Here is a 72,089-nt window from a genome sequence, read left to right as displayed (position 1 = left end):
ACAATGTATCGGGTATCAGCCCAAAGTGCTTTGGTTGGTGTATTGAAGAGGGGCACGGTGTATTGTTCTGCTCTCTAAAATGATGCATTTTGGAAGTGAAGGGCGCTTGCTCGAATTGTGTAGCACAAGGCGAGGATTTCGAGTAAAAACACCTGTTAAGATGGCTTACATAGTTCCAGCTTGTATTTGGATTCCTTGTGGTATCCGCATGCAGACTGTTGCTTTTCTGCCAGTGAAATCGCCATTTTATCCTCATTCATTGCATGGTGAGTTCATTTTGGAAATTTTGAGACATTCAAAAGAAGTGCAAATTGTACTACCTGCTTCATTTTGAGCCCTAACATGTCTTTTGTAGAGTTGGTTTTCTGTCCAGCACATGTTTTAATCTCAACATGCCTGTCACTCGTTTTTTCATCTCACGTGTCTCCTTGCAGATGACTCTATCTTTGATGAATCGGAAGGAGCTACTGGCGGCTATTCCTCTTCAAGTTCAGAACAAGATGTCTTCAAGGGTGCTACTGGGGGATATGGTGTCTTGAGAGGTGAGCAGTGAGCAGTGACCCTTAGCGGGGGTCATATTACCCGGTCTATCTTTTTGTACCTAGAGGTGTAATCCACAATCCATTTAATCATCAAGTATCTGATGTTTCGTGCATTGTCCAACTGCACTCGCTGATGGACCCAGTAGATTTGATAAGTTATGACAAAGGTATTGCGTATTCACAGAGATTGAATTGCAGGGTAGGGTGAAATGAGATTGATGTAGCGTGGGCCAAAATACTCAAATAGTCCACTGCACAAACAAAATCACTCATAAAAACAGGTGGCTGTAGGAGCTTAAGGGATAGACATTGCCAATAAGTTAAAAGAAGTAGGTATAGCTCTTCTCAAAGCAGTTTATGGATCTTCAAATCTAACAGACAGATGTGTTGTAAAGAATTCAAGGTCATTTGCGTGAATTTGATAGAATAATACAGCTCTTTGACAATATTGTAAGTGACACTGATGTGTCAAGAATTTACCCCCTATGATGCATACAATTTATGCTTCCTCCAAAACGAAGTAAAGCTGTCTTTTCCCTATTTCGGTTTTAGCTTGGGGTTATGTGATCTTTGGGTCACATGTCTTGTCTTTGTGTCAGATGATAGCATTGCAAGCATGTGGCCAGTTTCCAAAGTTCGTACGAATACTTTCAGCCCATTATTTTATCTGCGTGACACAGCAAATATACTTCCTTTTAAGGAACGCAATTCTGCTTCCCTCGGTTGCAACTCGAGCATGTTGTCGCTAACCACCAAAGCTACACACTCACCACCATTATATCTGTAATCAAAAATAGGTGACTGAAGTGTGAGTGCTGAATAATGATGACTTAACGTAACGTTGGAAAGGACCTCTCAGCGACTGCTTTCCATTACAAACAAATGTTTTCCTGGCATCCTCCTAGTCATATGTATAAGGTTTGCGGGAAGTCCAGTCAGTTGAGGGCTTGAGAGTCGTCGTGCTACCCCTTTGCCAGTATTCATCTTGTCATTGTCCGTGTTGTTTGCATACAGGTCACGAGAGGCAGTTCGGCAGCGATTCCAGCAGTAACAGCTACAGCAGCCAGCCGCCCAAGATGGAAAACATCAAACACAACCATTCCTATGCTGCCCCCTCACAGTCACAGATGCAGAATGGGAACGGTGCGCAGAACAGCAGCTACAACGGCACCAACAACAACTCCTTCAAAAGCAGCCGTGACGAGAAGCGAGCAAAATCCCTAAAACTGCCCATGAGTGTCGACAAGATCATCAACATGCCGGTGGATGCTTTCAATGACGCCATCAAGAAGTACGAGCTCTCCGATGCCCAGATGCAGCTGATCAGGGACATCAGGAGGCGGGGCAAGAACAAGGTTGCAGCCCAGAACTGCCGCAAGCGCAAAATAGATGCCATCAACATGGTGGAGTCGACGGTCGGCGAGCTGCGAATGGAGCGTGACAAGCTGGTGAAGGAGCGGGACAACATTGACAAGGAAGTCAGCGAGATGCAGCAGAGGTACGCAGAGCTGTGCGAGGAGGTCTTCTCATCTATCCAGGATGAACATGGCGGCCCTGTGGACCCCAATGACTACACATTGCAACAGATGCCGGATGGCACGGTGTTCCTAGTCCCACGCAATGGCAAGTGGTCTTCACACAGAGACAGAGATGAGCAGTCTATGTAGGCCTGTGAAAACCTTACGACGAGCTCATTGCAGACTCTTTTCCTTCGCAATACAGACTTGATATATATAGACATTTATATATATGTATACTCTGCAAGTTCATCGAGTAGGATCCCAAGCATCACTGTTTGAAATTTGATTTCACGTTTGTCCATGTGCCATTTTTTTGTTTTTAGATGATTCGTGTGTACATTTCCTGTATAGCTCTCATTTCCAGAGTTGCAAACTCAGTGTGTTGAATGAAAAAGAGTGGTTGTGATGTAAATGCTGTATCTACCAGTTCATTCTTAGAGGTATATTAGCCTTGCCGCAGAAATTGATATACTAACACTCCCTGCTGTCTCCACAGGATATTTCTTTTTAGTCTTTATTTTTTTCTTTTTTATAGTTGGCAGGATAATTGTTTCATTGTGCAATGCCACACTAGGGATAGTATTTCTGACAAATGTTAGTACATTTACTTTGAGCTAAAGCTCTCTATTGAGGGTGTGAATTAAGTGTGAATTTTCATTGACTTCAAAAAGTTGTCTATCTGTAGCAGCCACTTTGCAAAGATCGATTTACTTGACATGAGGTTTGGTTTGATCGAGTAGACTTTGCGTTACAACATGCAGGTTCATTTTCTGATATTACAGTCAACCTCTTGTTAATAGGCAAACTGTGGCATTTATTATACAGAAACTTCATGATTTTCTCCATTTTTCTGAAGTCAAGAAAAACGTCTTACTTAGAAGTTGAATTCTGTTTAATACATTATGCTTTCTTTATGCAAATGTCACGTGACATTTGCTGGAGGGGCTGTAATCTTAGTACTGCTTCCATAGCATGAATGGCATTGTGCATCTATAGAGTACACACTTGTATTGTGTAGTGGAGTTGTATGTTGCTAGTCCTATGAGATCCTAGGGACAGGTCTAGCGTAGAGCAAAAAATATTGTCGGCCTGGGAGGTTGGGGACTTGGTAGTGGACTCTTGATACTTGATGTGCCTCTACAGACAAATACAAACCATCTGTCTATCCACAGCTTCCAAAAAGTTCAACAGTTTCTTCATGTAGACAAGACAATCTTAATTTGTTTGTTGGTTGGTTAGTCATTTGGTTTGTTTCTTTTCTTTTCAACCAGTGAAAGATGCCTTTTGGAAATTTACTAATGATTTGACATTGCTCTGTTTTGTATTTGCTTATGTGTTTTGGTTTTTTTTTACCTTGTGTGTAAAAATCATATCCATGTGAGGTGTCTACACAATACAACATATTTTCTAGAACTAAAGATAATCTGCTGTCAGTTTGTTGATGTTTTGCAAGTAGTTGCAGCCTAATGCCTTATGTACTGCCAATGAATTTTAGATTGTTTCACTTTATAGTTCAGTGTATGAAAAGTTATGTTGGTCATATGTTGATCATTGTCGGCAAGGCTGCCCAATAAAGTGTGGAAAACAGTGAACAAGCTTACTTTGGGTTCAATCATAACAGAACTGACAGTGGTTTTGTTTCACAATATGATACTTTTACTGAAAAGAGGGAATGCAGAAGAAATTTTAGTTTTGTTTAATTTTATGTTGTTTGCCTTCAATATGAATACAAGCATTTTTTTTTTTACTGTTTGTGAATGATGAGAACAGTCATGAGAATATAATATGAACATGCTAAGATTGTGATGCAACTAGATCATGATTTCTTGTAAAATAACCATTTGCTATCATATGGTCAGTCTTGTACATAGTGTATATAAGGATCGAAAGAGAAAACAGAATTATTATACCATGGATTTATCTAATGATAAACAGTGATACATGTATATGAAAAGGGCAAAGAGCGGATTATTTATAGATTGTTCATAGTGCAGTCAAAAAAGGTATAAATGACTCAGTTCTGCAGATTTACAGGTTCAAGTAGCGTGATTTATGTTTTGATGTTGAATTGCTTTCATGTTAACTATTTCTTGTGAAAAATCAAAAATGAAATTTTGATATCATTAGAAATATTCTAGCATTATTTTCCATATTTTGTGTAGCTGTTACAGACCAGTAGACACCTCCTATGTGTTTGACTTTTCTTCACTTGATATTCAGATGAGTTTTTGTATTTTCTTGAGATACTTTATTTCAAATTTCTTGTTGAAAGAGAACACTGCTTGAAAGCATCAACTACACATTTCAAACGATGTATATCATCTTGAACCGGTACGAGTGGAAACATGTGCGTACAAGGATTGTTGAAGTTCAGTCTTTTCCTTTTTCCTCCATCTGCCTTGCTACCAGATTTGACGGCTTTGGATGATGTTTATTTAATAGCTATGAATTGGCGTTTTGATTCATCATTTGATGCATGAATTCTACTCAGAAGAGATTGTGGAAAATATTGAGAGACATGAAGATCATATTGAAAAAGAAAAAAAAAAGAATCGCTCCTGTTCTTGTAAATATTGATTATCTGCAGGAAATAAAAAAAATGAAAAAGAAAGATTGTCAAAAATTACAAATACATGCCTGTCCTGTGTCTTTTTCGTATCTCTGTAAGTGTGTGGGTATCATGGTATTTTTTTTTTCTCCCACATATTTTAAAGTTTATATAAAACCTCACAGGGGTGTTCCTTAGGAAAAGGTTTATGCCAAAGATGTCGTGCAGATAAGTTACCATGGCAAAAATCTGATACTTATATTCAATCGGCTGTTGAGTAGCTGCTGCAAACATGGCTACAATTACTGCAAGTGTCTGTTGTTGGCCAATGCCACATGAAATGACTTGTGACTGCTTTTGCAGTAATTATAGTTCCCCTAGCAACAGCTCTCATACATGAAGCTGATTGGCTATTGTAAAGCTGTTGCTATTGTTTGCTGTTGGTAATTTTGAGTGGTGACTGTGCATGCAAGAAGTGTGAATGTTATGAAGTGCCATCATCTGCTTGTACATCAGGCTAATAACAGATGTGTGGGAATTTTGTTGTTGTGTAGAAGTCCTTGTGGATTGTGATGTGTGTGTGTGGGGGGGGGGGGTGGTGGGGAGATTCATGTACTGTATGTTTGCAAAGAACGAAGGACAAAGGATGTAGAAATGCAAAGTGTGGTTTGTTTGGGTTTTTTTTTTCTGAGTGGGTGTGCATCTGTCTGAATGCTGTGTGATTGTATTCATGTACAAGTGTGTGTGCGTGCGAATTTGTGCATGTCTGTTATGTATGGCTCTGCATGTGTGTGCATTTGTCTTTATGCATGTGTGTGTGCCTATCAAAGTGTCCACCATTACAATAACACTTTCATGTACATTGATACATTACATTGGCCACTGCAGTTTTCACACTTACAACACACACCAAAACTACACGGACATGTGTTATCACGATTGACTAAATGTGCTCATTATTAGACAAGTTCAAGGCATGTACCATATACATGTAGGCCTACATTGCTTTTGGAGTTGGTCTGCATGTCAAAGCATATAGGGCCTTCTGCTTATTAGCCAGAAATGTTTGTTTTGAAAGCAATTAACAACAACATGTAAAAGAGGAAACCAGTGAAGCAATGCAGACGTAAGGACTGAACACAAGTGCACAGAGTGATAATATTTGTGCCAGTTAATCTTTACAACATGGATGGCTTCCAGTGTTGAATTTCATACAGGATAGAGCAATGTTTAATGGGCGGGGGAGACTTACTGTGTACCAGCAAGTGCATGAGACACAAAGTCTATTACACGGTTTGCAATTAGCTATTTATAGGATTCATTGCAAGACGTGAAGCCAAAATAACAAACCAAGCCAACAAGAAATCAATCCAAACACAACCTTTGCCACGGACCATGTATAATGTTCTTGGGGGCCTTCAGAATTTGTTCGTATGTGTGTGGGGTGCATGGGTTCGGCCTGTGTGTGGGGTGCATGGGCCTGTGTGCTTGGTTTCGCTCACTTCTCTTTTCAAGGCTGTTCAAACAGGAAAGTGGGAGAGTCAGCAAACATCTGTGTGATAGCTTTACAGAGCATGACAATTGATATTGAAATGCTGGTCAGTTATGGTTGGTGGTTTGTTTGAAGTTATGGATGGCTGCTTACTGGACTTTTTAAAGGCACAACACTTTTTGGTTGGTAAACAGTCCTGATCATACTTAGGCAGCATACTTTTTTTTTTGTAGGTACACAGTAATGATCAATATTTAGCGGAATACTCAAGAGGGGACAATTCTCAATAACTTATATCAAACAAATGCAATGTAAAGATGCATATAAAACTGAAAACATTTTTTTTTTCTTTTTAAGTTGTAAAAAGGAACAAGTTGTTTTTGCATTCCTCGGTGACTCTTAAAAGTGCATAATGGCTATAATTCCTTTTTCTAAAGAAAAAGTGCCTTCTTTTCGTGACTGCTATGATATAATATGATATAATATAATATAATATAATATAATATAATATAATATAATATAATATAATATAATATAATATGACATGATATGATATTTTATATATAACTGTTTATGATACAGCCTCGTACTTCTCTCCTTTTCTTTCTAAGGGGAATATTATATCCATAACAGCCATGAAGACGTTTAAACATTTTGATTTTACTAGGCCTACTGTTTGAAGGCATGCAGCGGTCAATACCCTTGAGCAAAGCAGAAAGACAAAACCAAACCCTCTCCTGATTTTGCACCAAACAAGAGGTACGGAGGATCACAACCAAAAGATATCTATGCAACTATGATTTATTTGATGAAAAAATATTGGATATCACAATGAGAGTTTGATTAAATTTGTATTAAAATAAAGAAGTTTCGGTCATTTTCTTGCAACATCAATACGAATAATTATGCACATTAGTAATTTGACATGTCACTGCTTCACAATTTCCTTTATATCATGTACAAAATAATTTCAAACATTCCATCATGTTTGAAATGAATACCAACTCCCGGTTGGTATTCATTCAAACGTAAGCTTAGAAATAAACTTCTTTCGCAATACTCTGGTGATAATATGAATTAATATGATTTAGCAGATGATTTGAAATGACTGATACTGATGTCTGATATAGATTATTTGGCATGATTGTAGAACAGGTCTAAACATGGTTTCAATTTTAATTCTTTTCTTTCGTTATTCTTTCCTCTTGCAGCTGCAGGTACCATCATTTATACTGTCTCTATGACGATCTTGTTGGTGATTTCTCCTCTTCCTCTTTCTCATTCTCTTCTCCTTGTTCCGTGTGTGCGAGTGCACGCACGCTTATCCAGGTGCACTTGCGTGCATGCAGAGTGTGTGTGTCAGTGTAACAGCCTGTGTTGATTTTCTTTCAGGGAACCTACTCCTACAAGCATCTGCTTCTATGTAGGTTCCCTCCACACACAATTTTATTTATCCGTCATGAATTTACCCTTTAGAGTAATTTCAATTGATTTTGTGCTATGTAAATGCTTTTTGTATGTACTGAACTTATAACTTATAACATTTGTGTCACTTTACATTGTCATTGATGGATGTTGTAAACACAACACTGTATGATTTGTGTGGAAACCTAATAAATGAAATGAAATGAAAATGAAATGTTTACTCAAACATACATGTGCCATGCTCATATCACTGTAGGTATATATTTTATCAATTTAGGAAGGTACTAGATCGCGTTTTACATGCATATAGGTGTATTATAGGATATTTACCACTTAACATACACTGTACTGTACAATATACATCAAAACTTGGAAGGCAAATTGCACACTTAATCATCCATGTTTCCAGAAGAGTTTTGGTGAATATTTGCAAGACTTCTTGATTTAAAAGCTGTCTAGTTTTCCAACCAGTTTAAAGAAACTTTTACAAATGTGATGGCATTGTTTTTAATCCCTTTGATCAAAATCTGGTTTTACGAAACTGGTTTACAGCTGTAACATACACTTTTTTTTTCCTTTTTATTCAGCATCGTAAATTCACCTCCATGCAAGCCAAACCTTCTGTCACTCTTGGGGTTGCCAGCCCAAATAGTATGACTAATAAGACGTTTCCTTAAACAGAATGAAAGATTCTGGGCAAAATGTCATGTATCAGGAAAAAAAGAATTGCATTATGTCAAAAATATTTTTGGATACGAGGCAGAAATGATACACAGTACTTCACATCTAATGGAATGTCTTGGAAATCATCTTTAATAACAACTCATTTCATGTCATATTTCAGTAATCTTATCACATTTGCTACAGTTTATACTCTGCATAATGTTCGAGAATTTTCAGTGACATCAGTGCCCCAACATTAACACTACCAAATAAGTGAAAGAAATGTACAAAATACACATATATGCACGGATGTAATAAAGAACTCTTAAGGTTCATACCATCAATTTCTGCACTGCTGTGGTCACTGCTTCATTGGGAAAGGTCAGGGGACAAATTTTTCTCCCGTTTTAAAGTGGGGCCCCTCGCTTAAATGGTGTCATAGAAGACACCTTCAAATTCTTAAAACAAAACTAAAAACAAACTAGAAATGTCGCTATGGCGACTGGTATGCCTCCGCCATAATGCATGATTCTCCTAATAGGTCTATAGTACATGTGGACAATGTGTGATTACATTTTCACAAAATTGGCAAAATATTAAAATGACATGTTTGTCACAAATGTATTGAATGTTTACCTTCCTTGACCTATGTTTAATTGGATGAATAGGAGAGCATGTATTTGGGATTTAAGGACTTTAACTTGACATTGACCATTTCATAAGTTTATGCACTGAGTAATTTTCAAGGTATGGAGAAAAAGCGCAATTTCTGTATTGAACAGTAAATTGTTATCATTTTCATCTGGCCTTTGATTTATAAGAGAATCACTGTCAGGCAGAACAGCATGTACTAGGTTTCAAGATAACTTGAGCCACTTCCGAGATATGGAGAAAGAAGTAAGTTCAGCACTTTCACTTGATCTTTGACCTTTTGACCTTTGACGTTCTTGGCAAAAAAAAAAAAATCCCAGAGAATCTCTATTGGGTTATACATGCATACATCGAGTTAAAAAAAAATCCTGCTGGCATTGCATAAATATCAGGAAAATAGTAAAATTTTGAAGTATTGCCCTTGACCTTTGACCCCTGACCTTTGACCCCATGAACCCTAAATTCCCTAGATAACCACTGCCAGTCAGTAGATGCATATATACTATGTTCCATGAAGATACCTTGAACAATTTCCAAGATACAGAGAAAAAAGTGAAATTTTAACATTTTGCTTGACCTTTTGACCTTTGACCTTTTGACCTCATGACCCCAAACTTTCACCAGAGAATCTTAATTGAGTAGTACATGTATACACTAAGTTTCAAGAAAATATCTTTAGGCATTGCATAGATATGGGGGAAATAGTAAAATTTTAAGCATTTGACCTTGACCTTTTGACCTTTGACCTTGAGCATGTGCACCCAAAAGTTGATAGGCACAACTTCACCCCCTAATACACATACATGCCAAGTTTCATTAGGATACCTCAAAAGGTTTTGGTAGTTACCCTGTCCACAAAATTCATTACGGACGGACGGAAGGACGGACGGACGGACGGACGGAAGGACGGACGGACGGACGGAAAGACGGACGGACGGACGGACGGACGGACGGACGGACGGACGGACGGACAACCCGAAAACATAATGCCTCCGGCACCACTTCGTGGCGGAGGCATAAAAACAAAAAACAAACACACAAACAAAAAGGTCTGAAAGAAAATCTGGGGACACTTCCATTGTGGGAAGCAGACCTAGAATGACATTGCTCATTCCAAATATGCCTACTCTGATTCATTGTGATATTACCAGGGGAAGGAAAATAAAATTGGTAGAAAATGGTAATCATCCAAATTGCTCCGCTATCTGGAAACAGAAGGGATGGACATGCACAGCTGCAGTATGGTATCTGTTTCCATGGAAACTGTATCATCACACCAACACTATCAAGATAGCTGTTTGTATATAAGTGACTTGAAACTTTTTTTCATATGGACGAGAGGAATGATAAAATCCACGAAGGGGGAATTATACAATTTAACAAGGTTAACATTATCAGGGAAAAAAACAAAATAAAAGAATCTTCAAGCACTGAACATGCAGGACACTGACACTAAACAGAAAATATCCAGAAAATTCTGCATCAGAGACTCCAAATATTAAATGTCACATTCCCTCCAATACATTTAGACACTATCATAAGCTTCTTTTGGTCACAAAATCTTTGCTAAATTTGTTTGTATTCTGCCACTGCCATCATGTGTCTCTCAGGCTAAATAAAAGATATACATCATTTTGACAAGTTCACTTTAATATCAAAACTGAAAACCAGCTTCAATCTGATAGTTATACATATACCTATGAACATAGTTATACTAATTCAGAGGTATTAAATTGTTATCTTGAGGAAAATAATATAAATATGTTAATCAGGACAAAGTTATAGTTGCACTAATATTCAGATATATTCATTTTCTTTTAGGAAAATAATGTATGTAAATACTTAGGACATTATTGGCAAAGACAGAGAAGTTTGACAAAATGCCAAGTGTCCTTGTGTAAATCTCTGGACATCACACTATCTACAGATGTTATACTGTAAGTGTCGATGTGAAGGAAAGACATGATGATGAAGTAATTATGACTACTACACAAGACATGTGATATGTGTCAATAAGTTGTTTATATGTTTGAGTATACAAATAATTATATCAAGGACAAGGGGTAATTATAGAATACAAAGCAATTGAACCAAGAACAGAATGAATATGATTACTAATATCCTTATGTTCATTGCAAAAGACTGAGTCACTACGCCGCTGGTGGCCAAATAGAACACTCCAGGTCAATCTCTGCTTCATCAGCCTAAAAACAAAAACAACACACAAAAACAACAACAACAAACAAACAAACAAAACAACAGACACAACAAAAACAGAGAAAAGTATATAAAGAGAAAGAGAAAAACATAGCTTTCTTGGGGGACTTTTTGCCACTAAATATCCTAGTAGTGAGAAAAAGCCAGGACTAACAAAAGCAGAACTTGGGTGTTCATATGAATTTTACCTGGGACCCTGCTGGTCTAGAATATTGTCATCTGGTCCACTCTGTTTTGGTCTGTTTTACATCACAACTAGCCTGGAAGAGGCAGAGGATTTTGATCAAGGTTGGTGATTACAGATTACGGGGAGGATTTGATTTTGTGACAGATCAGGGCTCAGGGAAACAAGACGCTTCCAACATGGCATAGTTAGACAAAGATCAGCGAAAGACAAAGCAGCATTACATGAAATCACAGTAAACTACTTGTGCTGTTCTTGCAAGCAAATGGCAAAAGCTTAACCACAATTCCATCATGAATGACATTATATCATACACAAATCACTAGGTGTACACCATTCGATGCAATTTCATTTGGACAAATGTGGCTTGTTGTGACGATTATGTCTGTGGGCTTCCTGCTACAAACCTGGTGGCTGATTTATGACAGCTTTGCCAAGCCGAAATGGGGCAAGAGTGGTTTCGAAGGCAAGACCTACTCTAGCGGATCCGCTCTTTGGCACAATTAGGTCTTCCCGCCCTCACCGTGGGCAATCTTATCAGGGACAATCTGACAGAGATCGCTCTCTTAACAGGGTCACAGAGCCAACAAATCCTCAACAGATGCTGTAAATAACATCAGATTCCTTCAGGGGCCTCTACACCAATGAAAGAGAAAGGAAAATAGTGCTATCAATTTGGTGCACAAACCTGGCCCACAAATTTTTTCCCACTCCACTTCATTCATAATAGATGCAGAATTTTAACAAGGAAGCAATATACTCAGCACATTCGTTGTCTGCGAAGATGAATGAATTCAACATTTACCTTGATCTCATCTCGATAATAACACTTTCCATTTTTCCACAAAACTTTATTTACCAAATTGAACAGATGCAAAGAGTGCACACGTTTGTGTCTGGGAAGAACAAACAGAATCACAAATCTGAAAATATTAGAATCAATCAGCTCCCATCAAATGAAACAAGTTAAAAGCCTCAGACACAATATGGAACAAAAGTTTGCGGAAACACTCTTTCCATATCATTTACCTCACATTGCACCACCCTCATTAGCAGCCAAGGTCTAGGCACACTATACGAAATCAAAGTCAGAGGTACCTCCTAGTGTCATAAAAACTGGTATTGCGCAATACAACTCAGACTTTGCAGCCTTCCTTGTTGCGGAGGCTCGAGTGTTGATATCACATACAGGATTGCCAGATATCTAACACAGGTGTCTTTCCCCCCACATACTGGCATCAAAGACTAGGATGGAAAAGAAATGCAACATCAATAGTGTAGTGCCAAATGAATTCATCGCTGCAATCGATCTGTCGAGTTAAGAATGTATTCATTCAGCGCATGATGACCACTATGAAGCTTTGAATCAAGCGCAGAATCTACAAATTCCACCTACTTCAAACATTGATGATCATCACTAGCACGAAAAGCACTGAAAAAATAAAAACTACAGTTGTATGTACAAACAATCACATTTGCAAGCAAAATAACACATAAATGAACATTGTGACGATATTTTTAACCATTGATATTACAATAAAGATAAAGCATGCAATATATTTTCATTTCCACCCGAAAATGAAAGAAACAAACAAGAACAAAACATTCTGTAGATGCCACGTCCTCGCCGTAAAGGAGAGTTCCGGATCAGTTAAAAGTTAGTGTGAACAGGAAGGGTAACATTTTACAAGCCCAACAAAATCTGGATCAAAATCGGATTAAAAGTATTGAAAGGAAGTTAAGAAATATCAAAAATTAGCTGATTTTGGCAAAACAGTTCTTGAACAGTTGATAAAAATATGCAACAATGAGTGAGCTGATGATGTCATCACCTTAGATGTTTCCATTGATCATGTACCCAAAAAAAAAAAAAACTGAAAAAAAAAAGTTTTTTCTGCTATTTAAGTGTAAAACATATTATTCCTGGGTAAATATTTCAAAATCATGATCAGTCAGATAAATCAGGATGCAAGAATAAGAATAAGGACAAACTACATCTTAATAAAAAGCCTAAACAAAAAACAGGAAATTAAACTACATGGCAAGTTGTGAGACCATGACATCATCAACTTACTATTTGCATATTCATATTGACTGTTCAAAAACAATTTTGTGAAAATTAGTGTAAATTCACAATTTCATCAGTTCCTTAATTTTCATGTCATTCTGATCAAATTTTCGCTGTATGCTTATAAGACTTTACTGTTTCTTTTCAGACTATAAGTTTTAACTGGTCTGGAATTCCCCTTAGATATTCTCTCAGCTAATTGCAAATGAACAGAGACGAACAGAACTGGCTATCATAAATTTCATAGTCATATCAGTAATAATGCCAAACATAGGGAGCATATTGCGTAACATGCAATGATCTCAATACTGTTATACATTAAACACTCTTCATCATCAATGTTACATTAAGAAGCCCACAAGATGTGAAAATTGCACAAATGTCATAGAAACTTTCCAGCAGTATACATAGCTGAGAATCAAATCAACTGATTGCATGTAGGATATAACCTTTACAAGAAAAAAAAAAGGGGGGGGGGGGCAATCACTATACCATACTGGGTTAGCAAGACATGGCCTGGTTACAACTCCCCTGTAATAACAAGTTATGACAGATATGACGAATATAAAAATATAATTTGATAAACATTGAAATATAACTGTCAAATGTATAAGTGACAGGCATGTAAGAGGAATATTTTTCTTTTTTTCTGTACACAAGTCTACTGGTAATACTCTACATGAATCCTAATTCTGGACAGCTACATGAATTGAATAAAAAGAAGCAACATAGAAAATGAGAACTGTGAAATCATATAAACATGATTCATAACCTCATTGTTGCACATTTAGTTGTTTAGGTTCAGGGGGGCAGTTCATGAAGCGCTTTGGTTGGATATTTTTCTGATAAACTGTTACAAGCTACTGAATCCTAGCATCTGATTGGCTGAGAGTAAATTTGTCCGACAACTTTGTCAGACAAAATGCTTCGTGAAATGCCCCCCTGATGTGCCTAGCCTTGTAGCATCACCCATCACGCATCTGCCAATGGAGTCTGCGGTCAGTGGAGTCTACAGTTTCATCTCAGTGATGGAAATACAGCGATTCTCTCATCTCATTTTCAGTGGATACAAGTATTCACAACACTCACAGAAATTACAAAATGTATATCTTAGCATTTAACACTTTCTGTGCCATGGACTTTGGACAGTGTGTACAATTCTTTGTACAAGTTAGGCAGAGGGTTAATTATCCACTGTTTTTATGAAGTGCATAAGCTAAAGACACTTATTGTCACTCTAGGCGTGAAATGTTTGTGGAATGTAAGAAATATTCTATCATCCCTGCAACATAGTTCATTCATACCGACATTGTGCACAGGTTTTGAATCTTGTGCAAAACTGCAGGGCAGGTGTTAGAAGAGTTTGAATATTTTGCAGTGGATCAATCTTTTTCATAATCCTCCATCTAAAGTTCGTAATTAAGCATTTCATCTGATAGAGCGACCTCATATTCAGGCCAAGATATTCACACTGAACACACAGAAAATTCTTGTAATACTTCATTCTTCAATGCTACACAAATGGATATTGTGAGAGCAGACATTATCTGCAGGTTTGGTGTCCCCACTCAGTCCAGTAATATAATTTCACCCATTATGGTATTAAAAAACTGACAACATATCACCAGCAAGAGCTGAAGTGAAATTTGAGGATCGAAAACAAATTTTCTGCATGTTTAATCTTTTTACTTCCTATCTTCTTTTTTTTTTTTTGGACTGTTATTGGTATCACAGAAAGCAAATACCCTCCTCTCAAAAAAAAAAAAAAAAAAAAAAAACTACATTGCAAAACATTTCACTTTAAAGACAGAGGAAGTGTTCTGCCACAGTATTTTGACAGGAAATGCCTTCTCCACTACGGAAGTCAGGACTTGCAAGAGCAGGGCAGTTTGTTTGAAATGTTTTCTGAGTATCATTTGCTGCACATCAGAAAAAAAAAAAGCCTGTAATTCATATTCAGCTGACTGTTCAGTCTTGATTTGCCTCACAGTACAATTCACCCCAAGAGCTCAATTCTGAGGAGATACAGTAAACTCGAAATAAGTTGATCTTGACTGGACTGAGGAAAAATCATTGACTTATGCCATGTTCGTCTTATGTGTGTGTAGGTGAATAGTGCATGTGAGGCTATGAATGTAATTTGGGACTCATTTTCGCGAATTTCGCGAACGCCAAGATTCACGAAATTAAAATGCACGCGAAATTTCTTGTTTACACTAAATGCATTGAATGCCAGTGGTAATTTGCGAAAATTTCATGCCACGAAAAAGGCCGTCACTTCCAATTCATGAAAATTTCGTGCCGCGAATATATTATGTTTTACAGTAGTTGACATAGTGCTGTGGACTTATTTGGAGTTGACTGTATGTTGCTGGCCTATACCACTTTACGCCATAAGCTAACAAGGACTGCGAGAGATTGGAGCAAAGAGGATAGATGCCTGGAAAGGCGACTAGAAAGAGTTTTCAAAAGTCATTTAAATTCTTATGTATTTTATTGTTTTGGGAATTTCTTATGTATTTCTTTTTTTAATACTTTTTTCTTTTTTTTCCAAGGAAATTGTCATGGAACACTTATGTACCATAATTTGCATATAATCAATCAATCAACCAAAGTGATGAATAGTACAAATAGTTGGGTTTGTATTAGTTTCATGACAGAGCACTGTTTTCCATAGAAAGTGTACACAAAATCACAAAATTGTGCATGTTTTGGAGTGACATGCCGTTACAAAAGTGGGCGTGGCTTCATAACGGTATGTGCGGACGTTGCAGATTTGGTCTTAAAAGTTGCATGAGACATGAAAGAAAAAAGTAAAGAAGCATCATGATGATGTCTTCTCGCGTTGCAGAATCATTGTGAGAAACGTCGGGTGGGGGGGGGGGGGAGGAGGCGGAACCTCTCCCCCATCCCCCGGCCTAATTAGGATTAAAAAATACTCTATTTTGTCTTTCTTTATAACTGTCTGTTTATTTGGCTGGCTGGCTCTCCCTCTCTTTCTTTCTCCTTTCCCACTCCACATTAGTTCCACTTGGAACTCCCTTCACCATAGAATTTCCTTTTCCCTCACCTTTGCACCTTCAGTCTTTCCTCCTTTTCTCCCAATTTCCCCAACATTCCTTCAAAGTGCTCCAACCAGGAATATAATTAAAGGCCCATCAACATCTCGAGCACACCACAGAAAGCTTAAAAATCATCCTGATACCTTTATCCTCTTATTGAATACTGCAGCAGAAGTAAAGTTGAAATATGACTACAAGGTTCTATTTTTTTTTCTGCTGTAATTTCTCTTGTAAAAATAATAATGAACCATGTTTATGTAGTGCATGTCACATAAAGTAAATTGATATCTTTATGCTCATTGAAGGAGGGAAAATTAGCAATATAGAAAAGTATAGCAAAGGAACTGTAATACATCACTAAAATTAACACCCCCAAAATGATCTAACACTCGACCTTAGGTTTTATATAAGACATCAATACTAGCATATTCCAAAAACTTGTATCACAGCTGACCTTTACGCTCACATCTGCATTGATACTTAGTAGCATACATGACTATCTTGGTATATCTTGACATTCCAGATAAGATTGTTAGTCTACACTCATAACAGGGTATGGAATTGCAAACGTAAGTGATAAACTACTTATAAACAAAATTATACCACTTCCACCAATAAAGAAAAAAAAAACCCAGAGAGTATGAAATGGAGCATGAAGTAATTACCAGAGAATTTACGGAGCCCCATGTGTGAGTATGATAAGTCTCGCTCTTACAAACTGTACTACCCCATCAACAAAATTTATTTGACATAGTAGGCAATGCAGCATGGTTTCTTTAAATCACATGAATTTGTAGAAACACAATTCTACAATCTTTGTGGTAATCTTTTGCATGATCTTGAGGTACTTAGTATACCCGAGCCGTCCACGTCCATTGCATCTTGAAATTGAACTTGACGGCTTGACATTAAAGAAGACAAGCTGCCCGCAAACACCATAAAGGGTCTTCTGCATAGATAATTATCCTTGAACGTTGGAATCGAGATAAAGGAAGACCTCAAAGTATGTTTACTCAAGCTCACCCTTGACAAGGGGTATTGACGGTACACTGTAATAATAATAATAATAATACTAATGATATAGGATGACCACACAGCACTATCTCCACTTTGATCGCAGACTTTTATGAGTATTTGGGAGTGGAATTGAGATATCATAAGTGTAATCTAAAAACCTGAATAGAACTTGTTGCAGGAGACAGTAACAAGAAGGAAAATAGCAAAGGAAATAAAAATGTAATGAAAATTCTACCATACGCTGGTCTTTCTTAACAAAAAACAAAAAACAAAAACAAAAAAAAATAAAACAAAAACAAAAACAAACAGAGGGAATTGCGTTCTGGTAATACTTCAGTCATCTTATAAACATTTTCTTCAAACATTTCTAACAATTTGGCAGTAGTAGCTCCCAAATTATGGTAAAATATAATTCTAAGCGAGACATTTCACATTGGAATGGTACGTGTATATCCTTCACTGGAACTGTTCAGAGCAAAATAAAACTGCACTGCTTCTTGCAATTCTTTAATAATTTTCTTTAAAAGTGGAAAGTTTAGATGTGTGAGTTCACCACATAATCCAACAATAATACAGTGGAATGAAAGTTGTAAAAGGGATAAGCTGGAAGAGCCTCTATTACGGCAGCTATATGATCTCTCATCTATTCCTGAGCCTAAACTCTGGACCGATGACAGACAGCCTATAGATATAAAGTAAGAATCGTCAGGAATAACCATGGCACTCTCATCTCGATATTTGTACAGACATCTCCAATGCCAGATCACACCCACTATAACTAGCTTCTGCGGAGGCATCTCCCTCGTAAAATCCCCAAACCCTGCATCGAAGTGAGCAAGGTCCCGGAAGGAACTCCAGACGAGCGAATTCAGAGGTGTAAAATTGGGTTAGTACAAATACAGGCTCTGTGTGTGTGAGACAGTGGAATGATTATCACTGATACAAGTTTTCGCAAGTCTCCAGAGAACACGAAGACTTCATAACTGGCCATCTTCCTTCGGGGCAGATCTGTGCATCCATTTGGCACTTAGCGAACGTCTGACACAGCCTTGACCAATGGTGGTGAGGTATTCAATATGCAGCTTCTGGCCTCTTGATTTGAAGACTGTACTTGACCGTTTTACTGGTGAACCTGAGAGAGACAAAAACAGAGACAGACCAGGCCAATTGTGAATGTGATGATCCTGCCAGTTGCTCAATGCATTGAAAACAAACATTGCTGCTCCTTCATCAATACAAAATCAAACATTTTAGGCTGCATTCCATTGAAATCACATTCTCAGATCAATATTGAGGTGATTTTACATTCTGATGGTCATATGATTTGGATCCCTTTTTACAAGAAACTTTGGTTCTTGAAAAGCATTGCCTTTTTCTTAATATCAGGGAGTATGATTGCAAGTGTATGACTATTGGCGATTTCAACATGGTCAACTCTCTCAGAAAAAAACTGCTCCTCATAGAAAGAGTGATAAAATGATCACAATGGCTCATTTGAGCTTTTTGGCTCAGGTGAGCTAAAAATCAGACAAACTCGGTTTTTGAATGTCTCGTTCATCACTGTCCAGCTATAGGAACGGTAAAGGAAGGACATATTTCACATTCTCTCTCCTTTGTTGGGAACACCTGTTAACACAGGTCACCAGTACAATGAGAGGGTGCATAAAATGGTGTCCAATCAATGAAATCTTCCTTTGACAATAGCCCATCCCAGGGAGAGGCACTGTCAAGTCTCAAGAGACATTGATTAGTGCAACACTGAAAAGACAGTCAATATCCTTTTCTTTCTGTAGTCCACAGAGGATTGCGTAACACCTGAAGTAGATCAGCAACACCATGCTTGCACCACATGGGTCATGTGACAGGTCACATGATCACCTGTATGCTATGAACTTTTGAACTCTCCATGAAATCTGCTACCATGGCTGATTCCTTCATGGCAAAACATACTTCATCTTGCACAACAAGGGTGAGTGAAAAACAATGCATTAAAATTAGTAAGCATTGTCTTTCATGTATTTATTGTTTTTGTTGCTGTCACTGTTATCATGTTATTATTATTATTTCTTTTAATCATTATTATCATCATTATTATCACTATCACAAGTTTTATCATCCTCATCATTATCATCACTATTATCATCACTATTATCATCACTACTACTACTATTTTCATTGTAATCATCATCATTGTTACAATCATTATCAATGTAGAGTGACCAGCAGCTGTGCTATCGAAGGAGATATAGTTGTACAAAGTCATGATAGCATGTATACTGGTGCCAGGTTGGTACATGTACTCCTCCTTTTATAACTACTCATATGTCAGCTTGGATTGGAATAGCTTTGGCAACCCTGCACAGACTTTTGATAGGAAAGTTTTACTGTTCCCACAGGTCCATTTCCGTGTAGGGATCCCCGTCTCGAGTTTCTCGGTAGAGTGCGGAGAGGTTTACCGTCCATTGACCTTGCGAGGGCAGTATACAGTAGATCGTTGCACTCTCATCCATGCGTCAGGAGGACAGTCACTGTCAATGACCTCACGCTCTCCATGAAATATTGATTATTATCCTCTACTGCTGTAACATTGCCTTATACTGTCCTGTGGTCCGTCTTTCATGAAGACATCACATAAAGTCTTCACATAAATCTCAGAATGGCCAATGTCACTCATATGTAGCAATGAGAGACTTTGAAAGAGAAGTAAAATCCATTTCATGAAGTCTCTCATAAGTGTGTCTCATGACAGAGAAGTCTTAATTGCAAAGACTTTCATGAAACGGACACAAGGTTTCGGTTTCAGAGGAGCAAGTTCTCCCTTTGTATATCAGCTGGGATTCAGTTTTAAAACTTGTTGAAATGAGAGCACTGACTAGCTCCCTTGCTTGACAAATTATGTTGTATGTGGAGACATCAAAAAATTTATTTACATTAGAATATGATATTATTATGATATGATGATGTTTAAGTGCCACAAGCAATGGGTAATTATCTTTCCTAAATTTCAATTTCTGACCCATCACAATGTTACCCTGATAAAGTTAGATATATTTTACCAAGGAGAACTGCAAAGGGGATATGGCTGTAAAGTATGAATTGTGATACTTGTTCAAATATCAGAAGTTTGTTATCATAATACCTCTTGTCAGAATTTCAGAAATACAAAATGTTTTTAAATTACAGATGTAAATGTATCAAGGAGCAGATGAGTTTTGAAAGTTTAATATCATGATATCTCTTATCACTATTTCCAAAATGAAAAATATCTTGTGATATTTGACAGTTTGATATCCTGAGTCTCTTTTGACAGTTTCCAAAAATAAGAATGTTCTGAAATTGAATGTTTTGCAAGTTCTCATGAAGCATGTTACGTGGTGTTTTGAATTCCCTAACTCTTGTACTGCATCTGATTTTCAAGGGCAATTTCCTCAACACTGTGTTGATCTGCTTACCAGCTTTCATACTATGTGGTAGGTTATTTTTCAAAATAAAGTGGGATAAACTTGATATAATTGGATACACGTAGCTTAGAGTCCAGAAAATCTGCATATGCCAAAATGAGGCTAAAAATATTCGCAACTTTATCAGGGTTTCCTGGTGGAGAGTCACTTGACACTGCATGACCTAATTCTGCACAAAATAGTGCTGGCTTGGAGATCATTTGGGTTGATTTATCTCCATGGCAACCAAGCAGGGGACTCACCTGGAGAACTTGTTGTCAAAGATGAGGGTGTAGACACCAGGTCTCCTGGCCAGGAGTTCCCCCTGGATTGCCTGCTGGTGTGAGTTACACCGACAGAGAGGAATCAGCTCCTCCGGAGGCCCTGTGGAACTCAGCGACTCCTGGAATGTTGCAGAGAACCCGATGCTCTAATGGAGGAAATTGGAAAAGAGTAACATAAAAAGTTAGTATGAGTTCAAGACTCAACCCAGTACTCTCAGCGGACTGGGTGGAAAGAATAATACATGTTGGTAAAGAGATTGGGCTAAATGACTGGACAGATACAGGGTTGCCAACATTAACCCTTCAAAGTCTGATCTTTGAAGTGATTTTTAATAGAAATCTAATCCTCCAGTTAAGAAAATTTCACAATGGGACAACACAAGGAAAGTAAGCTACAGTTGAACCTCTATTATCCAGCCTCCCTTTATCCGGATCTCTCTATTATCCGGACGCAATCTCGCTGTGATTATTTTTAATAATTACGGGAAGAAAGGGGGATTCCCAACTCCTTGAGAACTCCTACCCAAACACACATGAATTACATATTACTTCCAATATGATTAACATACATTGCATCAAATTTCCTTCCAAATTGCTTACCTTCAGACATTTCAACATCCCGAAACATCCCCAAATGTAACAATGAAAAGGTTGCAGTATACACAGTACTACATGTGGTACTACAATGGGCGACATCAGTACATGTGTATGTATATGTACATGCATAAAGCATTGAGTCTCCCGTATCCGGCCAAATCCCTTATCTGGATGAGCCCTGGTCCCGACTTGTCCGGATACGAGAGGTTCAACTGTACTTGACAACTGTCAAGTATGACACCGTCTAAGGTTTTCATAAGTGAATTGATGCAGCATGGGGATGAGAACTTTCAGACATGAATGACAATCAGGAGACCCTTGTCACTGAGCGCTGATCATACAAAAGCTAGAAGAGGCTTTTCTCAATTAGAGACATTATATGGTTACTGTACATCAGACTTATGGGAGACCCTCTCTGTTCTATACTGGCACTTGTAAACTTGCAAAGCTTCTTCAAGAATTTAATTACTCCTAAATAACAAGCATTAATGAGAGCGTAAACAACCACAAAGGGTGTGACAACATGACAATCAATATCCCTGATTTAGAATGTTAGCATCAGAGTATGCTCACAATAATCACTCACAAACAACCCCCCCCCCCCCCCCCCCCGCACACATGCTATGCTATTACAGTGCTAAAAGTATCTCCAACCCCCTACTGACCAAACACACACACATAAACACATACAAAAAAGCAAAGGAAATGGGAAACCCCCCCAAAAAAACAAACAAACAAACAAACCCCAAAATGATGAACGTATAAAACATATAGCATAAAATATACAAAAATAGAATTTGCAAGCTGGCAATAGTTGATGTGAGAGACGTGAATACTGTAACACCAGAAACATTCATGGCATGACACTTTCTCGAATTGGAAAACATGAAAACATTAAGGGCATACTACATGTACTGGATGGTGTAGAGAAAAGCCTTCATGTGCAATTTACTTTCACAAATCATGGCTCCTTGCAAAATTCACGAGTTTCATGCGCGTGAAGATTTCTGGTTCTACAGTAACCAGTCACATGACACAAGATGCAATGAAATCTCACCTTGGGAGATGAGACAAATTCCCAACAGAGCATGAGTCCCACTTCATTGATGGCCACTGTGAGGGCGTGCTTCATGTAGGCCGCCACGACCACCTCCGCCCCCGACACGCCTTCCCCTTCCAACTCCTCTGTGGTTAATAGGTGGCTGTCTCCATTCATTCTGGTAGGCAAGGACAGGATATTGCATTGGAAAGTTCCTACTAGCGTAATATCTTTACAAACACACTAGTATGTACTATAAATGGGGAAATATTCAGGTGATTAATTTGTCACTGGGTGGCTGGTTTGATGAAATTTGCCCCTTATGAATTCTGCAGAATCAAAATGTAAAAAGAGTATTAAAATAGCAAGCAAACAAATTTCTGTGCTTTCCTTTTCATGAAGCCATCTTGTCTGATGGAAAATGAAAACAAACAGCACTGTGATAAAGAATGAAACTGCACTATCTTTAGCATTCTATTCACGCACTGTGCAGAAATACCACTATGGGTACAGAATGGGTCCACACCACTTCATAATACCCATGGTGCATATTAGTATTACAATAAAATTAGGAGGGGGGGGGGGGGGAGGTTGCCTTGATGCAAGCCACGCAGTCTGATGATAATGACCATCTAACACCCTGCTGCCCTGTTAAACTTCCTGTCCATCATTGCTGTCACTCACCGGCTCTCTTCTTCAGTATTCCCAGCATCTTGCCTGGCCTGCGTCACCTCGTCCTCACTGATGATGTCGAAGTCGGGCTCAGAGGCCGTGTTCTCTGACGTCGGAACGGGCGATGGCGTGTGCAGCTTCCTCGAGGTGCCTTCACTGTGGAAAGGATTCATTCTGAGAATAGTCAAAACAGTGCTGACAACAATGATGATAATGACAAAATTTGGCCCATTTTGCAACACCACTGCAAGAACACTACCATTGGACATGCATCAGTTCATCAATTGCTTGAAACATACAAGAAAATAAGCCACTGAATGTGCAATCAATTTTGCAAATATTTTTTTTTTTCACCAATTTGGAATTTCACGAAAATTTGCAAGTGGTTAAATCAGCAATGAAGAACCTTAGTGATGCGATAAGACTAACTAACAGCCTTAAAGTTTTCTTAGGGTAAGTTTGCAGTTTCTATCTTGGAGATGATACATACAGCAGTTACACGTATGTGATGAGATGCAATATTTAGAGAGTGTCATTATTCTTTTTTTTTTTGCTAGTTGTGACACTGTATACCCTGTGCCAGTATTTCAATCTGTAGTCCCAACTGACCTTTGGCCTTTGGAAGCATCGGTCTCCTGAGTTGTTTGAGAAGCATGGTAGTCCAGCTCCTCCACTCCGACGGGCTCGCTGCACACACTGTCCGTCATGATGTCCGAGGTGGCCTCGTCGCTGACCATCCCGCTGGACCCCAAGGCCCCGTTGCCCTCTTCGCCTGGCAACGGGTTCCTGCCTTCCAGGTCGTCTCCACTGGAGTTGTGGGATACCACGGAGGTGTTGACGCTGGGCGCCTCCAAGGAATGCTGGTGGACCACGTAACACTTCTCGCACACTCGACTCTTCTTTCTGCAAGAGAGGCGACACGGCAGTTCCATTTCCATGAGTATTAATTATGCCTAGTGTGGCACATAAAATGTATTCTCTGTAAAAAACAGTATGAAATATATATGGACTACAAAAAGCATACAATATTTTTTCTCTAGGAGGAATCAGAAACCATCTGATTAACAGCAGATAGATGGCTCTAATCTTTTAAATGCTAATTTTAGCAATCACTGATTTGTGTGAACTACATGATCCACATCAGCATACTGATTATGATTAAATAATCACTAGTGCATTATGGTAATAATCTGCATTTTCATTTCCAAAATTACTATGTTATAACAATCCTTATTGTTATTGTTTTAGTTCTTTTTGCTATAAACATTGAAATTGCTGTTATTACTGACCTTATTTTAATTATATTTGTCATCATCGTCACATAACTGATAGTAGCAATTCTACTTCTTCTACTACTTCCACAATAACTTTATTATTATACTACCATGATCATTTGTATTCAAGTAGTCAGTAGTGGTGGCACGACTAGTGTATGTATTGCGGTAGTGACATTGAAAGTAGTAGCAGTAGCAGGGTTAGCACCCTCCTCTTTGCAAGGAGGTGGAGTGGGATCTTTAATGTGCATGAGTCATGATTCACGCACACATGGGTCCTCTATTTTATGTCCTATCTGAGGGACAGAGTGTTTTTGCCTCTTACTTGGTGGGGACAGCATAGTTACACACAACATTGCTCAGCTATTCTAAATGGGAATCGAACCCCAGCCATATGATTACGAGGAAGACATGCGAGCTACGGACCCAGCCACATCAGCGCCCTACTTACTTGCTGTGTGAGGTGAGGACGAAGAAGTTGGTGCACTTGGAGCAGAAGATCTTCCCACACAGTCGGCAGTGGTGCTTCCTGACAGTCAGACTGAACTCGCATTCACACAGCATGCAGAGGGTCACCTTCAGAGGGAAAGACAACCAATAGCAACTTCTTTGATACAAAATATGCATTAAAGGTAAAACATGACTGTAGAGACTGTCAATTTTTGCTCTGAAATGGAGACATGTACATATGAAATGTGTGAAATCGCATATTGATAACACAATTCTAGTTGGTAATGAAAATGTGAAATATTACTCAAAAATGTATGCCCAAAGAATTGCAATCTTAAATCATTCCCAATCATGGTAGCTATGTGATGCTTTATAATCGATAACATCAATTACAATATATCAGGCCATAGCAGAATCCATCGAGCGAGAATGAATCATATTCGAAACTAGTTACCTGCATTCAATACTGCGATTCAATACTGCGGCAAGGGCCAGTTTTGATCATCACATACTAGTAGCATTCTACCTACTGGCTACTGGATGGAGAGGTTGCTTCAGGAAAAAAAGTCGGGTACACTTTTATAATTTTACACTTTTGACCTCAAAATGCTCCAGAACAACTCTATTTCAGTGGCAGGATTATCAACAGCTTCGAAACTGCTAAATTTGTATCTGATCCTTAAATTGGTCACACATTCAAGAAGACTAAGTCAATTTGCCTGATTGGATGATTTTTTTTTTTTTCTGATTTCCTGCAAATTTAAAACATTCAACCGAATCAATCAAATCTTTCTTCATTAAAGGAAATTTAGTCAAACACAAGGTTGCCAATCTCATGAAGATAAGAATTTAATATCTGCAGCATAATTAACCCAAGGATGTGATTGGTTGCCGAAGACTAAATGTCACCAGTCAGAAAGTGCCCAATCTCTGTGGACCAAAATTTTGAACTCACAAACAAAATTAATACTGGTACTCTGCAACCTGCTTCGTGGCCACTGGAGTTTTCTTACCTGTTTGTCATCCATCCAGCGCTCGGATGCCTTCATCTTGCGATGGTACTCCAACTTCTCCGTCCTCTGCCAGTAAGTGTCTTTCTCTCTAGTAGAAGTAAACATCCAAAATGACAACGTGCTTTTACATATTAAGCATATTACACTCCCATATCTGCACAGTGTTAATGCTCATTCATATCAAGGTTTATTGCAACTATTGAAAACTTGCCCTTCATTGACATTATGTTAATACTGTAAAACGAGGAATGTTCGCATGCATTTTTATTTCGCGAATTTCGCGAGCGCCAAGATTCGCAAAATTAAAATGCACGCGAAATTTCTTGTCTACACTATATGCATTGAACGCCAGTGGCAATACGCGAAAATTTCATGCCACCAAAAAGGCCATCGTCTCCAATTCGCGAAAATTTCATGTCGCGAATATATCATGTTTTACAGTAAGCACCAATTACCGGTGTTCAATATTTCAAAGAAACGGCTGTGATAAAAATCATGCTCATAATTTCTACCATGGCTATTACTTCACAACACAGGATAATTGGTGTTCACTTACATAGATGAAGGGCATTTGTCGATCAGTTGCAATAAAAACAATTTGATGCAAGAATGGCTAACTGGGTCAAGGTTTGTTGTGGAGCATGAGCAAGCTCATCAATTATTCAATAGGGCACACATCGCCACTCTTCACAGTACAAAGATGTTGACATGAGACAGACAGAATCAGCACTGTCCAAAATGTGATCGAAAGAGAAGAGTTAGGGCGCGTTTACACCGAGAATGGTAACGACAATGGTCTGGGGTTTTTTTAGCTATGGTGCGCCAAAAGGAAGTATGTCTGGTTCTGTTAAAAAAAAAAAAAATAGTAATTTGGCACAAAATCACCCAAAATGTTATTCTTATGTCAAAATCAAGGGCAAGAAAATCACCAGTTGAAGATTAATTTTGCAACAAAATTATTAGCGGGGAAGTGATATTGTAACAGAACCAGACATGGTTCCTTTTGGCACACCATAGCAAAAAACCAGACCATTGCCATTACTGTGTTTGGTGTAAATGGGCCTTTAGGCTTTAATATTATCAAAACTGTGATCATTATATAAACATGACACTGTGACACACACAAATACTGACAGCACATCTTAACTTGGCATGGCACTACAATCATGCACCTATGGACATGGCACATTATGTGCAAGACTGATTGTGTTGTTATTACTCACTGTGTGCATCAATGTAAACAGGATATGCATGGAAACCAAAACTATTTGCCAATTAATGCCTCGAACAAGGAGGTCAACATTTATGAGAGTTCATTTGTGTGATGGTACAGACAGAACTCTTTCCTCATTTCAATGCAAAAGCTACCTAATTAACCCTGAAGTCACGTAGATTTGAATGTCTTTGGTTAAGTGTATATTCTACATTGGTCTACATCTCTTATTCTACACAGGTCAACATCTCTTATTTTACACTGGTGTACATCCATTATATTACACTGGTCTAAATCCTTTATATATAACGCCTAAATAGATCCTTGTCATTTGATTGGTTGTTTGACATTGATCATTTAGCCCATTTCACTATGACATCATCATCCATGCAATTGTGGCTCCATTTACCACGCAATCTTGGATCCATGCGATTTGCTCTATTGCACACACACCAAGAGCCCGGCACACTACGCATGTAAAATGCTTGCGTTTGCAGTGTGTAAGGTTATTACGCATTATAAAATGGGTTCAAGAATGTAGCCAATTGGAAGCGCTGAAATGAGTCATGTGTGCTTGTATTAATTTCTCACTAACATGACGGCCTGACGTCACAATGTTTACACTAGCAGTGCGCACTCAATCAGTTGTTACAAGTGCGTCGCGCGCTACTATACGCGCTGTCAATCCTGTAAACAACTTCTAGTTCGGGCTGCCGGCCGGCCTTTCTTGTGTGCATAACATGTGTGGCGTACGTATACATATGTGCGGGATTTCCAAGTGCGACGTGCGTAAATGTTTGGGACAAACATCTTCGGACATCTTGTCTCTTTGACTGGTATTGACCCACAAAGCTACGTGAAAAATGTTGTTAGTTTTCGACCCATTTTATAAAACAAATGATGCACAGGATTATTTCGTGGCGTTAGTGGAGATGCAGCTCACTCTCGGGTATTTACAATGTAGTGCAACATGCACTCGGCTTCGCCTCGTGCATGTTTCACAATTGTAAATACCCTCGAGTGCGCTACGTCTCCACTAACGCACTCTATCCTGTGCATCATTTGTATAACAGCACGCTTGTGTAAAGTGCTTAATTAGTGAGCACTCTCTTGATCTCAGATTCTCTCTTGTTTCTAAATCAATAAAACATGAAATGACAACGATCTATTTTAGGTGTTATGAAAACAAATAATAATATGTTTTTCATTCGCACAATGGACAGAATATTTCATTCAGTGAAAAATGAAATTTTTATCCATTCAACGAGACGCAGCCGAGTTGTATGGATCATTTTCATCTTTCACCTCATGAAATATTCTGTCCATTGCACTCATTAACATTCATTATTATATTTTATATAATGCCTAAAGAGATCCTTGTCATTTGATTGGCTGTTTGTCATTGATCATTTAGCCCATTTCACTATGACGTCATCGTCTGCGCAATTGTGGCTACATTTACCGTGCAATTTTGGATCCACACGATTTGCTCCATTGCACGCTCGCTGAGAGCCCCGCACACTACGCGTGTAAAACGCTTGCATTTGCAATATGTGTATGCGACAGTACGCTTGCGTAAAGCGTTTAGTGAGCACTCTCGCGATCTCAGATTCTCTCTTGTTTCTAAATTGATAAAACATCAAATGACAAGGATCTATTTTAGGCGTTATATAGAGCAAATAATAAATGTTTTTCATTCGTGCGATAGACAGAATATTTCAATCGGTGAAAGATAAAATGTTTGATCCATTCAACGAGGCTGCGCCTCGTTGAATGGATCTTTTCATCTTTCATCTCATGAAATATTCTGTCCATTGCGCTCATAAACATTCATTATTTGTATAATATTGGACTGGTTTACGTCTCTTATTTTACACTGGTCTAAATCCTTTATATTACACTGGTCTACATCTATCACTGTAAAAGTGGATATTTTCACTCGAGTAATCTTTTGCGCTCGGCCGGGTAAGATGGATTTTGCTTGTTTTTAATTACGCGGAATCAGGACATTAACTACTCGAATATATGGCATGCAAAAATATTTGTGTGCTTTTATTTTCGTGCTAGCTTCTGGTTGGGCGAAATGCGTGAAAATTTCCACTTTTACAGTATTCTACACTCTTCTACCAGGGAGGCGACACCTCCCTGCTTCTACATATCCTGTTCTACACTAGCCTATATCTCTTATTCTACACTGGTCTACTTTGTACATCTCTTATTTTAAACTGATCTACATCTCTTTAATTTACACTGGGCTATATCTCTTATTTTACACTGGGTTAACCTCATATCTTACACTGGTCTACGTCTCTTATTCTACACAGGGCTCTATCTCTTATTCTACACTGGGCTACATCTCTTAATTTACACTGGCCAGCATCATTTATTCCACACTGGGCTAAATTTCTTTTCTTACACTAATCTTACATCTCTTTGAATATCAAACACTGGTCTATAGCTTTTGTTTTTACACTGATCTAAAGCTCTTACTTTATACCTTTGGGGAAACGAGTGGCAAGTGTTTCTATAGTGAAAATGAATCAGACCTATCCAACAACACCATACACCATAGACACCATACACAGACACCATACGACCAAGAAGAGTGATGCAGTGTCACATGACAGGCCTTCAGTTCAAGTTTAGTCTTGCCAAGGCATGCCATCGAGGCAATCTGAAACTTTCCCTTTCAATTCACCACAACTGAATGAAGTGAAAGTGTGCATGCGAAACTTTGAAATTCAATATCTGTCTTATTTGGGCCCGACTTCAGCGAAAACCTCACCCATTCTATTTGTTTCATTCTATTCTGTTCATTACAGCCAATTTAGAGGGGAATTATACTTGAAGCTTTGTCTGCTTCTATAAAGCCTATGATATGTGATGCCATGATCTTATGTACACCCACTTAAGTCAGCTCATCACTTCATGGAAACCACATTTCACTTGTTTGTTACTGCGTCTGAATGTTACACATTATACAAGTAGTGAATGGTCACGAGTGCGATGGTACAAAAATTTCACCGAATGCAAAATCTCATCCACAACCACAACCTATTTCTTTTACAAAACACCTCAGACATCAAAGGATGTGGTCTACACCGATTCTTGCATACCAGCATAGTACAGAAATGGCAACCATTTTCCTTGAAAGGCAAATGGTTGTACATTGTATTGATAGCCGCAAACGAAAGTGATTGGTTGAAGTTGATGACAGTACAGTGAGTGAGTGAGTGTGCGGGCAAAAATATGTTTATTATGATATCAGAGGCGTGCAATGGTGCAAAAAACTACAAGTTGATTATGAGCCTAACACTGGAGTAAAGGTAAATGGGTGAAATCAGTGTATAATATTCAAAATTGCTAGACAAAATCGGCACGCTCAACAACAACAGTGAGCAATGGCCTTTCTTCTTGCATGTCACGTGAATGAGCAATCGACCAATCAGTGAACTAGAATCTTTCTCGCATCTTTTAATGCATAATACATAATATTCTTAGGGCTCCATAGCGTACAGTAAGAAATCCTCCTTCATTTGATCCCTTTGTCATTCATATATGATAGTTTGTTCTGGTTGCAGAGTTTTAATTAGCATCTCCATCGTTAGATCTGTACTGGGTCTTAAAATGGCAACACATCTCTGTAATGCTATGTTCCTGTTTGTCTCTGAAATTTTGGCACCTTTTTTTTGCACTCCTTTTTGATTTTGTGCTAACTGAATCTAAATGAACTTAAAATAATGAATGAATGACCAGTTCAATCTCACCTTTCTTCAATATAAGATACGTGATGATATTCAAAAGAACCAGTTCAATAATGGCATGATGATAATTTCTGCTGCAAAGTTTTCTCCAGGCCTATACAGGTTAACCCTTTGCTTGCCCACACACAACAGACAGAAATAGCTAGTTTTGTGTGGGTGTGTGTGTATTCTTTATTGGCACTGGTCAAGTCCTCTGGTCATGGCCATAATGTAAAAAACGAAGCCACTCACGTGTAACCATTGGACGGCCACACTAGACCGATATGAGTCAAAACGGATCAGAGGAATTAACATAGTGCCTATTCATCGTAGGGTTAGTCTCTATGTCGCCCTCTAGCTGTGCCATGAGCACAATCCAACCAACAAGGTGTCAGTTACTTTAAAAGCTGTTATTTTCGTGAGGGTTTAGTTTTTGCAAATTTCATGAATAACTGTCGGGCCATTAATTCTAAAACATGTTAAAATATCGCCACCTGATCTTGAACGCATTAAATCTGCAGAATGAAAGGACAGGCATTGATGCACTTATGATAGCCTTGATGTCAAATCAGGAAAATAACATCTCGCGAAAATGTCTGTGACCCCCTCATTCGCAAAAATGATTGTACGCAAAGATAACAGCTTTTACAGTTGCCACACAATATTCAATCCTCTGAGCACTTCAAAGCTGTCATTTTGTCACACTCGAACGGGACATTGCTGCCTTCACAGAAATTTTGTTTGCTCTGGCTAACAACGAAAAGTAAGAATTTCCACTGTATCCTTTGATAAAAACATTCTGCCTTTATGACTTTTGTGAGAGATGTACAAGCTGTTATGCTTCCATGCGTCTTCCATATTAAGAAATTTCTTTGTACATCTCCACAGGAATGTTAGCACTATGTTATATGAAATGCTGTATGTAACACTATTTAATAGTTTGCTTCCGCGGAATTAAAAACATGTGAAATTCATCTTCTTCAGCTGAGCATGAAAAATTAACAGCACTCCTGAAAAATTTCCATTGCCACAGTTCCCCTAGCAACCTCGTTTTAATGGGATTTTGCTGTACTATGGTAACAGTATTTGATGTAACTGACTATGATTTAAAATCTCTAAATGAAATGGGCACCCAGGACAGAACCACACTCACTTGATGACCTTGATGAGTTGTTTCTTCAGCTGCTCGTTGTCGTCTAGTGCTTGGGCCAGTTCTTCCTCCAGTGACGCCATCTTGCTACCATTCTCGGTACGCAGGACCGTCACCTCCGCCTGAGTGACATGATGGGGACAGGAAAAGACAGTGTGAATGAGTAAGGGCAGCTGAGAAACACGCATCACTTGATCCTCTGGAATATGACTCTCCAGAGGGCATCAGAGACTTAGTCCTAATTCACAAATGTAGCCTTTTGCCAGTTTAAATTTAGTGCATGGATTATGCAAATTTCGTCTGCATAAATGTGCGAGACAGAAACACACATCAAATCAATAAGGGCACAATGGCATGTGCATGTGAAAAGTATGCCCATTTTGCACTTGTCTAAGCTGATGTATTAAATCCAAACAATAGAATTGATAGTATAAACTACCTTTCTGAATCCTATCTGGGCTACAGAGTCATAACTGCCAATGAGAAATTCCAAATGGATGCTGTGTTAGATGATTTTCACTATTACGGTAGGTAAGTAAAATTTTATCTTAACATTTGTTTGGTTTTGCTGTAATCAAATGTGCATGTATCTTATCCCCCATTACATGTTCAAACAGTTAAAGTAATTGCAGTGCACCATTATTGCAATCAGAATACTCAGAAACCAGGCCAAAATATATCAACAGTGGGCATTAAATTATTGCTATGGTAACTGCAATTCATTGGTTGAGAAAGATGAGGGCTTTGAGGTGCCACTAATGCAATAGGGTTAGCTGCACATTTCATTTCATTTCATTTATTTCCACAGGGTAGATAAAAAGACATACAAACATTACGTGAGCGCAACTTACATCATGCAAGATGCAATGCAATAAATATATAACACGTGGAGGAATCAAACAATAGGCCATAAAGGCCTTTCAAAGGCTGATCCCTGACAATTGAAAATGGTACAATTATTAATTACTATCACAGAACAAAACATTACAGAATACATGGGACTATACAGATGACAAAACATTACAATAAACAAGTGATTAGGCAAGCAATATATTATCTAAGTCATATTCACACGTGTGTCAAACGTAATGCCCTTTTCTTTCTCAACCAACAAATTGTTGTGGAAGCAATGTTAAAAAGTGTTTTTGATGAATGGGCTCTTCATATGCCACTCTATGTTTCTCCAAGGAAATTCTTATTAGGATTTTGTCACCTGTATGAGTTGGATGGATCAGAAACTCACCTGCAAGTCTGTCCTCGCTCTTTTCTCATCCTCAAGGCATCTCGACAACTTCAGAAATAAAAGATAAGTAATAGAAACACCCATAAAATTGATACATTAGAGAATATCACTTATTTTTGATAATAACATTAACCACATTAGAAAATAGCACCAGCCAAACCAAAAAATTAAACAAAACAAATGAAAATAAACAAAAGGTAAAAAGGGAACAAACTGAAAATAAACAACTTGAAAATATGCTTGCAGTGCTTCAATTTTTGTTTTTGTTTTTTGTACTCCTTTTTGGGGAGTTCTTCTTTGCTTGCATTTTTTGTTTCATTGGGCTCTTTTTTGTGGGGGGGGGGGGGGGTGGAGGAAGGGATGTCTACACACTGTCTGTGTGTATTTAAAGTAATACACACAGAGTGGCCAACATACATTGTATGGACCGAACAATCACGAAGATTGCTATGGGAACCACAGCATACTGTGGGTCTACCTTTAGAATAGGCTATTTACAGGGGTCAAAGGGCATAACACTTCAGATGCTGCACGTCCAATAACTCAACCTCTGATTTCAAGTTTCTGATTTCAAACTTGAGTAATATATTTTGAACTGATAAATGTGCAACAACTGGAGTTAAAACCAAAACATCCAACATTCATGATCATGGGTGCACCAATATGCAATAAGGACAAGTATCTCCATCATCTGACTTTATCAAAATAATCAGGGAAAGTGTCAGGTTAGGTTAGGAAGATTGGGACATGTACGCATTTTGGGGGAGTTTCTTGGCTAATATGCCATAGTTGGTATGCACATTATTATAACCAGCATGGAGTCGGTGTTGACATGTATAATATGCTAATAAACAATGCATAATCCGTACCTGGTATATACACCATATCACAGACCCTCACTATCAATGTTTGCTGAAAAATCAGTGCGAGTTCACTTTCGGGTCATCACAGCCTTAAGTGCGACTATATGGAATCTACTGATGAAACTAGGCATCTCAAAGTCCACCCACAGAGTATTAATATACACTCCACTATGCATTACGTTGAAACTGTCAATAATGCAATGACAGTGTTTTCATATTAGTAGCCATTTCCACATAAATTTTGAATGTGTGAAAAAGCCTTTATCTCCCTTTCCCACCACCACTGCCACACACACACACACACACACACAAATACACACAAAAACTATTACATAGAAGAGTAAACTACTTGAACTGGGAGGCTACTGTCCCAAAGAATATGCATTTTCATTGTCCAGTGGTAGAGTCAAGTTGTACAATTATATAACTGGCTGTCAGATTTAATGTGAATAGAGTATAGGGTAAATACTGCAGAAAATGATAGTTACGGTACTAGTATGCTGTGTTTTTGTTTATTTCTTTGAATTTAGTGTCCTGGGGAAAAGGAGGAATAATTCTATTAGGATCTATTGTCATAGGGGGCCTGTGTGTTCAATGCGAGAATTTGTCCCCCTATAAAAGAGAAAACTGTCCATGGTATAATCATGTTAAATGAACGGAGGTCAAGATCATCCCGTCACATTAAATGTAGTAGTTGAGTGTGACACACTAAAAAACAAACAAACAAACAAACAAGATCACCTGCCAGTCATCTAGTCAGAATAGAGCAAAAACAGATAGCCTTGTACTGTATAAGCTTTTATTTTCGCATACAGATATTTGCGTGAATTAGGAGGTCACAGACTTTTTCGCGAGATGCTATTTTCGCAACTTGACACCAATGCTATCTTACATGCATTGTTACCCTAATGCATGGCAAAATTTTCGCTTGTTGTTAAATTCACAATCCAATTCATGAAATTCACAAAAATTAAACCCTTGTGAAAATAACCGCTTATACAGTATTTGATACAGCTGCATACTGCTGACTGCCAATTTATCAGAATTAGTGGTGTGGACCAATGGTCAACGACAATAGTATTTTCATGCCCAGGAGGGAGGAAGTCAAGAACCCAGGAAACTAATACCAATGTTACAGCCAACACTAAACATGAACAGCTCAATTAATGCAACCAAAGACTACCTGAAGATGGCTATTAACATTTGAGAGTCATTCATCGGCCTGGCATGGCATTATAAGCGTGCTTTTAATGGATGCACTTGAAATCTGTGTGCATGTTTGTAGCAGTGCGTGTGATGGTGTGCTTCAGCAAGGGAGTGATGCTCTCAAACATACATTGCTATTTTATAATTTTGCCAAAGAGAATGGGAGATGTTACCCGGAGGTATTCATAAAATAAAAAAAAAAGAATTGTGCATGTCTGTATGGCTATTATATACGGATGCTTCAAAACGTTCTCATATTTTTGCAGTTGTTACATTTCTTCATATTCTACAAATTTGTATTTTTTTTTTTTTTTTGGTAGCATCACTCTCATTACACCTCCTTCCCTATTTTAAATGGAATTAGGACAAATATCCTGCTCAGTATAAATTCTCAAAGTTTGGGGAGGAATTATGCTTTAGGCATTAATATCACAAATGTTTGCTTGCAATCAAAGAGAACACAGCAAGTCATGTGTACAAAGGCATTACTTAGTCGAAAAAAAAAAAATCACGATCACAAAACGAAAATGACAATCTCATTCTGACATGAACATTTTTCATGGCCATATCATAATAGGGTTGCAATTTATGTGTTTGACTACCAACAAACCATGGTGGTATATAATTCTAACATTTTGTTTTCCCATCATGCACATAAACTCCATTTTAATTTTTTTTTTTTTTTTTTGATGCCATATCCTTTTATCACACCATACCTTATTCATTGCTAGCATTTCATTCAAAAAAGGTAGAATGCAAAACCTTCTCTTTCATTGAGCCCTATTTAGGCAACATACCATTATTCATCTCAGTTACAAAATTATCAAGACCCTCCAAATTGCTATTAAAGTTTATAGTACATCCTTTTTAGTCGCTGAATTTAAAGGACAAGTTCACCTTCATATACATGTGGATTGAGTGAAGGCAACAATGTTAGTAGAACACATCAGTGAAAGTTTGGGGGAAATCCAACAATCCGTTAAAATGTTATGAATTTTTAAAATATCTGTGCAATCACTGCTGGAGGAGAAGACTACTACAGTGTATGATGTCACATGCGTACAACGATATAAGGAAAATAAAAAGAGAATTTCACAAAACTTGACTTTTTGAATAAAGTGCACATTTCCTCAACTTGTTACTGACTTATGTTAGGGGTAATATTATTCCCCCTGACTTCTGAAGTCGAGTGTTCTTTTATTATGTGAGAAAAGGGAGAATATCTTGAATTTTCTTTATACTTTCTTTACATAGTTGTACTCATATGACATCACAAGCTATAGTAGTCTTCTTATCCAGCCGTGACTGAGCAGAAACTTAAACAAGAGACCCGCGGGTCTAGCGCTCACCTGAGTATCACAAGTTCACCTTTCACGCAGTCACTAATCTAAATTAAAATTTGACCAGGCATTCTCAAGTACAAGATGAAAATGTACAATAAGGGCCCAATTTTTTTAAGATTCCTTAATTTGGGGGGATTGGGGCCCCCTGGGGCCCTCTGGGTGGGGCATGGTGCCCATTTTGATAAATTGAGATCCTGACCCCCTAGGGATGCTACCTGCCAAGTTTGACAAAAATCCATCATGAGGTTTTCAGGAAGAAGATGAAAATGTACAATTCAGGCCCCCATTTGGACCCTTCCAACCACCCCCCCCCCCCCCCCCCACCCAAGAGGGGCACCCCTGGATCTCCTATGAACAAACTTGAAACTACAGTCATTAATGTACTCACTCATGATATTATCTCAGCTCTATAACTTCTGATTCTAGAGATTTATAAAGATTCCTTCATTTGGGGGGTTTGGGACCCCTGGGGGCCCCCTGGGTTGGGCATGGTGCCCATTTTAACAAATTGAGATCCTAACCCCCTAGGGATGCTACCTGCCAAGTTTGGTGAAAATGGGTCATGGGGTTTTCAAGAAGAAGATAAAAATGTACAATTTAGGCCCCATTAGGACCCCTCCTCACCCCCTCCCCTGGGTCCCAAGGGGGGCACCCCTGATTCTGCCATGAACAAACTTGAAACTACAGTCATCAATGTACTAACTCATAGTATTAACTTAGCTCTATCACTTCTGGTTCTAGAGAAGAAGATTTTTGCGGATTCCTTAATTTTGGGGGGTTTGGGCCCCCTGGGGGCCCCCTAGGAGGGGCATGGTGCCCATTTTAACAAATTGAGTTCCTAACCCCCTAGGGATGCTACCTGCCAAGTTTGGTGAAAATGGGTCATGGGGTTCTCAAGAAGAAGATGAAAATGTACAATTTAGGCCCCATTAGAACCCTTCCCCACCCCCCTCCCCTGGGTCCCAAGGGGGGAACCCCTGATTCTGCCATGAACAAACTTGAAACTACAGTCATCAATGTACTAACTCATAGTATTAACTTAGCTCTATCACTTCTGGTTCTAGAGAAGAAGATTTTTACAGATTCCTTAATTTTGGGGGGTTTGGGCCCCCCTGGGGGCCCCCTGGGTGGGGCATAGTGCCCATTTTAACAAATTGAGTTCCTAACCCCCTAGGGATGCTACCTGCCAAGTTTGATGAAAATCGGTCTTGGGGTTTTCAAGAAGAAGATGAAAATGTAAAAAGTTTACGCACGACGCACGACGCACGACGGACGACGGACGACGGACGACGGACGACGGACGACGGACGACGGACGACGCACGACGCACGACGGACGCCGGACGAAGGGCGATCGCAATAGCTCACTTGAGCCTTTGGCTCAGGTGAGCTAAAAATTCATAACTTTTGAACGGATTGTCCGATTTTCCTCAAACTCTCATTGATGTGTTCTACTAATATTGCTGCATTCACTCAACCCTCATGTCTATGAAGGTGAACTTGTCCTTTAATGCTCTGTTGCAAATTTGGCAACATTTGAATATTTCTTTTGCTGATTTGTGCAAATTTGATGAATATTACTAGTTCCATAACTTCTGTTGCAATACAGGATATGCAGTAAAATTATGAGTTGCCAATTTGCAATAAAATTATGAGTTGCCCATTTGCAGTAAAATTGTGAGTTGCCAATTTGATGATAATAAGAGGGTAATTTCTGCAGCAAAATGACTCCTGGACTCAATATACAGTGTAGGTTAATAGCAACTGACTGATAGATTGCCCTTCATCTACATAAATAAGCACCAATCATATCGTGTTTAGAGCAAAAGCCATGATAAAAAGCTGGTGTTGGACTCGAATCAGTTGTCTCCTGACTGTGAGACAGGAAACAACTTGGCACAAGAATCTTTCATTTGAATTTATAGTTAAATTTTCCAGACATCAATCTATTTGTGAGATATGCAGGCATGAAATACATGATTTATACGACAGTACAGCTGTCCGGTTCAATTTACATGAAAACACAATTTGCTTGTGTGCCCTTGAAGTCAGGGTGTATGAGGTCATAAACTATACCACATTGTGACTGATATAACAAAAATGCTGTTTGGTATAAATATATACATTTGGCTATCATTGCTTCTATGTGTGGGCTTGCCAATTGTACTTAAAGTTCATTATAATGGGAACTCCCTGCTCTATGGATACTCACTAGACATTTCTGTCCTGCTAAATCAAACATTTCTGCACATGTATGCTACAGTCTCGCAAAATCAATGACACCTCTGTAATGTCGTTTGCATTGTGTGACGAGACATGCAAGATGCAGCTTTTCATGCACTGGGGTTCAAGATATCATGCCTGAGACATATCATGTATTCATGAAAGTTGGATTATATAGAAATTATTACAGATAATGGTAATTATGTCCTTAAATGTTCAATGTATCGTATCAGACATTCAAACTGTTATCAAACTGCCACATCGCACTCTCTCACTACAGTGAGTGAGTAAGAGTAACAAAAACTGAATGTGAACAAGAAGAAAAAAATGGAACTCTTCTTTAAATCTCTTCAGAATGGCTGATCTAGAAAAATTTCATCCAGTAAATTAAAATGAAAAACGACTGTAAGCACGCTGATCAAGAATCATAGATATCTACATCACTGAATCACTGAACTTCATACTAAATGCAGTACCTATGTGCGATTAGTTTTTTTTTTCTTTTTTCTTTTTTATAATGTGCGGTCAAGACTTTTTTTTTGCACACCGCATAAATATGATTTTGTGGGTCTTTCAACAGAAAAGTGATGTATATTAGATACATGCCACACCAATATTTTTTCATATATTGCGCCATTTCTAAATTGCATTTGGCTGAAATAAAAGTCTTGTAGCTATAGCAAGTGAAATGTGGACAATCTCGATCCCACCTTCACCCCCCCCCCCAAAAAAAATGGTATGGTCCCTTGTTTAATATGTGATGTCAGTGATATAATAATGTGGTTAATTGACTGGAAAATATCTCATAACAAAGAAAAGATGTGGCTATCTAATCATGGATAATAAGTCTGGAAATGAAAAAAGTATGGCATTGCTGCATCTCTCACAAATGTGTCTATCATACAGCAGTAAATTTTTCTGCATGTATATATTGTCTTCTGTCAAGTCTTGACAGAGCTCTTTTATCTATTAATTTTTTTAATATCAACTGGTGATTAAAGTTCATGTTGGCAATGTGGATAATAATACATCAGGCTAAAATTGACAAGCTGTGTCAAAACTGGAGGTGTTTTTCTTCACAGCATCTGGATCAAGAGCCAAATAATTCAGCTCATACTCACAATACCTCTAAAATGTGTGAATGATATGACAAATTTCTGCAAGAAAAAAAGATGTCATTAATGCAATTCATTAAAAACATGGCACAAGGTCAATTTCATTCACCACTGCAAGCAGTCCAGGTTAGAGTTCCAAGGAAACACAGCATAAATCTGAAAGAGGTTAGTGGCACTGTCTAAATGCTGCGTGCTTAAGAAAAGGATCTACATAACATACTGTACATACGTATATACATGACAACACATTGCGGAAAGGTGCATGCATGCAGTGAAGGAGATGCTAAACAAAGCTATGCACAAGCGACTCAACTTGCATTTTACCTCTTCCACACTCTCTTGGTGTATGTTGATCTGCCGTTCTTGTCGAGTTATTTCATTTTCCTGCTCGGTGAGCTGATAGGTTTTTTGGGGAATAAAGCATTTACTGGTACTGTTTATCTTGTTTATTAGAGCACTTTTAAGAGACTAGAGGCCTACATGTATACAAGGCAAGAACCGCTTTGCATTGTTTCAGGTCACCCTTAGGGTCGGAGTAATGAAGAAAACTTACCAATATGCACTGAAACGGTTTGAGGGCTGTCAAAAATATCTAGAAAACAGGGAACAAACTGACTTTTTTTCTGCAAATATTCTGCCTTTGCAATCACACACTGCAAAAGACGTGACTTTATAAGAAAAAATCAAACACAGTCATTCATTATTGAGAAAGAAATATATACTGTAAAAGTGGAAATTTTCACACAAAGCTCCAAAATAAAAGCACGCAAATATTTTTGCTTGTCACTTGTTCCACTATTAAACGTCTTGATTCCGCAGAATTGAAAACATGCAAAATTCATCTTAGGCAGCTGAAAGCAAAAAATTACTCACGCCAAAATATCCACTTTCACGGTATTTAGGAAAATTATATTTATAGGTGTTGGCATGGGTGGGAATGGAGCTGTCTTCACCAGCTGACAGGCAAGATCATCTATCATATTAACATATCATGTCACTCAGTGAGTGAGAAACGGGAATATTTGGATATTGAAGTCTATGCACATGGGGAAGACAGAATTAACAAACAGATAATAAAGGTTCACTGTGAGAACTGCATCGTTCATTAAGCAAGTGTTGGATTGAAGATGTCAAACGAAATCTAGTGAAGGGCAACAATTTTTAATTTTTTTTTTTTTTTTGGGGGGGGGGGGGGGGGGGGGGCAACCAGAACAGGCAGAATTGCACAGAGTCCATACAGAGCTAGTGTCCTTCTTGCACTATTGTGAAACACACAGCAACTGAAGTTTTGCTAAAAGTGGATCATACTGAGACACTCGTATTGTTTTACACAGACATGAAAGTACACAATTTGTATCTACTCACAAAGACAAGTACACAATTTGTATCTACTCACAAAGATAGGCCACCACTATCTCATACTGACCAAGTTTATTGTGCCTTTCTTATCAAAAGAAAAGAATGAGATTAAAAACCTTTTTGCTTGGTCAGATAATTTTCAAACTCACAGGAGTTGCAAGATTACTAGGTGTACAGTTGTGGCTTTGGCAGAGCAAGCATTAAAAATGGTCATTATGATATTGATAGTGGTAGATACAGTTTCCTTTGAAAACTTAAAACTGTTGCAACATCACAAGACATGAGTACTGCGATGTATCAGATCGAGCAGTAAAACAGGAATATGTAGTGTCAGAAGAAAAGAAGTTTACGACCTTCTTGTTCCAAATTTATAGCGTACTCTTCATGCATCTTTTATTTCTATTGTGTTTTTGTTTCCTTCTGAACAGAAGGATTTATGTTTGAGGGGAAATGCAGTTGCTGCAAACATGAATTTATCTCCAACACGTTGTCCACAGGTGTGTGTGTGTGCACACATGTCTGTATGTTGAGGTGGGGTTGGGTAAGGTGCTAAATATCTACGCAGCCATTTGTTGACTCTTAAAACATGACAAACCGCTGATTATAAAGCTGCAGAACAAAACATCAAAGCCTATTATCAGCTCATTAAGCACTTAAAAGTTAATTTAAAAAAAAGAAAAAAATCTGCAGTGAGTCAGCAAATTGTGTTATCCATTCTTTACCTTCTTCTGGAAGCTGACTTTGTCCTGGTTGACTTTCTGCTTCAGCGTCGTCAGCTCAACCCTGAGCTCGCTGATCGTCTGTTCGTGCTCACTCTTGGCAGCTTTTAGCAGTCTCACTTCAGCCTCCTGCTCCTGGTAACTCTGGAAAATGAGAGAATATAAGACAGGGTATGGGACAGTCATCTCTGGTGTACACATAGCCTTAGCAGACAGAATAATAGCAATATTATGTTACTTGTATTGCACCAAATCAACTCTGTAAAGCCCTCAAGGCACATACATACTATTATTACCCCAGTCACTGGATATAATAAATTTCTGACAAACACTAACAGTGCTCACTCTCCACTCCCTCAGAAGCAATCAAGCTTCATACCAGCCGCGCCAGCATGCTAGCATTAGCGAACAGCTATTGTGCGTGGCATCGCCATGCAGTCTCTGTGACTAGTACTACTGACGATCTTAGACCTCACACATTAACCTCTGTTTTGCTCTCTGACACGGTCGGCAAACAAACATGATGGCAACAAATTTCTGTCACGATTTCTTGCTGGACTGAGGAAAGCAGATAGAAGTTTGTACACAAAGAAGTCAATGTTCGGCTTCAAGTACGGACTACATCGTCACTTTAAGACCATAAGAGATGTTGACATTAACAAATCTGATAAGTTCCATCTTTTTTTTCTTCCCACTAATAAGTTCCATCTTAGTCAGGAAACTTACAAAGTAATGATGAGTAAATTGAAGAAGGCAGGAAAGGGCTACATCAAGCACAAAAGCGCAATATAAAGTGAGGAAGATTTGACCAAAATTCTTGCACCTGACGTGCTCGACATCATAACCCCACAGGGTTTGCAGAACAAGGTCTTCTTGGACATAATGATATTTTTTGCCAACAGAGGACGTGAAAATCTGTGGAACATGAAAGCAGATGACTTTTTACTCCACACAGATAAGCAGAATCTTCGCTACATTACACACCGTGACACGCTTACTAAGTCCAGACGAAAACACAAGGATGAAGAATGTGGCTACATGTACGAGATTCCAGGTTCTTCCACATGCCCAGTCTCAACATTTCTGGCTTACAAAGCAGCGTTACATCCTGCACTGGACTGTTTATGGCAGCATCCTAAATCCACTGTTCCAGCAGAGGGTCCATGGTACTCCAACTGTCCATCAGGTGTGAACACTCTTGGGAACAAAATGAAAACAATCGCCACAGCAGCTGGTTGCGCAACAAAGAACACAAACCACAGTCTATGACAATTACTGTCCTGGATCATGCTGGTTTTGCTAACCGTGATATCATGTCCGTTTCTGGTCACAGGTCAGAATTCTCCCTAAAACACTTTGCTTCTACAAGCAATGACAGGAAGAAGGAAATGAGTAGCAAGATCGCTTGCAAAATGATGCAAGAAAATGCGCAAACAGCGTCTACTGCTTGTGCTAGAACCAAGTCTCACAGCACTGCAGCAATACTGACAGTCGGTCAGCTGAGCCCCAGGCTGTTGTCCCAAAGAACAGCTGATTCTCCAAGAATGCAACTTCAGCATTCAAAATGCAACATTACCTTCAGTCCAGCACTTCCATTTTCATGGACCCGTAACTTTCTACAAAAGCAGCAAATAGACTGCTTCAGTCAGAAAAGTGTAAATATATGTTCTTAAAATTCAGTGTTTGGAGTTCAAGGTATGCCTAGGAGTGAACTGTTATAAACAAGTTTGAATTGTATTTTGTTTCAAATAATTGACTGTTTCTATGTGAAGTTCATGTTTGACTGTTTTGAACATCTTGACCTCCAAGGACCAGTGACACACACCAAAATGTAAGTCCCTCCTCTCTTGTTTCTAAATTCATAAAACATCAAATGACAAGATCTATTTAGGCATTATATAAAACAAATAATAAATGTTTTCATTCGTGCAAAGGAAAGAATATTTCATTCAGAGAAAGATGAAATCATTGATCCATTCAACGAGGTGCAGATCATTTCATCTTTCACCTCATTAAATATTCTGTCCAATGCACTCATAAACATTCATTATTTGTATATTATCAACTGTTGGTGTTAATGAAATGATTCACAATAAGATCAAATGCCTGTATAAATGGTACCAGCATGGATCCAGCTATAAGGACTAATGTACCATACTGCATGTTAGATTTGCAGTTTTAAACATGCCATCATTTTACCAATTCAATTACTCACCTGCACAAATGTTGATTGCTTCTGAATAACACAAATATAGATTAGAAAGAAGCAACAAAAAAACAATGAGGACAAACAAATTTCTTGTGACTGGAAAAAAAAGGGTGTTTAAACATGGACATACATACAAGAAGCACTACCTGCAGTGTTTGCTGGTACTGCATGGCCTCTGAGCTCAGCTGGAACTTGAGGGCAGCAATCTCCTCCTCCATCGTGCTCTGCACCCTGGCCACCTCCTCCCTGGCTCCCTCGAGCTCTGCCTTCAGCTCTCCAGCCCGCCCCCTCTCTCCTTCGAGCTCCGCCTCCAGGGTGCGGATGGCGCCCGTTCTCTCCTCCCCTTCCTTCTCCGAGGTGTGGATCCTGCCCTGCAGCTGCTCCATCTCCACCTTGGTCTGCTGCAGGTGCTGCGAGGTCTCCGTGCTCACCTGCTCCAGCTTGGACGAGATCTCGTCCCGCTCCGTCTGCGACAGCTCCACCACTTCCTGCATGCGTAGGATCTCCAGGTTCAAGTCATTGTTCTTTTCTGGGATAAGGAAAATGAAAAGAAAAACACAGGAAATAAACTACACATGGTAAAAGAGGAAATTTTTGCCGTCGACCAGGCAAGATGAATTTCACATTTTTTTTTTTATTCCGGGGACAGTCATGACGACTGAGAGAGCAGATCCTGAGCTGAAAGAGACAACCATTAACAACTGTACTTACCCTGTTTAACACATCACCCTAAATCCAAAATTACATCAATAATTGTGACTACCCAGCTCAACATCTACAAAAAGTATGCCAAAATGAAATTTTCACTTCTCTCCGTAGTTTAAAAGAGTAAGCTCTAAGTTTTCTAGTGAGAACTTGTTAAAATTGGACTATCCTTATCCATTCAAAAAGTGATTGAAATAAGAGAGGTTAAGAGGTACAGTTTCATAGAAAATGGATAAAAGGGGATTTAAAGATCAGGGTCACTCAGGCCTGCAGCGCCAAAGAATCAATGAAAATTAAAATGAAAGCAGTGCCTGTCTAAGAAAAATATAGTCCACAAAACTGCTAATATTTTGGTTTTGGTTTCATTTTAAGCCATCAAATTTGACAGTAGGTAGAGAACAAATTTCTCTGCCATGTAAGACAAACTTAAAAAATTTGAGTAAATCAACCCAAATAACTATTTTGGTCCATTACACAGAATCCTAATCTGCGACATTTTGCAGGTCTTGAGCCGGGCGGTCACAATTACACTAGTCCTTAAATAAATACAATCATCTTTGACTTGTGGACAGCTAATCTGTCATCCATCACACCATGATCTTGATGCGACACAAAAAGTCTGTGAATGAGACTACCTTTGACAGCCCTATTCTCTGTCTCCAATGTCTCGCACTGCTCCTGCAGTGCTGCCAGCTCCTTGCCCAGGGTCTCTGCCTGCTCCTGGTAGTGCAGCTGCTCTCCACTGGTCTTTTCCTGCTCCTCCTTCATCATCTGGAACTGCTCCGTCAGGAATTCCACCTTGTCTGCGTGCTCCTGCATCATCTTCGTCTTGCGCTCCTCGTACACCTGGGGGAAATTTTGGGACAGTTTCCATCTCTGACAAATTACAGGCATACTTCACATATTATCATGTGGAAAATTATGACATAAATGGGACTCACTGAAATTCAAGTTACTGGTTTCAAGTTGGTTAACACAATATTTGAGTATATTTGCAATATGAAAGTGATAATAAGCCTTCTTGTCTTAACATAACTGTAGGACAATTTTGCTGTTAGAAAGGATATCAGGATGTTTGTTACTTTTCCTATCTAATGAGAAAATTCTCAAGCTATATGAGCTTGAAATCAAAATATGTATTAAGTTCAACAGTAAATATAAGTTTAGAAAGAAATTACACTAGGTTAAAGAACTTGTGAAGCATGCTTTACACTTCTTGCAATTTCAAAATAACTTCTTAAAAAGATTTAAAGGTCCTAACACGAAATGCAGTTCTTATGAATTTTGAAAAGCCTACAGCAGTCTGGTAAATAAATCAAAGGCTGAATTTGATGCATCTGACCTGGTAAGTGACCACATATTGATTTTCCATCACACAGGTGTGGATTTCTAACACTGGTAAAAACTGGTATTTTGTCACTCAGTCACATAGATCTTTGGCTGTAACAATAATAAGTCTATAAATCGATGGCTCAAAATTTGTACAAAGGCACTGCAACAATATTCATAGTTCTAGCAAAAAGCATATAAGTGCAAACACAGATCAATCATCACCTGCTCAAGAGAGACACTCTCCACCTGAAGACGCTTGAGGTCCTCCACCGTGTCCTCCAATTTCCTGCAGTTCAGTCGTTCCCTCTCCAGGAGCTTCTGGACTTCCTCCTTGGACTCCTCCGCCTCCTGCCTCTCCGTCTTCAGCCGCTCCACATCCAACATCAGCTGCGAGATCACCTCTCCCTGCTGGGTGAGCTTCTTTTCCAAACTTTCCCTCTCCTTCCGGATCGTGTTCAGACTTGCCTGGAGCTCGTCAGCCCTTACCTCGAGCTTCGTCTTCTCCCCGATCAGCTCGTCTCTCTCCTTGTCCTTGCCATCTATGACTAAGCGGATTCTGACGATGTCCACCTCCAGTTTTTCCTTCTCCTCCACCTGTGTCCTCATCTGCTCCTCTAGCTGTTGTATTTCCATGTTCTGTTCCTGCAGACTCTTTTCTTTGTTCTGCAGTGTCTGTGCCATGCTGTCTACTTTCACATGCAGTGACGCCACTTCCCCCTGACTCCTCTCCGCTCGTTCCCGAGTTTCAGCAACATTCTTGGAGTCACACGAGGACTTCTCAGTCAAAGATTTGATCTCTGTTGACAACATATCATTGGTAGATTGCACATCTTGTACCTTTTTGAGAGCATCATCCCTTTCTGCAAGGACATGTGAAATCTGTGTTTGAAGAACATGTGTCCTAGCATCAATTCCTCCATCTGTTTCACAATTGCTCTGTTGTAGATGCTCGGTAGATATGCCACTAGAGGGCGTACTTTTACTAACCATCTGCATTACTTTCTCAAACTGCAATGCGATGTATTCCTTTTCTTTCTTTACTTTCAGAGCATGACTATCACCGTCTTGAAGCTGTCGCTCCAGGTTTGCTACCTTCTCCTTCTCACACCTGATTAGATTTGCATCTTCCACTTGTTTCTGGGTGTGGTCCTTGAGCTGATTTTCCAGGTCCTCAATCTCCCGTTGCCTGTCTTGACACAGCTCTTCAGTGTGCTTCATCCTCACTTTTAATTCCTCACTTTGCACTCCTGCTGCATGTAGCTCTTTCCTCAATCTCTCCAAGTCCCTGTGGGCATCAGTCCATCTCTGCTGGGAACTCTCTAACTCTGCTTTCATTCGAATGCCATCACTTTCTTTGGATTCTGCCAACTGTTTTGATGCCTCAACGAGCTTCACATGTTCTGCTAATCTTGATTGTAAATCATCCTTTTCACTACTCAGTGTGTCGACAATCCCCTGAAGTTCCTTGACTGATTCCGCGTGCTCAGTTTTGAGATTATTGAGGCTTTCATTGAGGACCCTGCTCTTGTCTTTCTCCTCAACAAGACCTTGCTCCAAGTCTGCCACTTTGGCCACCATCTCCTTCTCCTGGCTGCTGCAGTTGTCCTCCAGGAGCTCCACCCTGCGGCTCAGGGAATCCCTCTCGCCCTTCACCTCCAGATTCTTTGCCTCTGCCTCAGAGAGCTTGTCGAGCAGCTCGTGGACCTTATTGGCAGACTGCAGGTGGTTGGCGACCTCCGCATCCTTGCTGTCCACCATCCCCTCCATCTTCAGGAGGAGCTCTGCATTCTTGTTCTCCATCTGGCTCAGCTTCTCCTCCAGCGCCCTGAGGGCCTCGTCATTCTTGGCCTCTGACGTCTGGCTGATGTTGAGCTCACTCCTTGCCCCTGCGAGTTCCACACGCACCTCAGCAAGGAGTTGCTCACCCTCGAGCAACTTGGTGTTGTGGGCTCGCTCCGACTCCTGCCACATCCTCTCCTGACTGGCGTGTTGCAGGTTGATGGCTTCAAGACGGTCACAGAGGTCGCTGTTCATCTTTTCGGCCTCCTCCACTTTCTTCTGGAGGTCTGATTCTTTCTTAGACAGGTGGTCCTTGGCGTCCATTGATTCCTTTGATGCTTTCTCTAACTGGTACTGCAGTTCTTGTACCTAACCCCAAGAAATAAGAAGAAACAATGCCGAAATGAACATGAATGTGAATTGTCACCACAAATGTCTGATATTCCACGTAATCCCCCTCCCCCCCCCCCCCGAAAAAAAAAAAAAAAAAAAAAAGAAGAAGAAGGAAAAAACAATTCTTCAGGCTGTAAGCTTTCAATGACAAATCATAATTTCTTGCACTTTATTTCCAAAATCCATTTTGTTTTCAAGTCAGATCATATGATTTGAGTTTTCTTGGCTTCTGGGCCCTGTTTCATAAAGCTGTTCGTAAAGTTACGAACAACTTACGAGTGACTGGTGATCAGTTCTGATGTGCTATACTTATCAGAATTTCCATAATTCAGCACAAGAACTGATCACCAGTCGCTCATAAGTCACTCGTAACTTTACGAGTAGCTTTAAGAAACACCCCCCAGGAGCTGCCACTTTATCAACGTAAAGTGACAAGTGGTCACAATAAAATACTAAATAATCCATTCAATTCCAACAATGACTAAAAAGGAAAGCTGTGAATTTTACATCGTAGTCACCTCAGAGAACAAGATACTATTGAAAAGCTGAGAGCAGCATCACCAGCATACCTTCCTCTCCAATTCCGACTGCATCGCACTCATCCTCTCCTCCGTTTCCATGGCGAGGCGGTGCATCTCGTCGTTGTCCTTCTCCAGCTGGATGATGCGTTTCCGCAGCTCCCGGTTGACCTGCTCGCACTCTTCCAGCTCTGACTGGACTCGCTGCGCCATCTCTGCCTCAGCGCTAGGCCGAGACTCAACGGTGGGGCTCCAGTACCCATCAGCAGTGCTTGGCTAAAACAACAACAAAAATAAAAGAAGACTCCCTTTGATGTTAAGCCCGCCGCACACTACATGACCTGAGGTCGTACGACCTTCCCACCATGAGACCAGGTCATGCCACCTGACCTTAGGACCTGGAACCTGCCTCCCACGCGCTTTAGCACAGAGCGTGCGTGCAGCTAGCAGCTACCTTGCTATAAACGCCACCACGTGAGAAGATTCAACATGCTAAAACCTTCCGATCAGGTCATGCGACCTAGTCCCACAACCTGAAACTTGGGTGTTTGACAACGTCAAACTGACAGTCGGGATTCATATGACCTCAGGTTGCGTAGTGTGCGGCGAGCTTAAATAATAACGATAATAAATTACATTCATATAGCACTCATACAGAAGTTTTCAAGTGCTTTACAAAAGATACATAAATAGAACCCACATACACTTTCTTCAACTTTTCTACAATAAATGCAATAATTCCATACAACAAACATGTTGACAATGATAAAATTGTTATATTCAATGTCAGCCTTTGACACATTCTTATGTTCAGATTTGGTCAATTATTATTCACATTCAAGATATCAAAAGCAGGAGAGAAGATAAGAGAAATATACGATAAAAGCACAAAAACAAGAGTACAAGAAGAAGAAAGAAAATGGAAGGAAAAGATGAGCAAGGGAATGACACACGAGTAAGAAAGCTACAGAACACGATGAGGGCAAAATAACTGCCCAAGAAATAGGGGCTTTAACTGCACTTCATGCAATAAGGCTGACTGCCACTTTTTATCTCAACTATCATTGAATTAAACTTCAATATTCTAGGATTAAAAAGAAAGAAAGAAAGATGAGAGTGCAAACTGTGAAGTGCTGTAATGATAATGATGATGGAATGATGGAGAGAAACTAGAATTTAAAGGGATCGTACAGTTATGGTTGAGACCTAATATCAGGCTTCTAACATTTCTTGGTGAGATAATGAGAAACCTCTTTATAAAATATGAAAGAACATGTAATTCTATGAGGAATTCAACGCTTATTTGATGAAAATTGGTTTTGAAATGGCTGGGATATCAAAAAAGAGTGATTCTAATAAAGTGTGGGACCCACACTTTATTAAGATCACTTTATTTTTCTTTGTTTTTGGATTGATGTTTCAGTCATTCCAAACCCAATTTTCGTCAAATAAACTTTGAATTCCTCTTAAAATGGTATGTTCTGTACTATATCATAAGTGTTTTCTTGGTATCTCACAAAAAGTTAAAGCCCAATTCTCATCTTCACCAAAACTGTACCAGCCCTTTAAAAGGGGTAAAAAAAAACATCATGGGAAGGTAAGCATGGGGAGAAAAGATGATGATGCTGGAGAGAACAAAAGAACACATTGAAACAAAACACAAACAAAAACATGACAAAGATGTGAGCTCTAGTTGCCATGGAGATCTCACCTGCGAGCTAAGACTACTGAGACTCTCTGTTCTTATGGGTAGCTGCCATGCATGACCATACATTCCTGGTGCAGTCATTACATTGCGGTGGGAGGAGGTTGGCCAGGCTGCATCCAGGTCGTGACCTGACGGAGCCAGGTCAAATTGGAGGTCGTTGAGGTCGTAGAGGTCATTTATCAGAGGAGAGAAGAGGCTTGGATTTAGCAGCAGAGAGTTGGGATTATACCATATGCTGTGTCACCAGAAAACAATGAAAAGAAAAGAAAATGTTTTCATCAGATAAACATATGAGAAGAGGCTATACATAATGTATCAAGAACGCAAATTAAGGCTCAATAATATTTCCTATGCAATGAGGGAATCTGATACATTAAACACAGGATATTGAGAAATATCTACAGACGTTGAGTAATTGTGTTTTTTTAGTCTACCACAATGATGTCATCTTCTGTCAGTATCTTTCACAACTCAGGCGTTTGTAATGCACGGCTTTGGCTCCAAAACGTTCTTGAGGATAACCTGTCTGAAGTGGTTGTCGATGACGCATCATACTGTGACGAAACTCTCAAGATACAATTTGGCATTAGTGGGACCAGCAAAAGCGAAAGCAAAAGATAAACAAGCTTACTCCCTGATCCTTCTCATCTCTCTTCAATCTGTCACTCAATAGCTTTGAGTCACTTCCCATCCACCCTCTTGCCAACTTCAAACCTGGCACCAATTCAAGTATAACACATTGAACAGGGTACTTCACACAGACAAATAAAAAAGTTTTGGTCATTCACTACTGGTAAATGAAAGAATGAACTGAATGAATCTGGCCAGGGTTTACGTCAGATTTTTATCTTATTTTTTTTCTTATGATACAAATACAGTCACCACAGCCTTAATCAATACAACTCTGGAGTAGGACCTTAGTCCCAGTTGAGAAATTACTCAGATGAAAAGAGGGCAGAAAATTGGTGTGACATTCAATATGAAAATTGGTTTTTAGGGTGAAAATTGAGTCCAATTAAACCGAAATCTTATTCAGTTTAAAAGGTGAAAATAACACGTCCTGGGCCCTGTTTTATGAAGAGTTAAAATTGATTATATACTTGATTTCAACTGTAAGTCTATGGCAGCCTGTGTGGTAAGGAAATCTAAAATCGATTTTATCTTTTGATAAAACGGGGCCCTGATAATGTTAATGTTATATGGTTCCATCAAAGTGGTGTTCTCTAATGTCAGAGTCCCAATGAAATGCCAACAACTGTACTATCACACCTTGACAAAGCATAACATCTTTTTCAAATCTAACCCACTTCTTACTGAAACTGGGTGTACCATGCATTAAATCTAGAATACAGTATGCCTGACAGTGCACATTGTAGGTTCAACTGACCCATTCAGGGGCCGCAGAATGTTTTTTTCAGGGTGGGGGTAGCTGCGGGACCGGGGGAAGGGGGGTATCTTCAAATAAATGACATTACACTAAGTTTGCACTTAATATGACTCAAAGCATAGTGCTAAACTAACATGCAAAAGAGGTAATGCCTATTGACAAAAAGTACAAATAAGCCTTAAAGTTGAAGTGGAAAATTTGATTTTTAGTGCATTTCTAAACACTGCATTCCCTTATCACTACAGCAGCTATTATATGTATGGATTAGTCTTTTTTCATCTCCTGAAGCAGCCAAATATGGGAAATGGCATTAGAATCCTTGGAGAGTAACTACAAATTGTAGGAGAAAATGTAACTTCAAGCACAGCAAAGGAATGTATCACACATGCAAAGTCACAACATAATACATTTGAAGACAATTGATCATCCAGAATAAATTGAAACAATTAATTTTGATCACTATCAAAGGAAGAAACAAAGCTTCTGCCCATAACAATGGATTCTTCAAATTCATGAAATTCTTCCGTCGAGATGTTTTCATACTCAAAGTAGCTTAGGGAGGGCGTGCCCCCTCCCCCCCCCCCAAAAAAAAAACAAAACAAAACAAAACAAAAAACACACCTACCCTACTGAGAAAGGTATCCTTGATTATAAAGCTGTTCAATTTAACAAACAGGCAGATATTTGTGCCAACTCAAATGCTTATCACTTCACTGGCATATTGCCATTTTCTTATGAATGCAAACAAATAAACAAAGAATCAAACCCTAATCTTAGAATTTGTCAAATCTAAAACACAACATGAGGACTACCTCCAACTTTGATGAGTGTACGAGGGTATCTCCAATATGTTCTCGGCATGAGAAGGAAAAAAACAGGCTCTTGTTTTTAAAAACATATAAGAACAAATATATGTCTACACAGCACATTTGATGCATCATTACACAAGCCATAAAATGTCGTGAAAATAATTTTATGGAATTTTGATGATAAAACTTTGCCAGACGATAAGCTTTGAATTGATGTATAATTTGCCTTACTTCATCACAAGGAAAATATTTTCAAAAAGGATTAAAAAGTTAGAAAACTGTAAGGGTGATACTGCCAAAGTTGGCTTTATGCAAATTGTTCTTCCTTTTATGATTTCTGACTTAATATGGGTAATGTGACGATGCATCACAAATGAGGAGTGTGACTCAATGATTATTGTGACAGCCAGACAACTGTGGAGGACATCTTGGAATGGCCAAAGAATGAAACACTGAGTGATATCTACTTGATTACTTAAAGGTGCATAGTCCCGGTAGTGTAGAGGGCGGTGTTGATGATACTGCCAATCACCGGTAGCATTGATACGAAGATTACCGAAGTTGAGCTGTCATCAAGAGTAAAGTGCGTAGGTGTTGCTAAGTGACGTTGCCTTCGTTGTCTTCTCTGCGCATCGCGCAGTCTGTAGTAATGCCAGGGTGCGTGCATATGTGCTTGTTATTATGACATCACAAAAGAAGTTTGCTAAAGCTGTCACCCCCCTCAGCCGAATCATGAGCCGAACTGTGATCGGACCACTGACAACAGTGAATCAGACTTCTTCAGACTCGAGGAAGTGGGCCAAAGCGTAAGCGCCAAAGAGGAGTTGATAGCATAGGTCTCTATGGGAAACTTGCGCCGAGCGCCCGCGTACGCATTTGACTAAAACACCGGGACCATGCACCTTTAAATAATGAAACATAAGACCCCCTCATATTTGTATGACTTTGCGCAAAAAGTCACTGATCTACTAACAATACCATTTCACTTACGTAATATGTAACAGCATGTACATTTAGGGGGAACACTTCCCTTCCAAGAATACATCTTCCCTACCAAGAATATATGTTCCAGCAGATGTATGCAAACCCAGTGCAACTCACCTTGTGACCTTGTGATTGTTGAAACACTGCTGCAGACTGTCCCCTAGCCGATGGTGAGTCAGGCTGTAACGGATAAAGGCCCTGCCCCGCCCAAGGGATGTCTTCACCTGCAAAGGAGAACATTGCTAGTTAGGGTTGGGGAGTGACTTCCCTGTTGTAGTGCCTCACGCCACACTTTCTTAAACTGCTCAACAAAATTACTTACACAGGAAATAAATCCATGAAAGACATCAACATTACTTTAACACTCTTGAGCATTATATTCTACTCAAATCTATAATGTTTATTAAAGCATAATAAATTCAAAGAGTTCTAAAATGTGTGGTGTGTAAGGGCCACTGAACAAATCTTCTCTGTGAAGAGTAAATTCCTCATTGATGCTGACACTGATTATGAGGAAAAGTCTGTAAGCCAGCATACCCCAGTGGCATCTTTTCCCATGTTCGAATCTAAACAAGTTTATGCATTTATTCACCTTAAAATGGATTCATTCAATAGCAACATACTAGTGTTTCATACAAAGAAAGAATAAATCGGGAACTCTATGTATTTACACACCATCAAATAGAGGAATTGATACTTCATTCAGAAGCAGCTGGAAAGCTTTGAAGTCATCCAAATTATGTTCAATTACTAAGAGATGAGGGATACTTGCCTCGCTCTTTCCTCGCACAAAATGAATGCCGTCATTGAGACCCTTAACTTTGTAGAGGCACTGGTAGATATAGTCCCAGTAATCCTTCTTGCCGGCAAACATCCCAGATCGTGCAGAAGCTAAAGGGTTAAACAGACACTCACAGGTAAGTCATTCCTGCTGATCACACTAGACTCCCAGTGCAGGAGACAGTCCAAAGAAGAATCTTTCTGTTTTACAGTGCTACGGACTCGTACTGCTCCCTTCCACTCCCTGAATGACACAACTAGTTTACACATGTAACAAATGGGTTGTCAACCTAAACTCAAAACAGGCCGCGGAAATCAATTCTTGCCTTCCACAGAATATGTGACTCGCTACAACAAAAGGATCCTAAAGTCGATGATGGGTGAGCCGAGAAAATCGAGTTTGAAGTGAGATCATCAAAATCTGTCAAAACATTCGGATTTCTGTTTTTGACATAATTTTGTAGTCTAATGTATCTTCTATCATCTGCCGAAATTTCGAAGCTAAATGATCAAAGGAAAGGCAAGAAAATAGCATTTTTCTGGGCCATGATTTCTGACTTTCAACGGAACAGAAACGTGTCCGAAGATTTGGATTTAGCGCCACAGCTAGACTCCACCCCTAGCAATGAGGAGGTGATCTAATTGGTCAGTGCATGACATCCTGGTTACTGATTGGTCGTGCGTAGACCACTGGCGCTAAGCTTAAATGAACATCGCGGAGGTTGTCAGGAGCGTGCCTGCTACTGTCAAACGGTGAAAACTGTCTTGCTTTCCCTTGATCTCAATGATAGCATCAGAAGGAAAACTTTGAAGGCGGTTTTCTCAAAACGTTGATTTCCTAAACCACTCGACATGCGCTAATAAAATTGTCAATATCTCCACAACTGAGTACTTTTATGGGTCATATTATATATGACATGAAAGTGGAAGAGTAAGGGAATAATGTCATGTCATGTTCAGAAAATTGTCCTCCCCCGACTTTCGGATCCTTTTGTTGCAGTGGGTCACATATATATATGGTTGTTGACTGTTTGAAGTGTTATTTCCCCATATATCAGTCCCAAAGTTTCAAGGTTGGAAGGTAAAGGGGGGGGGGGGGGGGGTGGCATCACTTAGGGCATTCTAACATACAATTTAGAAAAAACAAACGAACAAAAACAAGACAAAACAAAACTCGTCTACGAATCTTCTCCTGTATGCAAGAAAGGAGGACAACTTCATGAAGAAATTGATAGTGCTACAGAATACCTTTATATGAATATTCCACTCATGTTATTACGACTGCATATATTTCCACCACATCCATAGTACTGATGCATTAAGTACAGAGAAAGTCACAAAAAGATAAAATTTCTGTCCTGCTACAGTGCTACTGCATTTTTAGTTTTTCAAGCTCTAAATTTGCAGTCATGATGTGTTTAGTTTGGTGTAGAATCTCTCTCATTCCTTGTAATGAAATCTTGCCTTCAATGATAATGTACATAGAATTCAACTTGGTAATAATTTCTTGTGCTATACATTTGTACCTTACAGATATCTTAAATCTGTCCCCACCCCAAAACAAGGCAATCGCCAAATTGTGTCTCGCCCATTCACGTACAAGGAATTAATATTTTTTATAACTCCCAGAAGTTAATTGACCTGCTTATGACCTTTGACCTTGTGGTGACCTTCAACACCCTAAGGGACATTTACCATCCAAGTTTGGTCACAAACAGACAAAGGGATCAAAAGTAATGAGCCATAATCGAAACGCGCCATAAAAACTTAACATTGGGCCCTAAAAATTTGTTGACCCCTTTCTGTGACCTTTGACCTTGTGATGACCTTTAACTTCCCAAGGGACATCTACCGTATAAGTTTGGTCACAAATGGACATAGGGATCAAAAGTAATGAGCCACAATGAAAACGCGCCCTAAAAACATAACATTGGGCCCTAAAAGTTTGTTGACCCCTGTCTGTGACCTTTGACCTTGTGACGACCTTCACCTCCCCAAGGGACATCTTCCATCCAAGTTTGGTCACAAACGGACAAAGGAATCAAAAGTTATGAGCCATAAACGAAATGCGCCCTAAAAACTTAACATTGGGCCCTAAAAGTTTGTTGACCCCCGTCTGTAACCTTTGACCTTGTGGTTACCTTCAACTTCCCAAGAGACATCTACCATCACCCAAGTTTGATTGCCATTGTAGCAACATGTGCTGAGTTACGTGTGATAAGAGAGTCTTGCAAGTAAACTTTAACGTATGACCTCAAATGACCTTTGACCTTATCCTGTGACCTCTTACTGCACCATAACATGAAGGTACCCCCAGTGCATCCATCACCCAAGTTTGATTGCCATTGTAGCAACATGTGTCGAGCTACATGTGATAAGAGAGTTTTGCAAGTAAACTTTAACGTATGACCTCAAATGACCTTTGACCTTATCCTGTGACCTCCAATGGCACCATCACATGAAGGTACCCCCATTGCATCTATGACCCAAGTTAGGTTGTAATCCAAGCAACTTATGTGAAGTTATTTGTCAAAAGAATGTCTTGCAGGTAAACTTTAACATAGAAAAGAGAGTCTTGCACATACTCTTTAATATATGACCTCAAATGACCTTGACATCATCACATGACCTCCGACAACACCATGACATGAAGATACCCCTAGTGCTTCTATCACCCAAGTGTGGCTGTCATTGCTGTAACAGTTGCCAAGTTATGCATCATAAGAGAGTCTTGCAGGTAAACTTTAACATTTGTGAAGGACGACGGACGACGGACGGACAACGGACGACGGATGGACGACGGACGGACTCCATTTGGATCCCTTAGTCTCGCCTTCACCTCCGGTGGGCGAGACAAAAATGCTCACCTACAAAAGAAAAAAAAAATAGTCTCATTACCTTCTTCACATGCTATTTTTAATGTTGTAGCATCTTATAATCATATATAAAGGAATCATGCAAGATGTGCAGAGTGCTTAAATCCGAGCGAGCTCAACATTCTTACGCTTCATATCAATCTGCAGCATATACTCCAACTTGGCGCAGAGCTTGTGGAGAGGAACACTGTCATCAGTGATCGAGAGCTGGGTGTCAGCATACTGCCTCTTCAAGTCCTGGATGAACTCTGATGAAAGCCAAGAGTGGACATGGTCACAACAAATCTGTCCCTCATTGACCCCATTCTTCTAAGATCCCTTACAAGGAAAGAATTATTGTACCTTAATCCATTGAATGACAGTCTAATTTTGCATACACGAAACACGACTGGTAAACAAGAGGAAAACAGTTTGCAGTAAATCTCAATTATCTTTTTTTCCCCCTTATTTTAAACCATTTTAAGACAGACTGATTTTGAGACAACAAGCATTTCCCATTCATGTAGACACTTACCAGAGTATACTCAGGACTCGTCTTCAATGGGTTAACATACATTGTAAAGGTTGTGAGGACATTTGTAATGATTTGTAATGCAAAATCTCTACTACAAAGGGGGATATATTTCATATTTGTCACTTATTAAAATATTTTTTCATGCAAACATTAATCCTTCAAAATAAACACAGGCAATTCTGCTACTTTCAGTTTCATAATTAGAGTCCAGTTTGTTTGTTTTTAAAATGGACTTCATGTTGATAATTCTAAAGTGAAAGGCAATACGAGATGAGGGAATGCTAAGCTGCGAAGACTTACAGACATACCATGATTGGACACATAAAGATTTAAGTGCCATGATTTGTCCATGCAGATTTTGGTATCTATAAAGATACCCAACTCATATACTGGTCAGATCAAAAAATATGCATCATTGTCTAGTTAACAATCAATGAAAGACCAGCAAGTAGGAATTGAAAATCATGCATCTGCTCTACTAATGTAAGGTATATGTCGTTACACTCTGCACTATACTGGCCTGTGTGTCAAGATTGCATTCTGTGAGTATGGCATTAATCACGTCCTTGATTTTGCATTCCATGTTATTTGTTAGTTCAGGTATAATACACTGCAGACGGGGTCATGCTGGCTCTACTTGTATATCAGCTTCCATACAATCAATACTTCAACACAAGATGCATCAGTAAATTTTCTGATAGATGTGATCAAAAAATTATCGTTTGCACAGGTCAAGTAACATAAGTAGATGATGAAAACCATGCAGATGATGAAAACCAATCTATTCACTGCTGAATACTACAAATAAATGAACTTGTTTGCATCACAGAACCTGGTCTGAAACTGAATTTGAAATGGTTGATACGAGCATATTTACATGTCCCAAGCCCACATACCCATGTAACAAAAAACATATTTACCTGTTATCTCAGAAATGATCTTTGGTGCTCGTCCGAGAGCCATGGCTGGGTGGTATTCTCATGAAGAGATGACCTTCTGTGAAAAAAAAGAGAAATGAATAAGTTGTTTATATTGAGTGCAATGAATACAGTGCTCTATACTGTAAACAGGTAGGCTGCAAATTAAGCAAATATCTTTGGTAGATTCGTGAATATTCAGGCTACCGTTACCACAAAAAATATTCCTCTCATTTGTCCAAATGGACAATTTGGGGCAAGGATGTTCTTTTAATGACTTAGTGCCCATTCAAGTTGCCCTTGCAAGCAGTACGTGGGTTTGTTGCACTCAGATATTACAAAGCAGTAGAGGTCAACAAGTCTATAAAATTTTGTATGCTTGGTGTGTTTCAACAGCAAGAAAGGTGGTACCATATAGTATACGTATGTACTGTATATGAACACAAAAAGACGAAGAACGACCCTAAGAATTAGTAAAAGATAGTGATGATGATGATGATGATCATGGCTTTTGGTATAGCATCGATATCCGTCTTTAAGGGGCCCTCATGGTGCTTGATCTGGAATGTCTCAACTAGAATGTTTTCACTGAAAGAGTGTGTAATCATAACTTGATCTGTTGCTGTCTGAAAAATTAGTTTCATGTTCAATCTGTATGATAACATACCATTTACCAAGAGAAACCACATGACCACTGACCAACAATCAAGATCCATGATCGTACTTACAGAAAGCAACTACAAAAGAATAAACTAAACGAAACTTAAATAAAATAAACTAGTGAATTTCTAGAAGACTCTATATACAGAATGTTTTTCTAGACACTTCATAAACAGTTTTATACAGTGCAAATATTGTTTCACATTGGCTAGTCTCCATACCATTCATTTATTACACATCATGCACATGTGTTTGCCAATTTTTCGTTCTCCCCACACCCTTCTGATGAGTTTGCATATAAATGTACACAAATTTTGATCATTCCTTGGTTGAACATGACGCACTCTTTAGTGTAGTATCATGAACACAGCACGTCAATGACAATACAACTTGATCACTGCTTCAGCAGTATCTTACTTTCATAGATCAATAATATATTACCATCCCCATGATGATGGTATGAATACTCCAAAATTTGGACAGACTTGGTCTTTTGGGGATGCGTACATTTGTAACATATTTAGTGTGGACTTGACCCGGGCGCAGGGCGCTGTAACTAGTAACCGACATGTATGTGTTGGGGTCGCTGTTGCGGTTACAGTGTGGACTGTGGTTGTATTTAAAATGTTTGTGGGTTTAGAACTGTTACAGGCAAGTCACAGTTGAACGAAAGAATCTTTCCCCCAGACTACAGCTAGAGGGTCTAGACTGGGAGGTTTCACTAAATACATGTACATAAGTATCCCCGATGGAATCCCATTTTCTTTGCTCAATTTTCCACTAATACATAATAGTTGATACAAACAAAGAGTACCCTGGCAGGCCGATCCAGAATCTACAGATAAGCAAAGAGGATGCACTTGAGAAGTTGTCAAATCTGAAACCATCCAAGTCACCTGGTCCAGATAAAATTCATCCACGGGTTCTTAAGGAAGCAGCAGAAGTACTAGCAGACCCGCTGACAACAATCTTCAGTAAGTCTCTGGAGAACAGTATGGTCCCAGATAGATGGAAAGAAGCACATGTTTCCACCATATTCAAGAAGGGCAAATCTTCCAACCCTGGAAATTACCAACCAGTTCGTCTGACATCTGTGGTTAGCAAAATAATGGAGTCTACCATGAGGGACCATGTAATGGGATTCTTGGAAGAGAACTAGCACCAGCATGGTTTTCGTCATGGGAGATCGTGTGTGACACAGCGTATCGAGGTACTAGATACATGGACGAGGATGCTTGATGAAGGCGGAGGAGTAGACGTGGCCTGTGAATAGCAAGGTATTTGGCTCGGTCCCACATCAGCGGCTAATAAAGAAAGTGGAGGCCATGGGTATCCGTGGGAGCATACTGAGCTGGATCAGAAATTTCCTGACTGATCGTACTCAGCATGTGGTGGTGAATGGGAAAGAGTTATTGTGGGCAAGGAGTCACTAGTGGAATCCCGCAAGGAAGCATATTTACGGCCATGTCTGTTCATGATGTACATACAACAGATGACCTTCCTAACAATCTGAAGGGTCATGCAGAGATGTTTGCGGACGACACGAAAATATTTGCCCAAATCAAGGACACACAGGATATTGATACACTACAAGATGACTTGAACAGCTTGAGTGACTGGGCAGAGAAAAGGCAGCTGAAGTTCAATGCTGGGAAATGTGGTATCATGCACTACAGCAAATGTATGAAAATGATGGGAAACAACATTCTCCTAACATATCCTGTACGACATAAGAGATGGAGTAAAACGAACTAAAATCGAGACAAGAGAAGAAGAGAATAATCTAGGAGTAACATTTGACCCCACACTGAAATTCAGCAGACATGTACCGGTGCACGTAGAAAGAGTGGCAAATACAGGCAATAGGATTGTGGGCCTTATCAGAACTTAGGACTTTCGACCAAATTGATGAAGGTATATGTTCTCACTCCTCTTCAAAGGCCAAGCATTAGTGAGACCACACCTTGAATATGGCAACTTGTGTCCGGAGTCTACAACTCAAACTTGACATTTGATATTTAACAGCACCATAGAAAAGGTCCAAAAAAGGGTAACAAACATAAAGCCTCATCTACATAATCTGCCATATGCTGAGAAACTAGAGAAATTGAATCTGCCTACTTTTGCCTACAGGAGACTAAGACTAGAGGTCACAATTATGATCCAAGTCTTTAAAATTATGAATGGCTTTAACCCGCCTTTACCGACACCAACTGTTCTAAGCTTTTCAAGACAAAAGATGAGAGTTTATATATCTTTGTGGCCACAACTTCAATTCAAGATCCAGAAAAAACATGCACGTTTCAATATCAGAAAAAATAACTTCACTCACGAGTCACAGGGTAGTATCTCACAGGGTCTCAGTGGAATACGCTACCACTGTACCAGTACCAACGTCAGCAGTGGACCACTCAAGACTATTCGCGATCTATAGACAGAGTATAGTTGATGCGGGAAAAGCATGATATTCGTACAAATGAACGTGTTTCAACACTGGACATTGATTAGGGCCTTTTTGAATGGCAGAGGAAAGTTAATTTTGCGAGCATTATTTTGTCTTCCTGAGTTTCAGAATTTTTTTTGAGAATTTTGAGAAGAAACAATGGATTGTCATAAGTGCCTAGATGAAAGGTTTCAAAGTAAGACTTTGCTTTGTTTTAATTATAAGCACCCTCTATTGGATTTACTACAGAGTTTTGTAGTTTGTATGTATGTAGTTTTGCTTCTTCAGATAAAATGGCAAATTGATTGCATGTACAGGTCTATGAAAACTAAATTGATGACAAATTTGAACAATGAGTGAAAATATAGAGGTTAGGTTATACTCTCTCAATGTCAGAGGTTTAGCTAATGATGTGAAACGAAGATGTTTATTTAGTTGGCTTAGAAGGCAAAAATATGATTTATTCTTACTACAAGAGACACACAGTACAGAGAACTGTGAAGCAGTGTGGTCAAGTGAATGGGGTAATAAAATATATTTTTGTCACGGTCAGTCGGACAGTGCAGGTGTCTGTATTTTATTAAGAGCCAACTGTGGTTTAGATGTTTTGGAAGTACACAGAGACAAAGAAGGAAGGTTACTTTTGCTTAATTTGTCTTATGGTGAAACTACAAAGTTTACAGTTGTAAATTTATATGGCCCAAACAAAGATAAGGTGGATGTTTTTCAAAATTTACATGATGTATTAACTGAGTATTGTGAAGAACCTTTGTTCATAGGTGGTGATTTGAACACTGTTCAAAACCCTGTTTTAGATCGGTATCCAGTTCATGTTCGATATCACCCTCGTTGTTATGATGCATTAGAAACCTTAAAAGATGATTTTGATCTTGTGGATGTTTGGCGTGAAAGAAACCCCAGTAAGCTACAATTTACTTGGCGCTCCAAACTCTCACGTAGCAGGTTAGACTATTTCTTGGTTTCTAAAAATATCTGTAACTATGTTGAGGATTGTAATATACATTATGGGCACAGGAGTGACCATTCAGCTATTTCCTTAATAGTTATTAAGAAGGTCCCTAAAAGAGGACCAGGGTTCTGGAAGATGAATACATCTCTTTTGTCACAAGAATACAATCGGGAACAAATAAGAAAAGTTATAATATCTACAATTAAGTTGCACTCTCATATGAGTGTTTGTAACTTATGGGAGTTTGTTAAATTTAAAGTAAAACAAAAGTGTATTGAATTATCTTCAAAGATTAGACGAGATTTAAAACATAACTTCCAACTATTAGCAAAATCAATAGAAAAACTTCAAAACGATTTTGATCAAAATCCTGATGATCATGATCTAGAAAAGTTGTTATTGAACAAGAAAGCAGAATTAACTAAAATTCAAGAAGAATTTGTTAGGGGATCAATGATTAGAACCCGGGCTTCTTGGGTCAGTGATGGTGAAAAAAATACAAAATATTTTTTTAATTTGGAGAAGAGAAATTACAACAAAAAACATATTCAAAAACTTCAAAAGAATGACGAGATCGTTTGTGACCCATCTGAAATTTTGACTATGGAAAAGGATTTTTATGAAAATTTATATACATCATGTAAAGTTGAAGAAAGGGACATTAAAGAAGTTTTTGATAATATTTCAATGCCTATGTTAAAAGAAGAACAGGCAAACCTCTGTGAAGGCATGGTATTTGAAAAAGAGTGTTTCGAGGCTGTTAAATCAATTCCAAGTGAAAAAACTCCGGGTTGTGATGGCCTTCCTATAGATTTCTACAAGGTATTTTGGCAAGACATAAAAGATATACTATGTCAAGTTTTTAACACTTGTTTTATAGATGGAGAGCTGTCTACACTGATGAAGCGGGGTGTCATCACTTTACTGCCAAAAAAGGGTAAAGATAAGCTCCATTTGAAAAACTGGAGACCTATCACACTTCTGAACAATGACTATAAAATTCTAGCAAAAGTTTTTGCAAATAGACTTAAGAAAGTCCTGCCTTTTTTAATAGATTTTGATCAGACAGGCTTTTTAAAAAATCGTTATATTGGAGAAAATATTCGACTATTGAAAGATGTGATTCAGTATTGTCAAATGAAACCATTCAAAGGTTTAGCTGTGTCAATAGACTTTGAAAAAGCATTTGACAATATTGAGTGGAATTTTTTAATAGCTTGCTTAAAAACCTTTGGTTTTAAAGACGACTTCATTACATGGATTAGAGTGATGTACTCGGACATATCCAGTTGTGTAATTAACAATGGATATTCTTCAAGCAATTTTAATTTGCAAAAAGGTGTCAGACAAGGTTGCCCTTTATCACCCTATTTGTTTTTAGTTGGAGTTGAAATCCTAGGTATCATGTTAAGGCAAAGTAAGAACATTACTGGCATTAAAATTGATGGAGTCGAACTCAGAGTTAGTCAATACGCTGATGATACGATTGTATATTTATCTGCTAATGAAGTGAACTTAAGAAACACATTTCAATTACTGTCTGCTTTTCAAAAAATATCTGGGATGAAAGTTAATATTGAAAAAAGCAACATCGCTTGTCTTGGTCCGTGGAGTGGCACTTTGTGTTCAGATATCCAGATGAACTGGGTAACAGAGTATTTATTTTACTTGGGAATATATATACCTTTAAGAGGAAGTGTAGACTGTTTTAACCAGAATTTCCAAATAAAGTTGAAAGAAACGGAAAGCACACTGAACATTTGGAGACACCGTAACTTGACACTGTTAGGAAAAATTACTATAATTAAGTCACTGGTGATGCCTAAGTTTGTGTATTTATTCAGTAACATACAAGATCCTCCAAAACGTTTTTTTGATGAGTTACAGAGACTCCTGTTCAACTTTGTTTGGAACCAAAAAACTGACCGTATTAAACGTATTATTATGTATGATGATTACAAAAATGGAGGCTTGAAAATGCCACATGCAGAAAGTTTTTGTCAGGCATTAAAAGTATCTTGGGTAAAGAGATTTCTCGAGGAAGAAACTCAAACAGGAACCAAAAAATGGAAATTGTTCTCTAAATTCTTTCTGGAGAAATGTGGAGGAAAGAGTGTTTTCAGAGGAAACTTTAGTGCACACGATTGTAACCACTTATCTGTAAATCTCTTTTGGATTGATGTATTAAAGGCTTGGGCCCATTATAGATACTACAACCCTGCTAGATATAAAGATATACTTTGGCAATCGATTTGGAATAACTCATTTATTAAGGTAGCAGGCAAAACTGTATTTTACAAAAGGTGGTCCAATGCAAGTATATTTTACGTTAGAGATTTGATACGAGAAAATGGTTTTTTTAAGTCTTTTGAAGAATTGCAGGCTGAATTTAATCTTCCTATTTCAAACTATTTAGATTATTTTGCAATTTTATCAGCTATACCTGCTGAGTGGAAAAGAGTTTTGAAACAAGAACATGTAAATGTTGATGAGCAGCCTGAAGTTTTTGATGACAGGTTGGAAGCATTTGTATGCCATAAATCACCTGTTAAATTTTGTTACTCACAGTTGTTAAAAAAGATCTGTCCAACCGAGTATTCCCGTGTTTTGTTAAAATGGGAAACAGATTTGCAACAACCTCTTGAGAGTTTGATTATATGGAGAAAGCGTTTCAATATTTCATTCTTTGCCACATTAGATACAAAAATTAGAACCTTTCAATTTAAGTTTTTGCACCGTATAATTGCAACAAACAAATTTTTATTTAAAATTGGTATAAAATCATCCCCAAATTGTAATTTATGCAACACTGAAGAGCAAACATTGCTCCATCTGTTTTTTTATTGTGATTATGTACGAACCTTTTGGCAAAACGTTACGAAGTGGCTAGAAAGAACTGCAATACTTTCTTCACCTCTAACCTGTATTGATATCTGTTTTGGTATTGACACCCAGAAGACTCTGGTAAACACCATTATTTTATATGCAAAACATTTTATTTTCCGTAACAAATGTCAAGACAAGACCTTAAGTTTTGATCAGTTTAAGAATGAGATAATTTATCTAGAAAAGGTTGAAAGAGCTATAGCTTATAGAAAAGGAAAATTAACATTTCATAGAACCAAATGGTGTTTGTTACTTGCAGTCTAAGCAATTGGGCTCAGTTACATTCCTAAATTCTAATTACAGTCAATTACACTTTTAACTCAGATTTTCAAACCTCTGCACTTGTCATGATCAATATGATTATAGACTCTGTCTGGACTGGCTTGTTCGGCCTGTAGACAAGTGGGGATGGAAAGTTTTGCAGGGATGATTAAATCATCCCTGAAACATGACTGAGAATATGTTGGGGTTGTGGCTGAGCCCAACAAGCTGAGTGGACTCGGTTCTTTGTTTTTGGTATAAATGAGGGAGTTTTTAGCCTCCCCCTTGCATTGTATTACAATTTGTTTTTTACCATTGCAAAAAAGAAAACATTATACGGTACTTATATATGCAGCAATGTCAAAATTCTGTATCTGTTAATCTGTGAAGAAGCAAAATAAAGACGGAAAAAGAAAAAAAAAGGAAAAAAAAAAACGTCAGCAGTGGAAGCAACAACAGTTAACAGAATCAGGTCAGAAGTTGATGCATTCCTGTCAAAGAAGTATGGTAGGGGTACCACCTATCGGCAGGAGGGTACCTTCCCACCGGCACCCTGCGTATCATGGCTGTTTGCGTATAGAACGCGAAGGTACGCACGGGATTAAGTGTCATTAGCTATAAAGACAATAAAAACGAAGAAACGAAAATCAAATTCAAAAACAAACTAACAAACCAAGCTAAAAATTACACATCTGCTCAGTAACGACGCGTGGCTGTGAAATTCATGTGTATTACCTAATACCTATGCTGTGAAATTCATGTGTATTACCTATGCTGTGAAATTCACGTGTATTACCTATGGAGGGGAGGGGGTGCCGATCGCAAGGTACCCTTTTTAGCTGCGGGAAGAAAACGGAACGCACGCACTAAAATTGCGCTATTTTAAAACGGAGATTCATAATCAACGAGACGGTCACGACATTCAAAACTGCAGTATTTATGGCATATTTGAGGTTAACTGCGACAGCCGCCACACGCAGTGTGGCGGCTGCGCCGTGCTCCCATAAAAGATCTTCATGTTGAACAAACGGGTGCCTTTGCGGCGCTATATTTCCTTCATTTTTCAACAGAAACTACTAGGAATACTTACATGGGTTGATGAAACCTAAATGACTATCATCGGCGACTGTATGATGCATTTCATTGCTTGTGATGCACAAAATGATGTCTTATAAGCAGCTCACCGATGTTCACAGAATTCACAATCACTTGCACAAGCGCACAGAATACTTGAACTATAACATAAGCGAAACTGCGGGGAAGCCGCCAGGACCGCGCCTGGCGGCGCGGTCTCCGGGGCTAATTTAAGGTAAGAATTAGGCGAATTTGTGTTATATTTTTAGAATAAACAAGCTACAGATCCTTAGCCTAGGGTGACGATAGGTGGTACCCCCAACCCTACAACAAATTCAGATACAAGTACTTTGCTTGACCGAAATATCGGTCTGTATCTGGTCGTCGGGGATATGTTCCGCAGAGGCCGCGTCTGGCTTCACGGAGGAGAGCGATAACGTCAATTATTAAAAGACTCCTTCTGACAGACGGATCTTTCTGTCTAACCTTAATACTTTGCAGAGTAGCAGTCAAAACTGCAAATAAGATTATAAGAAGTCAAGGCAGACAAGTTTGACACACAGAGGAAAGTTTGCTGGAAGTGACGTGAGAGAGCATTACAAGACTAGCACTAGCAGTAGTATTGTGTTTCCAAAGCCTGAAACTAAGGCCCGACAAGACAGGTGAATAGTCTACAGCACGCACGGCCCCACGGCACGGGTGAAAGAAAAACTTTAACTAAATTTACACTTTGCCGTGACTTGGGCCTGGGGATCTGTAGCAGTCCCACAGTGGAAATGACAACAAAAGCACTGATAGTGATAGTGATAACTAACAGTCAGTGTAACGTTGCAAGTTGGAGCTAGGTCTCTAATATTTTACTCTAAAGAGTATAACCCTTACAAACATATTATCATTAATAGCAGCATTCATATAACATTGCATAAATTACCAGTTCCAACAGACCATAGTCCATACATTACCTTACAGCGTGCAGGCGTTAGGCTTGTTGGTGATCTCGCACAACTGTTTGACCAGTTTGACGTAAGGCCTATGTATGAACAGTCAAGTGCAATTCTGTTACACACGTAAACTTACTCTCAATGTAATTCTCCGTCTCCGAGTAGGCATCTACTTGTAACTTGCTAGAATTGCTCTAGCTCTGGCGCATGGCGGCGGCGCGTGGGACGATTATGTTTTGAACATAAGTACACTACCGTATTGCGATTTTTCATCGACAATCACAAGTCACGGCATACTAGTACATACTCAAGTCACGAGAAATCGCGATCCACCCCTTCGTTGCATACATCCGTGGACGCTACGAGGATCATAGGATCGGATGCTTGTGATAAAACCATAACAAATGTTCCATGGGAAATCCCGTGCATGCAACACACCTGCGCCGTCGTAAATGTTACCTGTGTTTACTAGTGTAGGGAGCAACCTCGTAACCAGTGGAATATGATTGGCCTACATCTAGCGACCATGGAGTACAAAACGGCACAGTATCGCAGCGAGGCTCGCACTTTGCATCAGTTCAATTCAATTCAATTCAATTCAATTCAATTCAATTCAATTCAATTCAATTCAATTCAATTCAATTCAATTCAATTCAAATCAAATCAATTCAATTCAATTCAATTCAATTCAAATCAAATCAATTCAATTCAGTTCAGTTCAGTTCAATTCAATTCAATTCAATTCAATTCAATTCCATTCAATTCCATTCAATTCAATTCAATTCAATTTATTGAAAACCACACATAATAACAGTAATGAATAAACATAATTGAGGAATGTAACGGTTGATCTCATTGGCTATTCTCTTTCGTCATATTTGTTATGTTCAATTCAATTCAATTCAAAGGTTTTATTTTCACTTCTTTCAACAGAATGTACAAAAAAATATAGATTCGACATGCGTTTGAAGGAATGATACATAGATAGCAAAGAATAACATTTTTCAATAATCATTACAAAATTAGGCATTACAAAATCATTACAAAATCATTACAAAATCATTACAAAATGTTCTTGTAAATATCTGTAAATAAACTGTATTATAATGTAGATAATATCCGTAGTCTGCAACTTAATCTTCAGTTTTGAAGGGGGCAGACTTTACCAGAAGAAGAAGAAGAAGAAGAAGAAGAAGAAGAAGAAGAAGAAGAAGAAGAAGAAGAGATTTTTCTCCACTGGGGAAAATCTCTTTGACTAGACTAAATAGATCTAGCGACCATAAAGTATACTAGGTAGAGCAGTGGGAGTATAGCTTACAAAACGGCACAGTGTCGCAACGAGGCTTGCGTTTTATAATTGAGAGATGCAACTTGAAGAATAAGCATGAAATGGCATCGGCTGAGAAGGAAAAGGAAGCTGGAGAAGGAAGAACTGGAAAAGATGGAGGAAAAATGGAAGACGGTGAGAAGAAGCTGGAGGAGGAGGCAGAAGAGGCTGAGGAGAAAGAGAAGGAGGATGAAGAGGAAGAGGAGGAAGAGATGGCAGGAGAAAGTGGAGAAAGTGGAAAAAGTATATAGGAAGTGAATGAGGAACAAGAGGAAAGCAACAAAAATAGAATATTTTGTCATAAAGGCCTGGATTATATATTATATATAAACATGTATGTATTCAAATTTGTTGCTTTCACCTTTTTCCTCATTTTTTTTGAAATATCCCACTTTCAGCTATTTTCTGCTAGTTTTTAGTGCTTAAAATTCCATTAATATTACGTGCACAAGCCTCCTATTTTTCATTCATTCATTAATCTTGTTTTCACACGGGAAATTCAGGCAAAGGTTGATCTTCCATTGACTATTCTGTGTGTTTTTGTTTTTAGAGCATCTCAGGTCCTGGTTTTTCTTTTGCTCCTCGATTTTTTTTTTTCAGTTTAAGTTTGTCTCTCAGCTCTATTCCTCAGCCTCGCTCTCCAGTTTCACCTGTCTGTGTTGATATAGATTTAAATCATATGAATACTTCAGGGCATGTTATCTTTTTATAGTATCCGGAATTGATGACAATGGCATTTAACAAGCTTATACAAATGTATAGCATTTGTGCTTTTTTCCCTATTCGTGTTTGATGCTATATATCGCTGTTACAGGTGTTTTTTAGTGGGTTTTTTTTTGCGTGTGTGTGTGATTCACTCGCACGATACTCTGATCATCCATTGATTTTTCTGGCCACTGTTAACTTCTCTGTTCTCGTTGTTTCTCTCTCTCTCTCTTTCTCTCTCTCTTACTCTTTGATTTTCCCAGTCTTTTTATGTCCTGAAGTCTCCATGCGTTACATTTTCTTTGAAACTGTATAAAACTTATACCAGCCTGCATGCAAGTTTACACGCTCTATACTTTTTATATAGTTTCCCCTCCATTTGCAGCATTTTCAACATTATGCAGTAAATAGCATAGGAGGGAGAAAGGTTTGCGGTGACACCATGTGTACGTAGTCATTAACTCAGCGGATCGTTGCTTGGCAGAAGAAGAGCCCAGAAAGAGGAGAATTGAAGAGGGAAGCGACATATGGGGGTCAGGTATAAAGGAGGGCAAGAAGTGAAGAGTGGGGGACAGTAATGGGCTGGAAGTTGAAGTTGCACTAGTGGAGACGGTAGAGAAGGGAACAGAGATAGTGGTATGAAAGAATAGAGTGAGAATCAAGTAAGATGTTCGGACATCGTTAGGAGAAAGATGAAATGGAAGAGAAGAGGCAGAGGGAGGAGTTGAAGGTTGGAAAATCATGGAGACAGGAGAGAGAAGGGAAGATTCATGAAACCAAGAGAAGAACAAAGTCTGCGAACAATGTGGACTATTGGATGCGGAATCAGTGGAGAAAGGATACTAGTAATCCCACGAAGGAAAGGTAAGTCGAGGAGAGATGAGACTACGATATGTTGAGAAAAGGGAGTCGGGGGGGGGGGGGGGGGGGCAAGCAACGATCCGGTTGAGGACTACATACACATGATGTCACCGCAAACCTTTCTCCCTCATTTACTTCACCATGCAAACCTTCAAGCAACACATAAATAGCATATGTTTCTTCGTCAAGTTATTGTTTTTATATTTCATTTCGACGTTTGTAAAATATTTATGTACATTGTTTTATCTTTCTTCATGCTACTTTTGTACACTGACACTCTTAGATGAAAATGAAAATAAACGAAATCAAATGAAATTGGAAATTGGAAAGACTAAGTTGTCGCTGTCTCATCTTTTCCGTTTGTCTTAAATGGACCAAAAATCTATCAAATTCATTTGTGTATTGTTGCTTTATTATTGTGAATTCATATAATTTCACATTATCATGCATTTCTCATCGTCGTTAGATTTTCTTTCAAAGTCAACAGACTACAATTCATTCTAACACATCATGTAATAACAAAGAGTCAATTTCTCTTCAATTCATTGTTGACATTACCTCAAGCTGACTATATCAAATCGATAAAACGTAGATTTCATCTATATTTACAAAAATATGAAGTTCCATGCGATAGGATTCACTTTATTTCTGTCCGTTATTCCAGTGTTGTTTCCCGTTGGCTGCGTAGTTGCTTAGAGTTTATTCATTGCTCTGAT

At 38.8% G+C, this 72,089-nt stretch overlaps 2 protein-coding genes across 3 annotated transcripts in view; one reads left to right on the top strand and one right to left on the bottom strand.

The window, feature by feature from the left end:
* LOC139739070 (endoplasmic reticulum membrane sensor NFE2L1-like) overlaps positions 1-4,585 on the top strand; it is a 16,225-nt gene extending 11,640 nt beyond the window's left edge. For both annotated transcript variants that reach the window (XM_071649682.1, XM_071649681.1), the window contains exons 3-4: positions 435-542; positions 1,557-4,585. In XM_071649682.1, the coding sequence (XP_071505783.1) occupies positions 435-542; positions 1,557-2,209 (761 nt within the window). In that variant the 3' untranslated portion in view covers positions 2,210-4,585. The remainder of the gene's footprint in view (positions 1-434; positions 543-1,556) is intronic.
* Positions 4,586-18,460: 13,875 nt separating this feature from the next.
* LOC139739092 (uncharacterized) lies at positions 18,461-68,772 on the bottom strand. The gene is made up of 21 exons (XM_071649712.1): positions 68,617-68,772; positions 59,249-59,324; positions 57,943-58,062; positions 54,931-55,049; positions 54,276-54,382; positions 50,982-51,213; positions 49,322-49,546; positions 46,803-48,728; positions 45,884-46,094; positions 44,690-45,072; positions 42,338-42,478; positions 40,581-40,652; positions 33,508-33,555; positions 32,268-32,386; positions 26,159-26,246; positions 25,147-25,271; positions 24,031-24,324; positions 23,434-23,577; positions 22,768-22,927; positions 21,093-21,259; positions 18,461-18,521 (listed from the first exon to the last, which is right to left on the bottom strand). The coding sequence occupies exons 2-21, from the start codon at positions 59,289-59,291 to the stop codon at positions 18,461-18,463; spliced, it is 4,785 nt and encodes a 1,594-aa protein (XP_071505813.1). The 5' UTR covers positions 59,292-59,324; positions 68,617-68,772.
* Between the last annotated feature and the right edge of the window lie 3,317 nt (positions 68,773-72,089).

Source organism: Diadema antillarum, unplaced genomic scaffold (assembly GCF_040938485.1).
Source record: "Diadema antillarum isolate AM-2024a unplaced genomic scaffold, OU_Dant_1.0 seq00000782_RagTag, whole genome shotgun sequence".
NCBI classification, from domain to species: domain Eukaryota; kingdom Metazoa; phylum Echinodermata; class Echinoidea; order Diadematoida; family Diadematidae; genus Diadema; species Diadema antillarum.
Note: the sequence above shows the minus strand (reverse complement) of the source record. Positions and strands in the feature narration are given on the sequence as shown.

Coding starts and splice junctions, on each gene's coding strand:
- LOC139739092 (XM_071649712.1), bottom strand. CDS start 59,291: ATGGCTCTCGGACGAGCACCAAAGATCATTTCTGAGATAACAG. Junction 45,073..45,883: donor AGAGAATAGGGCTGTCAAAG/GTAGTCTCATTC, acceptor TCCTTATCCCAG/AAAAGAACAATGACTTGAAC. Junction 22,928..23,433: donor AATACTGAAGAAGAGAGCCG/GTGAGTGACAGC, acceptor CTTGCCTACCAG/AATGAATGGAGACAGCCACC.